Genomic DNA, 72,089 nt, shown 5'->3' with positions numbered 1-72,089 from the left:
TGTAGTAACTGTAACAGCACTCGGTAGAGCACATACCTCCACCATGCTGAACAGTTTAAGTTTTGTATCCCACTAATTGTTTTAAATTCCATCATTGCTATTCCAACCCAAAGACACTGAATCTCATTTGCAAATGAAAACAATTCAACATATTCAGAAACGATTTAAATCACTCCAAGTCATTAGTCCAATGACTTCATTACAGGGATTTCCTGACTGCAACCTCGTCTTATTGACGCTGGACTGCCTTTACTTGTTACCTGCGAAATGTCACAGGTCGATAAAAGAGCTCCGCATTGCTGCTGCTGCTATTGTTGTTGGGGGTCAATTTTTGAAATGCGCACACATTGGTCAGACAACTGCCTGAAGCACACCCTCATTGGTCGTTTGACTCCCTCCACCATGGCTCCCAGACAAAATGATATGGCCGCCATCTTGGTTTTCTGTTGGGCCAAGCACATGAGGCCTGTAGGCCTCTGCTGATCATATACTGTCCGGATATGTAGCATCAGATTTCCTTTGGCTTTGTTTTGGTTGAGTATTAATCATAATAAGGGACGCAGAAAAATCTAATCGAATGTCGAATAAAAATTATTAGTGAGGTTTCATCAAGCCTGTACATGCCTCCCTAAAAAAACAGCATTACATTATTTTTGAGCGGCTGCATATTTAGGTTAAACATCTGTGACAGTAACGAATTAGCTCGTTCTGATATAAGTGTCGGAGGGTGACATGAATGAGAGATGTCAAGTTAATCTTTGAATAACATATGCAATGCGCGTTTCCCAATCAGTCTGTTACCGGATTTTGTCAGAGGTTGTAACCACAGTGGAGTCATTCTTGTTAAAATATAGTTTGTAGTAAGTGAAAAAACAATGGGATAAACAGCAACTCAGGATTAAAGGGGCTGTCACACCTTGACGTTTTAGCCAGCGTATGGCAAGGTCTCAAAATGTATGTAAAACGCTGGCATACGCTGAACTATTGATGTTTTTTTTTAAGTTTTGGGCGTATAATAACGTGTTGGACGTATGCATAACGTGCTACTAACGTACACAGAACGTTTTAATCACATATAGATAACTTATACCAACGAATGCTGAGCGTGTTGTCGGCATTCAGAACCTATGCCCAACGATAGTCTAACTTATGCATAGCGCGGCAGCGTATCGCCGACGATCACGTGGCGTACACTATTCATAGGCTGCAGCTCGACGATTCAAATCAAAACCGCACTAGACATCGAAGTGTCAAGCCGCTGTCACACCTTGACGTTATAGTCAGCGTATGCCGACATATGAAAAATTTGCCAAACCAAGCTGACACAGGTCGAATACGTTATGGGTAAGTTTTGTATACGTTAAGAGCACGCTGGCATACGTCGTAGTTTTCTGGCATACGTCGTCATACGCCGAGTACGTCGAGAAATTTTCAGCATGTTCAAAATTTCTCGATGTATGACACACGTTCCACATACGCTGGCATAACTTGTAGGCACGCTACGTGATCGTTGACACACGTTACTTGTACGTTACTCATAAGTCGAAAAACGTCGAGGTAATGTTTAGCGTCAGTGTTCCAGACTCCCTGGTTTTTTTTTCTTCGGTATGACGGTGATGTTGACACTTCGATTTATAGTGCGGTTATGATTTAAATCGTTGAGTGGCAGCCTATAAATTATGTTATATTATAACCACACCAGAAATCGAAGTGTCAACATCACCGTCATACCGAAGAAAGAAAAACAAAAAAAACAGGGAGTCTGGTACACTGACGCTAACCATTACCTTGACGCGTTTCAACTTATGAGTAGCATACAAGTAACGTGTGTCGACATGTGTCAATGATCACGTAACGTGCCTACAACTTATGGCCAGCATTATGCTGAACGTGTGAGTCATACGCTGGCATACGTCAAAAAATTTCAAGCATGGAAAATTTGTCTAACATCTCGGCATACAAAGACGTATGCCAGCGTACTACGAAAAAAAAGCCAGCGTACTACGACGTATGCCAGCGTGCACTTAACGTATACAAACTTACCCATAACGTATTCGACGTGTGCCAGTGTTTTAGCCAAATTTTGCATACGTCAGACATATGCTGGCTAAATCGTCAAGGTGTGACAGGGCCTTAAGGTGTGAAATAGAGGGTGTCTTTGAGTGCTATGTAATATTTTAGGGGATGTCTGTGGAAGCATTGCAAGATGGGGAGGGGGGCAGGGGTGTCAGATTTGGGTGAAAAATGCATTACATCATTTTTGAATGGCCCCTGACAGGTTTCTGTGAAGTCAAGGACAGCAGGATAGGGAAGCAGAAAGCTTTACATGTTCCGTTGTTTCGATGTGGGAATGCCTGCTTGCTTTTATGAGTGGTAGAAATGTGAGAGTAAAGATGGGACAGCTTTGGAATGGGGAGAGAGGTTGAAGACTTTTGGTGGGAGAGGAGACATGGAGAGTTTAAAAGCTTGATCAATCGAGGGGATCGATGCCTTTGGGTTGGGGGGAGGTGAGGACTTGGGGTTGGAGGAGAGGGGGAGGAGAGCAAAGATGGGAGAGAGTTGGAAGGGGGAGGTGGGCAAATATGGAAGAGAGTTGGGAGGGGAAGGGTGAGCTTTTTTTTGATGAGGAGTTGTCAGAATTGCATGCCAAAGTTCACTCACAGTAAAATTGTGTGTGTGTGTGTGTGTGTGTGTGTGTGTGTGTGTGTGTCAATGTGAGGCATGGGGGAGGGGGGGGAAGCAGTTACCCTACATGTGATGTGCTGGTAAATACTAAGTGACAAAACTAAAAAGTAGAAGTAAGAGGATAATTATTGCAGTTTCTAACTTGTAGACACTTTTACGATGTCGTACGTGTATCGTCATGCATCGCACCTAATGTTTCTTTAGCCGTAAACATTTGTATACCAGACATGCCTGCATGCTCGGCACACACCAGCCCAGCGGAGCAAGTGTACGCAAATAACAGGCATTACAATGTGAAAGTTGTTTGGTACTGTCAAACTAGGGTCCAGCAACATATCGATACACGGATTATATTGATATAATTTTTCATATTGACATACCGGTATTGGAATTCCGAATATACCGGAATACCAAAAAAAAAAATCGATATGAAAAAACAAACACACTGGAATATCACCAACAAATCGAAGAAAGGTTTTTACAATCCTTATACCATACATGATTTTAAAAGCTTGGATGCACTCAGTGTCTTGGCATTACTATTTACCCCTGTTTCCGGCTGTACATATGTCTATTACGGCTGTACCAGTACATACGTCTGATACGTAACTTAGAAAGTTGCTGATTGATTACTAAAGTGGTGGCGATCATGGCTGATGCTAAATTGAAATGCTTGGTAAAAAAACAAAAACTATACTTACCCTGTTTCTCACGCTTGTCTGTGGTGGTTCTGTTGATGTCATTCTTCGCCATTCAATTGGAATCATCTCTAATCTTCATGGGGATCGCATCGGCTTTCAACTGCTTCAACTTACTCATCCCAAACTGGGAATATAGGACAGTGTCATGCAAGTCATCTTAAATTGGGTGCTGCAATTGACGCTCGAAGCAGTTAGACCATGCCATTTTCCTCTGGGCAGTTTTACCTTGGTCTGAACTGAAGGGCTGCTGGGTTGGTTACTTTGAGTGGTTGTACCAGGCTGATCCACGAGCTAATGAGTTGGGATTTCAGGGGTGTTACTTTCCCTTTTGCTGATGCTCCAATCAACTGTGATCCACCTTCGTTTGTGGAAGGAGGCTGTGGTGAACCGGTTGAAATGGGGTAAAGCTCCAGTGATCTGTGGCATACATGCTGAACTTCTCAAGGCTGGTGGAAATTCTGCACTCATGTCGTTGCATGCAGTTCTGTGCTCTGCCTGGAACACAGGCATCATCCCAACTGACTGCAAGAGGGGCCTTGTTGTCCCTTTCTGGAAGGGGAAGGGTGATCACCAGGACTGCAATAACTACCAAGGGGAGATGCTGCTCACAGTGCTGGGCAGTCTTTGCTCGGATAATTCTTGACAGGGTTCGCCAGCATCTGCTTGAGCACCAGTGCCCAGAGAAGTCAGGCTTTAGACCAGAGGTCAACGATTGACCGTATCCTTGCCCTTTGGGTCCTCACCGAATGCAGACAAGAGTTTCAGCAGGTGCTGCTTGCAGCCTATTTTGATCTCTGCAAATAATTTGATTCATGGAATCGGGATGCCCTGTAGAGAATTATTGCTCTTCGTGGGGTTCTACCACAACTGATCATTCTGAGTCCTGAACTATACTCTGGAACTGAGAGTGCTGTGAGATGTGGTGATTCCATCTCTGACTTATTTTGAGTTGTTGATGGAGTTTTTCAGGGTGTGTACTGGCCACTACACTTTTCAGTGCATGTATGGAGTGGATTCTGGGGAGGATGTCGGAGAGATCAAGCTGTGGTGCATCGTTTGGGAATGTCAAGATCTCTGACCTTGATTTTGCAGATATAGCAGTCATCTTTGCAGAGACTCTGGATATCCTTTCACGGGCCCTCGTGGTGCTGAATGAGGAGCTGCAGCCACTGGGATTATGGGTTTCTTGGGTCAAAACTAAGATCCAGGATTTCAATGACGTCTTTGATGCTGCTATCTTGTCTGCACCTGTTTTTGGTGAGGATGTTGAGGTCACGGAGAGATTATCTTACCTTGGCAGTGACATTCCTGTCTGTGCTGCCAGTGACCCAGAGTTCAATAGACATCTGGATCAGGCATGGGGAGTCATGGGTTCATTGGATCATGGGGTGTGGCGCTGTCGAGACCTGTGCAGGAAGATGAACGTCTCAGTCTTCAGTTCCTTGGTGCTTCCAGTCTTGCTCTACATATGTGAGACTTGGACTCACACCATGGACATGAGATGGAGACTTAATTCCTTTGGCACCAGGTCTCTTTGAAGAATCCTTGCCTATCGCTGGTTGGACTTTGTGTCCAACGAGCGGTTGCTGAGAGAGACTCAAATGAAATTTGTTACCTGCATAGTCCATCAGTGTCAGCTGCGGCTGTTTGGACATGTGGCTCATTTTCCTGACGCTGATCCTGCTCACCAGATTCTCTCAGTGAGGGAGCCTCGTGAGTGGAGGATGCCAATGGGCTGACCACATGCCTCGTTGTTGCAGCAGGTTGAGCAGCATCTCAAGGAGATGGGAATGGGTCATTCATGTGCTTGAGAGATGGCCAGACAGATTCCCTGGAGTACTGGCGGAAAGTGGACACAGCGATGTCCTGCTCCGGCGCATGCTGCCATCTCTTACCTTACCTGACACAACTCAGAGATAAACACATTACCATCTAACTCTCCTCCGTCCCTTGGCCTACAACACAGCCTTTTATGGAACTTTCACATCCAAGCACAAGTCCTGCTGGCACTGCTGTGCTTCCAAGATTTGAATACATTAGGTAAAGTCTTGCTTATAAGTCAAAAGACATGCAGCTTTTAATAAGTCACTTCAAAAAGTCAGTTGTGATTCTGCACCACACAGATGGGTCATCCCTGAAAAGATAATAATCCGTAGGTTTCTGTAAACATCGCAAGAACCATGGATATGAGAAAAGAAGCAGCGGCATGCTGCTGCATACCCACTTTCCATAAACCATGAAATGCTGAAAACATGGTGGGAAATGGCACACAACATCCAGAGATAAAAAATAAGTCTAAGGTCATTGAATTGTGGTTGTGACAGCATAGTTGTGATGCAAGTCCAGTGCCCTTTGGTGTGCAAAGGAAATGCCATGCCAAATGCACTGAAATATATCAACAACAAATGGATGGACACAACTGAACATGATGTCTGATTGGACACCATATCACATACCGCTCATCCTTTTATCTTCGCCTTTAAATAAAAATAAATCCAAATCATCCTGACAAAAAAACAAAAGTCAGAAAGTTGTTAGCATGAGTCATCTGCTTTAAAAGTAAGTTGAATGTCTTTTTCTAAGCTAATGTTATGGCTTCTAATGGTATCACCAAGAGGAAGCAGGAACATGAAAAAAGGAGTTGTTTCAAAAACAAAGTCTTGACAAATGCCAATAAAATGCTACTTTGTCCAGAAGAATAATGTTATTTTTGCAAGTGGCAATAAGTGCTTCAAGCTGTGCATGTGAAAGGCTTGTCAAGACAAAGCAAGACATCTGATTTAAGGGAATAATGTTTTTGACTCTGACAAAATAATCAGTGAAATTATCCTTGGTTTTAATCATAGTTGTGTTTTTTGGATAATGTATTCACCATAACTTTTCACAATGAGAGTAATGCAATTGTTTTTTGTTTTTTTGGTTTACAATATTGAGGCTCATGGAAGAACAGGATGATGGAGTGTATGTACTAACAGTGGAGAAATGGGGCAAGGGTTGAACATAATAAGCAAGGGAATGAGCAAACAGGAAAAGAGTAGGGAGAGGGAGACGGAGACGGAGATGGAGACAGAGACAGAGAGAGATGAAAGCACAGGAACGCTGCAAATAAGAGAGTTGGTTCCAGTGCCCTCAGAAAGCATTCACACCCCTTGACTTTTTCACATATTGTGTTATAGCCTGAATTTAAAATGGATTAAATTGAGGTTTTTTTGTCATTGATCTACACAAAATATTCCAGATTGTCAAAGTTGATTTTTTTAAGACATTTTAAAGAAATTAATTAAAAATTGAAAAGTTGAAATGTTTTGCATCGATAAGTATTCAATCCCTTTGCGGAAACACTCCAAATTGAGCTCAAATGCGTCCAATTTACTTTGATCATCCTTGAGATGTCTCCACAACTTGATTGGAGTCCACCTGTGGCCAATTCAAGTGATTGGACATGATTTAGAAAGAAAGACACCTTTTTATATGTTGTGTGTGTGTGTGTGTATATATATATATATATATATATATATATATATATATATATATATATATATATATATATATATATATATATATACACAAACATATATGAAGTCCCATAGCTGACAGTGCATGTCAGAGCAGAAACTCTACAATGAAGTCCAATGAACTGTTCGTAGAACTCCAAGATAGAATTGTGAGGAGGTACAGATCTGGGTAGTGGTATAAAACAATTTCTGGAGTGTTGAAAGTTTCCAAGAGCACAGTGACCTCCCTCATTGGGACTGGGAGACTTGTAAGGATGGATGATGTTGGGAAGAATGAAAGGAGCCAAATACAGGCAAATCTTTGAGGAGAACCTGTTTCAGAGTGCAAAAGACATTTGACCGTGGATAAGTTTTACATTCTCACAGGACAATGGCCCCAAGCATACAGCCAAAGCAACACTGGAATGGCTTCAGAACAAGAATGTGGAAGTCCTTGAGTGGCCCAGTCAAAGTCCTCACTTGAACCCAATTGAACATTCACGACGAGACGTGAAGATTGCGGTCCATCGACGATCTCCATCAAACTTGGCAGAAGTAGAGCAATTTTCATGTGAAGAATGAGCAAAGATTTCATCATCTCACTGTGCAAAGCTGGCAGAGACCGACTCAAAAAAACTCATAACAGTCATTGCTGGAAAAGGTGCTTCCACCAAGTACTGACCTTCCACCAATACTTTTGCAACCAGTGAATATTGATTTGTACATGGTTTTTTTGCAGGTATTCCTCACATGTAACCTCCTTCAACCTCCAACAGTGCTTAGTTTGATCTCTTCATTTATGAATAAAAAGTTCATTTGGAAAAATGGCTTCTCCATAATTCATAATTCATTTAAATGTGGCATCATTGGCAGGAGGTAAATACTTTTACAGGCCACTGTACCTTTTACTTCAACTTCAAGATAAAGATTTGCTCTCTTCTTTTACCATCAAATGTTATGTCTTCTCAAATTTCCTCCATAAGCATAAGTGGGTACCTTCTTTTCAGTGAACTGGACATGTGTGACTATCTCCAGATGATATTTCTTCAGCAGTCATAAAACTTTGCAGCCTTGCAGACTAAAGCCTAAATACCCACCGATTAAAGCATCAGAAAATATCAGGTGCATTGAAAAGCAAAGCCTGCAACCTGCTCCACAACTTAGCCTGAAGAATAACCTTCATGATGAATCTGCTGTTGGTATTTGATCTATTTCATCTCGCGCTTGGCCCCACTTAAAAACACCATACATCATTAATGATAAGTCAAGCATTCAATGACAAAGGATGTAATCACTCGCAAGGATGAATTTTGGTCAGGACAAGGCAAGAATGAGAGAGCTGAAAAAGACTGCTTTCTGAAGATAATTTTCTAATGCCAATTTCCAATTCTAAAGAACATCATCACACCAAAAGATCAATGTTTTCAGAATACATTTTGGGCATTAGTCACCAGATAAAGAAACTGACAGATCTGCTTTCATGAAATAAGGACAAAAACAATGACGCTTACATAGTCCATGATAATTGCTATGATAGAATGGAAATTGGGGTTCACTAGTATTCCCCCATAATTTATGTTCTTGACCATTGATTTCAAGTACAAACACATTGATACTTGATATAATTTGTTGAGAAAAACTGTTTGAGAATATGTCCAAATGCAACCCAGTTTCCCCTCTTATTACAAGTTGGTGCAAATTGAAATGATGCCATTTGAGGTTAGCATCAACAAATGAGAAAGATTTTTCGATTTAGTGAGCAGCCTTTGCTATTCAAGCAAGTCTTAAAAAATTCTGCAGCCATCCAAATATCTGGTTTAGTCAGTTGGAAGTCCAAATTCATCCTTATTAAATTAGTCAGGTTGTCAACTTTACTTATGTCATCATAATAGTGCAACCAACACTTCATAGTAATTCATAACAGGCAAGCTGAATGTACGTTCAGCACAAAGCGTGTGTTTTGTGGAGTTAAGATTGTAACATCTTTAAGAACCGATTCTTCTTTATCTCGAGTTCTTTCCTTGGAGTCAGCAGATTCAGCCACAGGAAACTTTGCTTTGCTTTACTGTATTTCGGGTTTCTACAGTTATGCGAACATCTTGTTATTCAACTTACAACACATATACAAACTCCATTACGGCCAACAGGTGATGCGCAGCTGTATCCAATTTACTCATCTGAGTGCTGAGAAGCTCCAAGAAAACATCTGGCAATGAATCTGATTACAATTTCCAATTGGAAGCCCTGGTTTGTGAAGTCGGCCTTAGTGCTTGCCTCATGAGAAACAGAACACAGAACTGCATTTCATGAATAAAGTTACCTTGTAGGTTCTGTTATTCTATTTTCCATAACACAAGTACATTTGCCTCAGAGACTGCAGAAAATAATCAGCCTGTAGGTCGTTCAATGTTACCATGAGTCATTAACTGCCTGAAGATGATCACATCTTAATGTTCGCAAAAGATAAAACATGTCTGAGCATTTTCAAGCAAACAAAGCCTGCTCTCTTCCTACTCAGATATTTATCCTGCCAAAAGTTTTAACATTCAAAACAATTCTATGATTTACCATGGGTTCTGATGAGATTCCAATCAAATCTCAACATCAATGCCCCAGGAATTAATACAATGTCCTATCTATTGTGCCCTGTAATTACGAACCAGAATCACAAATTATCCTCGAGTGCTTAATGATACTGTCAAGTAAATGCCTCCCCATGTTGCCAGGGATAAATGCGCACTGCTTCCTCAATTTCAGGGGGGTAAATGTTTTTAGAATTTTGCTTTCATCTTTTCAATTTCCTTTTTCCCTCACTCTTGATTATTGCTCAGCAGTTCTGTTGTGCATTGTCAACTCAATGGCGTTCTTCATAAGGTGAAACTTCTTTGAGCTTGGTGGTGGCTTAAACGTTAAGGTGGCTGGCTTAATATATTAACGACCCGAGTTCAAGCCCCCTGTCTTGTCATACGATAACACCAGGAAGGTTGACTCAGCTCTTCTTCCTTCCTATATCGGCAAAATGAATACCAGCTCTTGGAAAAATGAGCCATTCCAATATTCTGCGTCAACTTGGTGAACCATGCAGGATTGTGCCCGCAAGTGAATGAAACTTCCTTGGCAGCCCGATGTGCCTGATGGTGTGGAAGGAATGGTTGTTATTATTACCTCTACCAACGAAGGTGGGGGTGGTTATGTTTTTACCCCTTTCTGTCTGTTTGTTTGTCTATGTGCAGGATATCTCAAAAAGTTGTTGACGGATTTGCATGAAACTTGGTGGACAAATTGGTTGTTCGACAAAGAATAACTGATTAGATTTTGGTGATGATCCGATCTACATCCGACTACGACAACTTTTTAAGTGATTCTTCACCGTTGAGAGATCGGGTGAAACCGATATATAGCATGATATCTCAAAAAGTTGTTGACGGATTCGGATGAAACTTAGTGGACACGTTTGATGTGTTAGAGGGAAGAATTGATTCGATTTTGAAGAAGATGCAGATCCGGATCCGACTACTACAATTTCAGTGATTCTTCACCATTGAGAGATTGGGCTAAACATGATATATAGCAAGATGTCTCAAAAAGTTGTGGACGGATTCGGAGAAAACTTGGTGGAGAGGTCGGGTGTGTGACAAGGACGAGTTTATTCGATGTTGGTGAAGATTCGAATCCGGATCTGGATACGAGAATTATTTAATTTTTAAAGTGATTCTTCACCATTGAGAGATAGGGCCAAAAACAATATAGTCCTGAATATCATATTTCAAAAATGTATTAGGCTTGATATGTTCTCGTGGATCAGGCATTAGGTGGCAGAGGTATGCACTCCACAGTGTGCCCTTCAAGTTGTCCTTGGCAGCACTTTTCATGGAATCAGCCATCTGCATCCAAACCTTTACCAAAAATCTGGCTCGCACTATTCCAATAGCTAATCTGGCTAATCTAGCTTGTTCAATTGTCACCTTTCCAATTCAGCCACCAAATTTCACCCGAATATGTCCATAACTTTTTGAGATATCATGTAGAAATTGTCTTTGGCCGCATCTCTTCATGGTGAAGAATCACATGAAAAATTATTTTTTTGCGTATCCGGATCCAGATATTCACCAAAATCGAACCAATTCCTCCTTATCACAAAACCAACCTGTCCATCAACTTTCGTCTGAATCTGTCAATAACCTTTTTTAGATACCACGCAATATATCGTTTTTCGCACCATCTCTCAATGGTAAAAATTCACTTTAAAAATTCTAGTATCTGGGTCCTTATCAAGTCTTTACCAAAATCTCATCAATTCATCATAGCAGTACACCCAACCTGTCCACCAAATTTCGTCCGAATGCATCCAAAACTTCAGATATCCTGCTCACAGACAGACAGACATTACCTCCGGTGGCTGAGGTGATGAACTGATTTTGACGTTTCTATGACCTGAAAAGGATTAAAATCTCCTTGCAGTTAGCTGCTAAAATTTAGAACATACATTTTTTTTTATAAAATCAACAAAATAAAATTTATTTCCAGCAAGTAATTAGATTAGAAACGATTCCGAAATCATGGTAGAACGTTCAGAAAACAAAACATTACATCTTAATAATTGTTACAATGAGATAGTAAGACTAACAGAGCATTCATTTTTTTCCAACCTTTTTTTTACAAGCATTCAACATGTTCTTCTGACACACACACCTTTATTTGAGTGGTATATAGGCAACTGACAGCTCTGTGTCAGCAAAAAAAATTAAAAAATAACCCGGGTGATGTGCATGAAGCAAAAACATATCGACTGTTTAACATTCAAAACACGTCACAGCACTGGAAAACTTGGGGACAGGAACACTGCACTGTAAATGGTGGGAACTTGTAATACCCTCCCCCACCTGAAGGTGGCTCTACACGATACACACTTACATAAAGAATTTGCATCCCTCCCCTTCCCCTCCTCCCCCCACCCCCAAGACCACCAGCAAAGATTAAAAAAAAAAAAAACCTTTTACATTAATTTGGGTCATGCTGTGATCCTTTGTAGCAAGTCGGGATGTAATCAGCCCAGAACTGTAGTAGGAGTAGCGTGACACACACACACACACACACACACACACACACACACACACACACACACACACACACACACACACACACACACACACACCATTCTGTGAATTCTAGTGATGATCAAGTGAAAGTATTGAATGCTTTTATGTGTTATGATGTTGATTTGTAGTTTATCTTGATTTTTCTGCCTGTTCATTGGAGGAATAAAATTCTCAGCACATCCAATCCGTCCAAATAGTTAACGTAGTGGAAATTAACTTTAAGGCAATATGTAAATCAAATATTCCTTCCTTCTCATCCACTGCAATCACATCATTCTACTGATGTAAATGGAAAAGAAATGCTATTTAATGTTATGGGTACAATGTATTGACAGATGCTAGGTTTATATTTTCAAATACATTACACATTACTGAGTGTATAATATAAAGAAAGAATGACTGACATTATACATTACAGATGATATCACCTGCCAGATAACCCTGTATCTATGTGTAGGACTTTTTCTGGGAGCAAGTTGATGCTTATAAAGCATTCAAGAGCACTTCAATGCCAACAGATTTCTTTTATCTCACATATGAAACAATTCTCTGTCTGATGGATACTTCAGGCTTTGCGAAATAAATAAAAAAAAAGATTGGTCAAGAGGTAAACGGCAAATCCAAAAACAGATTACAAAAAGGTATGTAAAATCCACTGTGATAACACTTCAGAGGGTACCACATTCAGGTTGAAAAAGGAATAACAAGGTTTCAACAAGGAACTTTGGTGCAGGTGGAAGCCATTCAGCCCATCCTGGCTGCGCTGCACCAACACCAGATACGATCATCCACAACACCAGATACTATCATCCATCCACATGCAATCGACCTACAAGTCTCACCAATATCCCTATAACATTCTATTATTATGTATCTATATACCTATCTAATTCAAATTTAAACCTATCTACTCTTTCTGCTGCCAATGCCTCTGCAGGGAGACCATTCCATGCATTAACTCCTCTTTGACTTCAACAGCCCTGCCTTACTCATCTCAACTCTCCTCTTCTTTACTTTCAGGATTTGGTCCTTGATGTATATCACTATCTATTTTGCTGAAAAACGTTTTTGCAATCATTTTGTCTCGACCTTTCATTATCTTAAACATCTTATCAACTCCCCTTCGGTTGCTTCGGCTTGCGATGCATTTTTCAAGGTCCTCCATCATCTGTAATTCTTTGTGTTATTTTTGAGATTTTCTGTTAACAGACCAAACACAACAATGAAAGCAAAATTCCTGAGTTCTCCAGCTACATTATAATTGGATATTTAGGACAGTTGAGGTCTATGACCTCAACTTTCAAGCATACTGTTACATGATCGAAAAATGTTACCGTCTGCAATAAATCTGAGCACGTTAATAGGAAAGGGGTTCTAGATGATTATGATGACGACGACAACGACGACGACGACGACGGTGTCCAAAACAGAAAATCAAGTTAAATATTAAGCTGTGAAGATCTCGTGAATATCAGCACTCTTATTCATCACATACAGGTTGGCAGCCTGTCAGTTTGCTTCTTCCTTGCTTTGACGTTTTTTATTCCTGCCTTCTTGGTCATTCATCAATCACCAGTTGGATTGTATTAAACAATGGTAAAACAACCCTGTGAACATCTCAATCTGAGTCAAATCTCCTAAATTTTTTATATATTTCTCCTGTTCCTCTCAGTCTCATTCTCTCGCTTGTTTGAAATTATTGTCATTGTTAAGACTGTGTTATGCAAAGGAGGCATGATGCAAACTTTGCCTCTGGATACTATACGCTTTGTAGTGTAAAGCAGTATACAGGTTACCCTGGGTTAGCTGTGAATTTAAGGCAGAATCTTGGTTTATTGATGTAGCCCAAAGGAAGAAATTGCAAATAAGCTTGAGAGACCATGTATTTTGGCATTAAGACCAGAATGAGTGTTTATTGTTAACATAACACATCTTGGCCTGAGTGTCATGTGTATTGTTTGGACAAGTTTAACCACATGCCTTGGTATTTTGGCAAAAAGGTACATAGGTTTAGCTTTGTTATTACTTTTGAAAGTGTTTTTGGAACCCTTGTTTTTGTTCATAAAAAAGGTGTTTTTCAACAGAGAAACATCAGGTGACAAGACCTGTGCATACACATAACCTGCATGTTGGCCTTATGGCAAATGTAAATGAGTGGGTTGTTTTTTCAAGCTAACAACAACATGGATTTGGTTGGGATTGTCAGCCCATCCATGGGTAAAGGAATCAATCCATGGATGCATTTTTGGCTAACTGGCCATGATCTCTCTTGAGAAATACCATTTAATATAAAAAGCTGAAAAAAATCTAAACATTATAACAAAGCTTAGGACACATACTTTGGAAACAAGACAAAATTAACACTTTCAAACAAAGCAACACTGAAAGACCATGTGGATTGTTTTCCAAGCTAATGTGCATGTGTTCAGTTCTACCATATTGTTTTCATTTTTTTTTTAACCTTTTTCAAATGAAAAGGTGTTTCACAACAGAGAATCACGTGTCTGATGCTAAAATTCCTGAGCTTGCACGTTTTTTTCTTTTAACTTGCTTTGATTGGAGATATATACTGATCATTAGGGTAGATTTGCATATGCATTTACATGTGGATATTCCTGGTGTTGGCTTAATGGTTAGGGTGGTGGGCTTTGGATCCTGCTCAGCTGTTAAATTAATACGAGGTGGGGTTAACTCGGCCTGTTGTCCTTCCAATGTCGGGAAAATGAGTGACAGCATGCTGGTATACTGTGACGGAGTGGCGACCCATCCAGGATTGTATCCAATAGCGAAGGAGACTGCTTAGGCAGCCTCAACGCTCTGCAAAGAGTATGGTCCCAATCTCCTCTTACATGTGGATACCGCATGTATATATCACTGTTGGCCTCTCCTTGTATCGAGGGCTAAGGGCTGAAAGGATGAATGAGGCCATGGTCATAGGCCGATAACCCCAGCTGGTAAAACACGTTTGCTTGGTTGTTTTGATGTAACTAGGATAGAGGTATTATTTTGATTGTGCTGTCTGAGTGAAAATCTGTTTTAATCAGTGTTTTAATTACTGTATGTGTTATACAAGTGTATCATAATGCTTGAATGATATATTGAAGATCTATCTCTCTCTTTCCCTTCCCTCCATTCTGTACCCCATAATCTCATCTATATCTCCCTTTCTAGTACAATAAAATATTTGCTCTTTGCACTCTCTGTGATGATTTTTTTTAAGACTGATGTTGTTCAGAACGTTCAAAATGAAAGAAAAACTACTTGTATGAATCTTAAACCAATTAAAAACGAGACCAACACCAAAGAGCAAATATAAAGCCAAAACTGCAAAGAAATATAAGACTGCTCAGCAGAACAGTCTCAGTCCATCAAAACAACATTTGCATCCAGTCTGGAGAGAATTAATGAATTTCTCACTCCAAAAGGGTGTTAAATAATTATCGTTCAAAATCAACAGATCAAATAAAAAATTTTTTTACAAATTTCTTGACCAGTGAGACAATGAACACCAGCATAAAAAGTTGAAAATACGTTTCAGTGCTGTGTAATATAAACAGACATAATGTTCCAATTTCCAACAAAAACAGGTGTAAATCTTTTGGCAAAACCAGTCCAGTGACCTTTGAAATAAAAATGAGATTCATAGCTTGTCAAAACACAGCTACGTTATTGCACAATAATAAAAATCATCTGTGATGTGATATCTGAAACTTGGACAAAATGGCATGTTGTTTTTCTTCAAAGGAGTTTTACTCTAAATATATATTTTACTGTTCAGACAATGAAAATTTAGAATAAGCAAGATAAATAATTCTATAGCTTTCTTAAATTTTTGGTTAAATAAGATATTGTCACGTCTGAGGCTCAATAATGTGTTAACTTGGAGCCGAAGTTTTCATGTATGCCTCCGTGGATTTACAAAAGTCTCTGACTGTGTTCATTTGCTAATCTTTTCCATTCCCCATGATCGCACAAATGAGCCAAAAATCGACGGCATATGCATGGGAAGTAACTGGATCAAATACATTTCTTACCTTTTTACCTCTGCCTCCGAAGGTGAAGGAGGTAATGTTTTCACCCCCTTTCTGTCTGTCTGTCTGTTTGTTTGTTCGTTTGGTTGTGTGCAGGATATCTCAAAAAGTTGTGAATGAATTTGGATGAAATTTTGTGGACATGTTGGGTGTGTCGCACGGGTGAATTGATTAGATTTTGGTGAAGATCCAGATCCAGATCCGACCACAAAAAATTTTAAAGTGATTCTTCACCATTGAGAGATTTTTTTTTTTGTATACCTTGTCGAGGCTCGTATGAGAGCTAAGACACAACGCACAGAAAGGGGGACATGAGACAGGAGGGGAGGGAGTGGGAAGGACAAAACAGTGGGGAACAGAGACATTAGGAGATCTGTGGAAGGGAGAGGGATGGGATGGGGTACATGGGGAATAGAAGATACACATTACAGGGAATTTCAGGAAGGAAAGCAGGGAATTTAAAGGAGGTGGGCTTGGGTGGATTATCGGGGGTAGAAAAGATCGAGGATTTGGATGGGGGGTGATAAGAGGTGGTGGTGAACAGCTGTTTTGAAGGCCTGGAGGGAAGAATGGGAATGAATAGAGTGAGGGAGTTTATTCCAAAGGCGGGAAAAAAGAGGAATGAAAGAGTGAAGGTGAGCAGTGATTCGTGATTTTGGTAGTTTTACCAGACAGGGGTTGTTGGCGGACCTTGAGCGCCCTGCGGAAATGTGGTGGGGACAAATCGCTGAGAGAGAGTGGGGGGGGGTGGGGGGCAAGGCTGGAGAGTAGACGGTAGAAGACAGAAAGACCACTGACCAACCTGCTGTGATTGAATGAGAGGCCCAAAGACTCAGCCCAATTGCGGGAGATGCCAATGATCCGAAATGCCTTGGTTTCTACAGCGAGAAGCCGAGAAAGGTGGGAGGCAGGAGCACCATCCCAGAGGGGAGAGCAGTACTCCATCAGGCTGCGGAGAAAAGCTTTGTAAGTGGTCAGGAGCTCAGGTGGGCCGAGGAAGGACTTTGCACGACGGAGGATTCCCAGTCAGCGACTGCCTTTGGAGGCGAGGTTTGAAACGTGGCTTTCAAAGGAAATGTCATGGCAGATAGTGAGCAACAGAAGCTTGAAAGAAAGGACTTCTTCCAGAGGATTGTTGAGAAAGTGGATGGGGGTTTTTCTAAATGGTCCTTTCGAAGAGACATTGTGAGAGTGTGAGATTTGTCCAGATTGAAAGGCATGTTCCACGTGTTGGTCCAGTTTGTGATTTTATCGAGATCAGCAGTGAGCGAAGAAGCTGCTGCTTGCCGGTCTGAGAGATGACCGATGGTTCGGCAGAGGGTGGAGTCATCAGCAAAGAGATATAGAGGATTTTGCAGAGAGTCGGAGAGATCATTGATGAAAACCAGAAAAAGAACAGGGCCCAGAACGCTACCTTGAGGAACTCCAGCCTGAAGAGGAAGGGGGGATGAAAGAACTCCATATAGGACCACACGGTGACTGCGACAGAAGAGGAAGTCTGCGAGCCACGAGTAGAGATGGCCTTGGATACCATAGGAAGAGAGTTTGGTGAACAGGGCAGGGTGCCAGACTGTGTCAAAAGCACGTGATATGTCCACGGATAAGGCTCCGATTTCCTGTCTTGCATTGAGGGCTTCCATCCATTGTTGGGAGAGCAGAAGCAGCATGTCCAGGGTAGAGTGACCTTGTCTGAAACCAAATTGATGATCAGAAATCAAGCTATTGGAGAAGAGGAAGGATTTGATGGCTGAAGCAATGATGGATTCCATAACCTTGCTGATGATTGGGAGAAGGCTGATTGGTCTGTAGTTGCAGGGATCTGTTTTTGCACCTTTTTTGTGCAAGGCAGTGATGTTTGCTGATTTCCAAGCAGATGGCAGATGGGCAGGTAGCCTTGAGTAAATGAGAGGGTGAAGAGAACAGAGAGAGGGGGAGCAAGAGCAGAAGAGCAGGCTTTGAGGACACGTGGGCTGATGCCGCCTGGACCGGTTGGAGAATCCGAGTTGAGGTTTGACAGCAAGCTCTCCACCTTGTCAGGAGAAAAGGACACAGAGTCCAGGGACAGTTGAGTGTGACTGGGTAAGGTGGGTGGAGAAAGTGATGGGTTTTGGACACAAGATTTAGCTGCAAGCACCGAGTTTAGGCATTCAGCTTTTTCTCTTGCGTTATCAGCAGTGCTGCCATTTGAGGTAAGGGAGGGGATGGAGGGGGAACATACACCAGAAACAGATTTGATTAGATGCCACCTGGATTTTGAGGAGGGAGAGAGGTTAGAGAGCTCAGACTTGAGATGAGAAAGATGTTGTTTTCTGGCTCTCCTGATGGGAGATACACATTTGTTCCAAGCTTTATGGAAGGAACTGAGATTGCCCTCAGTTGGGTTTGCTTTCCATGAGCAAAGGCAAGTTGTTTTAGGACAACTGCCTCACCACAAGCTTCAGTGAACCAAGGGCGGGAGGAAGGGTAGGACAACTGAAGATGAGAGGGGATAAATCTGTTCATGAGGGAGAGCAAGTTTCTTTGAAAGAATTCCCAGGATGAGTTGATGTTGGAGAGAGTAGCGATAGGAGACCAGTCTATAAGTTTGAGGACTGCTTGGAGACCCTGCCAGTTGGCTTGAGTGAAATGCCAGACTCGACGGCGGTGAGGTGGTTCTCTGATAATAGCCAGAGATATGTCCACTTTGACAAGGACGTGGTCAGAACAATCGATTGGAGCGAGGGAAGAGCAGCAGATATTGTCAGGGAAATTTGTCAAAATCAGATCCAGAAGAGATGGAATACCATTGGTTGAGATCTGGGTCAGGAAGTTGACCAATTGAGTCAGTCCCAATGAGTCGCAGAAAGCTTTTGCTGAGGTGCCATGACAGGTGAGAGAGGTACCCACACCAAGCCAACTGGCATGATGACAATTGAAGTCGCCACATATGAGGAAGAAAGAGTTTGGATGAGAAGATAGAAGTTGGTCCATGTTTTCAGATAGTGAGGTGTAGATGGAGTCATCACTGTTCGGTGGACGGTACAGTACACATGGAAACATGAGGTGGGAGAGGAGGGGAAGCCGTAGCCAGAGGTATTCCTGGGGGTGTGGGTGAGTGAGGGCAGTGCATGGAGAGTGAGGAATAGAGTCTTTGATGAAGAGAGCAACTCCTCCACCAGGGCGAGGCTCAGGTCTGTCAAACCGGAGGAGGGAGTAACCAGGGAGAGATACTTGGGAGTTCAACACATCTTGGGGGAGGAAAGTTTCTGTTAGGCAGATTATGTCTGACTTGTCAGTGGCAACCTGTATGGAAAGATCTGAAAGGTTTGAGCGAAGGCCCCGGATATTTGAGGTCCATACTTTTAATGAAGAGGTGGGTGAGGAGGCTTTTGGGGGGAGGGGAGAGTTGGACAAGGGACGAGGGCGGGAGGTAAGGATTGTTGTTGAAAGAGTGTGGGGGATTGCAGAATATCTCAGGGAGGGTCCGTATGAGGAGGAGAAAAGGCTCTGTGGTGCTGAGGGAGAGGGGGGACAATAGAGGGGGAAGAAGGCAGTTGAGGATTTGAGGAGGTAGAGTGAAGAGATGGAGGTGATAGGGCAGTGGAAGGAGGCACCTTTGTGGATGGGAGGGGAAACAAATCAAATTTTTGAAACAAACAAAAATACAAGAAATAAATAAAACCTAACCCACACTAGGCACCGTAGATCACACGTGCACAAACATTAACATTTCAGGTGAGGACTTTCCTTTGACGATGCAAGGTGTAGATTCAGGACTCCCTCAGGCCGTTTTTGATGCAGGAGCGAGACAACGAGAACCAGCTATGAAGTCAGCCGACAACGAAGTGAACCAGCCACGAGGAACATCAGTGACAATAAGCCCCTCAGAACGTGTACCCTGAACCAGCCCTTGTGACCCTCTATCATGGTTCTTTTCTTCACCCTTGAGTCTTCCTGTATGCCAGGAGATCTGGTGTGTCCATTCTCAATTCTACTTCACACTTCCTTCTTCCTGCCAGGAGCTCTGTGTGCATTTTATCCTCTCAAGGCCCTTCTTCCCATTCTTGACCCTCCCTGCTTCTTCACACTCTAGCTCTCCTACATATTGGCAGCTCTCATGTGTCCTTCTCTCAGCCCCTCCGTACTTCTTCTGGTTCTTCTGGGAGTCTTCTTACAGGCCACCCTGCCGATGGTGCGGCCCCAATAAATATAATTGCCTGCTTCTGGGCCTTACAGTGCATTATGCTGCCATGGCTGGCACACACTGGACAGACATAATGTGGACGGCCTTTTTCCACATGTGTGCCTTTTGTTTTAGCAAGTCCTCACCTGGCCCCACCCATAAATAAAAGATGTTTACACCTACAATATTACCCTGATTATCCTGTATATAAATTACACATAAGTTACACAATGCTTTAACATCACGTGGAACAAAACGACTTACTCTGACAGGTCCTGTAACATGGCAATCTAACCTCCTCAAAACACATGGACCACATTACACTTATCACAGTCTTGCTCTGGAACCCCTCCCCACCTAATACAATGTTACACTGCTTCCAAATGTGATGCGGGAAGAATTAAGCAAGTCACAGGATGCATGCACGCACACTCACACACACCGCCCTGCCTGTGAAACCCCAGGATGACAGTTTATAGTTTTGTTGAGATTCAAACAGGCTAGTGTGCATTCCTGTTGGTTATTTTACCAGATCAAGCAGGAAATTGGATATATGTGTGTTGTTATTTCACAACAGCACCAAAAGTGATTGGAACACAACTTTGCCTTTTATATTTGCATTCTTAAGAATCATTTGTTTTATTTGTCATTGCCAGGAGCTTTACAAAATAATGCGATTTTGCAGCAACTTTAAAAGAGCAAGGAAAATTATTTAACTCACATGTCATCACGAACGAAGCATTAAAAGTCAAATTCAAAACTTTTCATCATTATTTGTTGACTAGTATAAAAGTCCATCAAAAATGATGGGTTGGAATTATATTATTTGAAATATTCAAGGAGACTGGAAGATATGATGTTTTGTAGCAAGAAAAAGCATTATTTTGAAAGACTGCATGTACAAATGTGACCCTATTTTCTTTATCTTCTGGGATGTTTCATTTTGATGATACAGCCTCATGAGCATGCCAAAGTCTGAAGCCTCGGCCTTGCGTCAGGTGTGATGTATTCTTTATTTATTAGACATCCTACGTACATCAATGGAAACTCGCTTTACTCTGCACGTGTTGCATATCATGTGCAGCAAATTTCACCTCCTTGCGCCTTGTATGGATTGTTCTTTTTGAAACGTTTCTATACACCACTCTTGAGGCCCAGTTGCAAGTCACCATCTACATTTCCAATAGAAAAGACGCAATGACTCTTTTATGAAAAATGTTTTGCAAGTTGTTGTTTTTAATCTTGAAAAAAATAGACCATTGTGAACACACACTGGTGTTAAAAGATTGGCCTTGAAAACCAGACTCAAATCATCCTTATGAATGGGGACAGACAAATACACAAACGCATAATTGCACACTGTTTTATATAGGTAGATAACAAAACTTTTGCACCTTCTACAAATGAAACAATCAATAACCACAATTCCTTCTTCCCTCTTGGCTTGACAAAAACTGCATTTTCATTGTATAATGCACAAATAATTGCATGATGATTATAACCAAAGGAGCATTCTTGATGCAATTAAACATAAAAGGCAATTTTGACGAAGCAGATACTTGCTGTTTGTGAGTATAAATAGCAAGTGATTATGTGGGCAAACAGACACATGTCAGGAGTTCAGCAGTGCATGCTTTAAACACCCTTTGTAAACAAACATGTTTCTCTGAATCATTTGACATTCAATTGCATCTTGGCTTGACAGCAAATTTCAGATGCACTCAGAGGTGTTTTATTAATTACAATGCATTCATCAATATTAAAAAATTAAATACATGTAAAATTTACAATTATAACGCTGTATAAAGAAAGCGTAATAAATAAAACAAAATAAACAATGCATTGCAGGGTAAAAATCCAGATTATTATATAATGCCGATTAAAAATTAAATGACCATGCATTATCCCATTTATTAAACATTATTTTACAAAAGACAAAATCAATGGATGCTGAATGATCATGTAATCCATGAACTCATCATCTATATTAAGCACATTCTGTGGTGTAATGATTCGAGTGTCTGCTCTGAGTCTGGAAGGTCGGTGGTTTGAACCCTTGCCAAGTCATACCAACGAGTTAAAAAAAAAAATGAATGTGCTGCTTCCTTGCTTGCTGCCTAACATTCAAATGGATAAAGCACAGACAAACAACTATGACCTGCAAATACTAGCACCAGGCTTGACTCCATATTGTGTCATACCATACATCATCTGACTGACAGCAAGCTTGCAGGTACATCGATCTCTGTTTATCTGGAATTTATTCGATGCTAGTCTGATAAATGGAACATGTCTTTCAATCCTGGAAAATCTGTCTCACTATGTCACTCTGGAAGAATGGTCAAAAAACCTACCTATTTCCATGGTCAGCAAATGAAAGAAGTTGTGGCTTGACCTTCTAGACCACAGAATCACCCAAGACCTCTCCTGGGGCAGACCAAATAGCAAAACTGGCCTCCAAAACCAGCCACAGATTGGGCGTCCTATGTCGATCTAACTCATGACTCATAAAAAAACAGAACTACTCACAGGCTGCAAGGCCTTTGGTGGGAGCTCAATGCAGTAATCTCATACAAGATGTCATCACAACCATCTCTCCACAATTACTTTTATTGTGTACAAAATCGAGGCTCATAGAGGAGCCTGAACACAGAATGGATCAGAACATAAAATAACATAACAAGAAGAACAGTGTGTCTTCTGCTTCTTCATCATCTAGCATATGGCAGCTTGGCTGCCAGGTAGCTATCATTTTGTTGGGGCACGACTATGCCACTGATGCTGTGCCTCTATACTAGTACACTGATACTCATTTAGCTGACCTTGGAAGGATGACAGGCTGAGTCAAACCCCACCTCGTGTTAAATCAGCAGCCATCAGGGCTCATACTCAGGAAACTAAGACTCAGGACACTAAGGACATTAAGGACACACAAGCCAGCCACCCCAACTACTAAGCCAACACCAGGCTTGCAGAACAGAGGGTAAAGGGAGAAACACACCAACAGCAGGGGAGACAGACCCACAGAGGGACTCTTGGAGGTAGAATAGACATGAGGAAGCATGCAATCAAAGGGAATGGAAGGAGGATAAGTTGGTGAACAAGATGGATACAAACCCAAACACAGCAAGAAGAGGAAGAAAAAGAAGTAGATGAAACATAAATGTAACAAAAAAAAAAGAGGAGGATGTAGGAGAGAGGGAAAGCACAATAAATTGGAAAGAAAGGGGTATGCTTGTGGAGGGCTAATGAGGGCAGTAAAGATCATGAGTATGGATGGGGGTAACCTGAGGTGGTACTGATCAATTTTCTTGAAGCCCTGGAGAGAAGAATATGATTGAAGTAAGGAAATTGGTTCAGCAGGTGAGAGAAGAAATGAACAAATGAGTGGAGGTGAACAGTGAGCCTGGATTTGGGAGTTTAACCAGAAGTGATTTATTGGTAGACTGGGTGGCCTGCAGAAACCTGGGAGAAAGCAAAGAATGAGGAGAGGGTGCAAGAACAAAAAAAAAAAAATAATAGAAGCGGTAGAAGACTGCGGCCAAGGACCTGTCTGTGATTGTATGGATTCTAAAGCTCTACATTATCGGCATCTCCCACAATGAGGCTGAAGCACAGGGTCTGTTGTTCACACATCACTGACAGGTCGATGACTTCTATATATTTTTTACGGAATCTCCTCCAATGTAGCTACATCTGCTCTCAGCCTTCTGACATACCCCACCCCCTCATCCCTTCTGCCCCTCCAAAACACAAGCATTCTCACAGTAATGCCATCCTAAATAAATGCCAAAAATCCATGCTAACAACCGCATCCACCCCTTTGTTTTTTTTTTCTCAGTTTGTGGAACTGTCTTCCAGAGACAATTCAGTCTCTCTTCCCTCCAGGTTCTTCGATCAAGTGGTACATCACCATCTCATGTCATCACCTTCCCTACCCCACAATACTTTCTACCCTCATTAATCCAACATAATCTAAACCTCTTTCTTGCAGGTTTTTATTATATTATTATTATTATTATTATTATTATTATTATTATTATTATTATTATGATCTTCCCCTCCTATCTCTCCTCTTTTCTTGTTGTGTCCAAGTGTGGCCTCAGTGTCAGTCACTATCTTGCCTTTTGCTCTATGTCTCTGAGATGTATACAAAAAACTCCCCCAAAACATTTTCCATTACAAAAATAAATAAATACATCATGGGAGCTATTTCTGCAGTAAATATTACATAACATATGGAAATATTTGACATTTTAAGTGAATGAAAATTGCTTTCATGCTTTTTCATTACCTGTTTTATTGATCAAAGTAGAAAAAGCCATTCTATAATTTATAACCAAACATGACATCAGGATATCGTTGTCGTTAGTCAAAGAATGAAACAAAACAGCCATTCACCTTTAAATTTGCCAGATTCTCAGAAGTCTGTTGCACAAGTATTTTTTTAAAACACATGAAGCATGTCCCAGCTTACAAGACGTCAAATTTCATTTTTTGACACCAATGACATTAATCAGCCACAAATAATAATTAGAAGTCAGTTTTGCATGAACAGGAGGCCAGATGTATCTCAGATGCTTTTCAGTTCATATTATTCGTTAAAAAACATTTTATATTTAGTTAATGGAACCTGTGTACGCATGCTATCACATGCTAATATCATTAATTTCGTAATGCAAGCCAACTGACGATCAAACAGCAACTGACGATCAAACAGAGCAATGCATGTGCCTACAAATCTGCAACTGAATACATCACAATGGAGAATATGTTCAGCTTCAGTAACACTCACCAGACTAAACACATATCGTATGTGTAAAATGCAAACTCAGCAAAGACTTTAAAAAAAGTGACTCCAAAAAGAAACCCGTTCTGTGTTTTCAAAACATATTTCATTTATCCTCCCCTAAATACAAGCCATCTTGTGTTACTTTATTTCAGATTTTATTAATTTAGTCACTTATATTTTCCTCAATAGAAGTCACAATTTAGGTCAGAAATGCACCCCTCCCACCCCCCCCCCCCCACCATCCAAAGGCCATTCTGAATCAGCCTCCCAAAACTCTAGAATAAAGTTATGAACTAACAACAATAAAGAAAGGAGCTTCAATAATTTCAACTTGCCTCTCAGAGTAAGCACTGGACCTTCCCAACCTCTTTATTTAATTGAAGAGGATGCTGATGATACCTGAAGATTTGGAATGAATAATCAGGTTGCTGTGGATGACACTTCATGAAAATGTGTGGAAAAGAAGGTATGCATTTCCGTTCTTTTCAATTGATTAAATCCATTGCTTATGTTGCCTCAAATTGGCTCTGCCTCCACAGAGAATCGTGTTCCACGGTGTTTCAACTGATCAACCAGATTCCTTTCTGGCACATCAATTGGAAACAAAATTTGGGGTTTTGTTAGGAAACATACCAGAATTGAAGTGTTTGTTTTATTACTATGCACTCCTGAACTGCAGGACAGAATGAGTTGAAAACTGGTGGTGATTGTCATCAGGGTGTGCATGGAAGGGCTTTCAAAGGAAAAAACAACTTTTTGGGGCCAGGTGTTGGTTTTCTGACTCCTGAGAGTAGACACAAACTTGTTGCAGGATTTGTGGAAAGATCTGAAGCTGCATGTTGTAATTGCCTTCCAGGAGGAGAAGGCAGGTTGTTTCAAGGCAACTGCCTCACCACAAAATTCAGTGTCCCATGGGCAAGAGGGTGAGAAAGCAATCTGAAGATGAGATGTGATCAATATGTACATAGGGGTGAGGAGGCTTATGAAGAAGAAATCCCAAGATGAGTTCTCTTCTGTTCTTGTGTATGGCAGGTTTGGCTGCCAGGTAGCTATCATTTATTGGAGCATAGCTGTGCCACTGATACTGTGCTGCTCCACCAGTACACTGGTACTCATTCCACTGACCTTGGAATAATGACAGGCTGAGTCGACCCCACCTGGTGTTAATTCAGCAGCCAAAGGGGCTTAAACTCAGGATCCTAGGATCCCAAGCCAGCCACGCTAACTACTAAGCCAACACCAGGCTTACGCCAAGTTTATATCAGGGCGGTAGATATAGGAGATCAGTCCCAAAGTGCAATGGCTGCTTGAGAATAGCGATAGAGGTGTTAGCTCTTCAAGCACATGATCAGATGAACCAACTGAAGCAGAGAAAGAGCAGGAAACATTAGTGGGGAGGTTGGTCATAACCAAATCCAGGAGGGAGGATTTACCATTGGGAGAAATCAGGGTTGGAAAGTTCACAGATTGAGTCAGTCCCATGGAGTCACAAATGTCCTTTATTGTAGTGCCTTGGTTTGTGAGAGAAACCAACACCCAGCCAGGTTTCATGGTGACAATTGAAATTGCCACATATGAGGAGGAGAGAGTTTGGATGAGTGGTTAAAAGTTTGCACCTGATGTCTGAGAGAGAGATGTAGATGGAGTTGTCATTGTTTGGAAGATGGCACAACACAGACTAACAAGAGGTGGCAGCGGATGGCAAGTTGCAACCAGAAGTACTCCTGGAGTTTTGGAGGTATATGAGCATTACAAAGACAGTGAGAAATGGAGTTATTGCTGTGCAGTGTGACTCCGCCACCAGGGCTGGGTTTAGGTCTATCAAGCCATAGGGGACAACAGCCAGGGAGAGACATGAAAGAGTCAGGGATGTCCTGTGGGTGGAAGGATTCTGTTAAACAGATGATATCCAGTTTATATGCAGTGGCCTGGATTGGGAGATTTGTCAATTTGGAGTGTAAGCTTTGGATGTTTGAGGTCCACACATTTATGGACAGCAGAGGAGGAGCTGCGTGTTGGGTGCAGCAATGTGGAAATAAGCAAGGAGAGGGAGCAGGTTGACTAGAAGCTGGGAGGGTGCCAAGTAGAGGGGAAGCTGGGAGGGTGTGGGGATGAGGAAGCTGGTATGGTACAGATGTAGGGGGAGGGGACTGGAAGGGTGTGGGGCAGGAGGGGAATCTGGGATGGGAAGCTGAGAGGGTGCAGGGTGGGAGAGAATCTGGGAGGTCACTTCAGCTTTATCATCAGAGATCACTTGGCAGAAGAATGGAAGCAAATAGAGAAGAAGGACAACATGAGGTAAGCATGCTGCATAAAGCTTAACTAAGAGAAGGAAGGGAAAAACTGAGGATGTAACAGAAATGGGACAAAAAACGGATGAGGGAGAGAGGGGAAAGAACAATAACTTGGAAAGGAAGGCCAATAACCTGCACTTGGAGTTAGTTGAGGGTAGAAAAATACGAGTTTGGATGGAGCGTGACTTAAGGTGATGGAGATAACATGTTTGAAGTTTTGTTAAAAAGAAAAATATTAAACAAACTGAGGAAGTTGGTTCTGCAAGAGAGAAAAAAGCTACAGTGAGTGGAAGTGAGCATTGAGCCTGGATTTTGGGATTTTCAACAGAGTGTGTTACAAGCAGATTTGTGTGCCCTGCAGAGACCTGGGGTGTGCAGAGTACAGAAAGGGCAGAGGACATAAGCCTCAAAAGGAGGCAGTAGAAGACAGAGGTCACCGACCCCTCTGCAATGCGAGAGTAACAAGCCCAGAGAATCAACCTCATCATGCCAAATACCAATGATTTTGACAGGCTTGGTTTTCACAGCATTAAGTGCAAAGTGTGAGGCAGGGTTGCCAGCCTAAAGTTGAGATTTGGTGACTGCTTTTGGAGGCAAAATTATATTTGTTGTTTGCCCAATAAATATTTCAGCTGATGAGCCCCAAAATATTGAGTAAGTTTACTTATTCAAGATGTTTGTTGAGGACGTGGATGAGAGAGTTCGTCAGATGGTCCTTTAGTACAGATAAAATTGGAGTGAGATTTGTCTGTTGAAAGAGGTTTTCCAAGTGACAAATTTAAGAAAAAGACAACGACATACTTTTCCCTCTTTCTTTTTAATCTCTCCTTTTCCACTCCTTCTCCATTGCTCTTTTCCTCACTTTTACTCCCACCCCTCTCTTTGCCTTACACCCCTTCTCCATTTGTATTCATCCCAGACATTGTATTTCTTTGGATTACACAGACGCTTTTGATAACATTCAATTTGGAATTATATGGATTAAATTAGTAGTAAAAGAAATTGTAGATCTTCTGGATAAATTTTTGTATTAATGAGCATTTGTTTTAACGAAAAAGCTTGTTTGTAAAAGAGAAGAGGGTCCTAAAGTAAAGAACACAATGACAAGTTTGAAGTAGTGGAACTCTAGAAATTCATCAATGTCAACCACAAATCTCATGAAACGCTCCATCTGACCCTTAACATATATGGGTCCGAATAATGGATTTTTATTGCAACTGTAAGAAAATGTATCAAGGTATTTAACATGTTAATTTAGATGTGATTTCTGAAAAATACATTGGTTCATTCATAATAGTCATGAATGAAGAGGCTTTTGAACAAATAAAATCAAGCAACTGTTAAGATGACGACTCAGAAGGAGAGCAATATATTTTGGGTCACCTGAACAGTAGGAATGGTTTTATAAAGATCATTTGCTGGAAGAGCAGACATCAGGCCAAAAGGAAAGCTAACACACATCTTGGCCAAAGTACATAGCAGTCGAGTGTGGAATCACGAATGTGGAAGTGACAATAATCCATTGAAAAATGTCATTCACGACAACTAAGGATAGAATAAAGAGAGCATCAGCAACCCTTGGAAGACAAGGATGTAAATACATGGACAGACATCTACAGAGTGGCCAAAAAATCCCTATGCATGTAGTTAGAATTCATTGGTATGCTTCCCTCCATTCTCCACACAAATTTGAATTTTTCTTCATGCTCTAATGGACATCGTCCATGTTGAGGGTTGGAGGTCATAAAAGCAACCCCTGACAGTTGTTTTGAAGTCTGTTTGTTTTGTTGTTTTGAAGGCTTGTGCAAGCGGCTTGGAGAGTGCGGCAATCCAGTTGATTAATTATTTTTGTTGCGGTAAATGAAGTTCCACTTTCTGCACATTCCTTCATCTTCTCTTCACTCAGTATAAAAAGTAAAATTTAATGTTTTGCCAATTTCACATTTTCTTGTGCAAAAATGGAGAAGGAGGGATCATAGCCTTGCTTGCTTAAAGAAAATACGCTAAGTTATTCGAATCATTCATTACTTAAAATTTTCAGATTTCACTCTCAATTTCAACATTTCTTTCGTCCATAAAATATGTTTACTGTTACTGTTTTCACCCCTGTCTGTTTGTTTGTTTGTTTGTGAACAGTATTATGTAAAAACTATTACGGAAAACGGATTTCGACGAAACTTGGTGGGGGGGATTAGGTATGGTCCAAGGATCATGCCATTAGACTTTGGACTTGGTCCAAAGTCCAATATGGCCGCTATGGCAGCCATTTTGAAAAAATATTTTGAATTTTTGTTTTTGCATTTCTACATGTTTTAAGTGATTTCCAACCCCTCAAAAATAAAGTTGTTAGAGAAAAAAAAAAACTTAGAAAATTTTGCAACTTTTTTTCAAAAAAAAATCGATTTTATTTGAAAAATATTAGAATTTTTTTTTACATCTCTACATGTTTTAAGTGATTTCCAACCCCCCCCAAAAAAAAATTTGTTGGAGAAAAAAACCCAGAAATTTTGCAACTTTTTTTTCAAAAAAATTTCGATTTTATTTTTTGGGCATTTCTACATGCGTGTCAATCTAGTTTAGTTTATTCAATCGTGGTTCAGTAGAGTGATCCATTTTGACCTACAATGAATAGAATATCAGGTTCACTTTGGTGACCCAGCAGTATTGGCGGCGGAGGTTTTGCACTCTACCGAGTGCTCCCCCTCTAGTTCTCAAATCTGAAATGATATTTCAATTATATACTTTCATTTGTCTGTGAGAGTAGACCGTGTTTCTAAAGCAAGGCATGTTGGAATATGCCAAATCAAAATGGCAGCTGAGACCCCTGCGAGGCGAAGTTGGTCTGACCAAGAATAAGTCTTTCATGGAGGTAGGCCATTAATTATTTTCAAAAAAGAGGTGTTCAAATAACCCAAACACCCAGTTTTCATTCATGCACTTCCTTGGTGTTCTCTGAGTATATGCATGCAACATAACTATACATAACTTCTTTAAAGCATGCATTTACATCAAAAATATCTCTCGGGAATTTATTCGGCTTCTCAACTAATTAATTACTAGGCAGGCATTTCAGGACCAAGCCAATTTTCGTCGCCTCTAATTTTTATTTACTTAATATAATATGTGAAATACATATCCATCAATTTGTTTTGGTAAATATCTATAAGCCTTGAAATGTAGGTCAAAAACCCAAACTTTTTTTTAATGAAAGGAGACCAAAGAAGTCAATGAATCCTCATAGTTATGCAGAGCGAAAAGGATGGCGATGATTTCTGGGTGGCTTGAGGAAAAGGCGTTGTCTGGCTAATGGGCGGTGCTTGTGACGCTGGGCAAGAGAGGAGAAATTGTGGCCTGCAGAATGGACGGTGCGTATGTCCCACGGACACCATCTCAGCTTTATATATAAGATAATATATATATATGTATATATACGTGCGTGCGTGCGTGCGTGCGTGCGTGCGTGTTGTTTTTGTCGGGTGAGTTGGTGTAGGGTGAGAAATGAACAAACACTGACTACAGATACACCCTTTGATTAGAGTATTCGACCCTCCAATCGACCTACATGTCTAGCCAATAACCCTGTCCCCTTCTATATCCAATGCTTCTAAAGACTAGTTTACCACCATCTCAGATCATCTCCCTATCCAAAACCATGATCTTTTCATCGTTAATTCCCCTCCGCCCCACCCCAAGCCCTCCTCCTTCGAAATTTCCAGTTTTTTCTTCTTGAGAGTTTCCCTCAGTATCCATCTTCTCCTACCCCTTATTTTTCCCCACACCCATTATTTGTCCAAGTTGTGCTCTATTTTGTCCTTCAACTCTGCTGTTGAAGACCCTCCTCCCCTCTCTCTCTCTCTCTCTCTCTCTCTCTCTCTCTCTCTCTCTCTCTCTCTCTCTCTCTCTCTCTCTCTCTCTCTCTCTCTCTCTCTCTCTCTCTCTCTCTCTCTCTCTCTCTCTCTCTCCTGATCTGTTCAGTGTTCTCACTGTCCCTCGAGCCTTGAGTCTACATTATACAAAAAATAATTTAAAAAAAAAGCTTCAAATAATGTGTTCATGAGTAACAAAATGAGGAAATGTTTCTTTAAGCTAGCAGGTCCGCTTGAGACCAGAGTACCGGTTCCTGTTAACTGCAGTTGTATTGCTTGGGTTTCTCGCAGGTGAGATATCTGCGAAAACCAAAAATGTCTCACGGTGGGAGGAACATTAGCTGAGCGTTTGGGGAATGGTCAAAGTGTAAACCAGCTCCGGAAAGAGCTGCCAAGGACTGCAAAGCTAAAATTGTCTCTGCAGCAAATGACCCGTTGTAGACAGCTCTGCTGTGTCGTGGCTCATAGACTGTTTATAAAAAACGAGGGTGAAAGTGAGCACAGCCATTTGGTAGTTGAGTGGTCGGAGAAAAAAAGAAGGGAGGGGGTTAGTTCAGTGATACATTTTGACAGAAAGCCTCCTGCCAAGGTTTTCAGATCCACACCAGGAGAAAATCTAATCCTGTTGAGCTATAAGGTTATTATTGGCGGTGGGAGGGCTGGAAACACGCATGAAAGGCTCAGCTGTTTGCCCTGCAGTCTGGGGAATTGATTTTAACGACATCTTTTGGAAATGACTTGGAAAAAAAATATGTATTAACGTCCGCAATTTGAGTACAGAATGAAAGAAAGGAAAACGCCAATGATTTTTTTTTTGACGTCGAATGCAATTTCAAGCGGGTGAATCGTTATTAATTTCGATTTGTTTAATATTTATAAGTCCAGTTTGAAAATCGAGGGCAGAAGAAAAATCCATGGAAATGTTTTTTTAACTGCTGATTACCATCTTCGTTTCGAGGTTTAAAATTTACAACCAAATTGTTTTCAAAACCACAATGCATCATAATGAATGGTTTCGATCATTTTGGGTCATGGTATTTAATGACTGTAATTCAAAGTCACAATACATTCATTAATTCGTGTTTTATGACATCTCAGTATAAAAAAGAAAATGAAGAGAAAAAAAATAAAATCACCGATGTCCTAATTAAGTCGGTGCATGATGAAAACCGTTTGCCATGTTAAATACTGTAGCATACAATTTCATTTCACATGGAAATCCAGGATCGGGAGTTTTGGGCAGAGCTTGAGAATGTCTGATTAAAATCACTCGATTCAAACACTCCCCCATCATTGCCAACATTCCCAGCTGCCTCGACTGGTTCTGCCTGATATTTCACCACTCATTCACTACCACCCCCTCCTCATTCCCTCCCTCCCACCCCTTAAGAACCCCCTCCTCGTTTTCTACTCACTAAACCACATACAACACTCAAAAGAAGCCCTACTCGATTGAAAAAAAAAGCACAAAAATCTGGGGCATCAGTGTTTTCGCAGTTATATCATTTTTGGCTCAAATTGTGTTTCCTTCGTCAGAGCAGTGTTTAAACTTTTGTACAACAGTGGTGCCTCTTATTGGGGCCTACTTGCTTTTACATTGGAGTAACGAACAACTGGGTCGGGCCTGGGGAGTCATGGATTCACTGGATCATGGGGTGTGGTGCTGCCGGTACCTGTGCAGGAGGACGAAAGTCTGAGTCTTCAGGCCCTTAGTGCTTCCAGTCTTGCTCTAGGGATGTGAGACTTGGACTCTGACCAAGGATCTGAGAGGGAGACTAAATTCCTTTCACACCAGGTCTCTTCAGAGAATCCTTGGCTCTCACTGGTCGGACTTTGTGTTCAATGAGCAGTTGCTGAGAGAGTCTCAAATGAGATTTGTTACCTGCATAGTCCGTGAGCATCAGCTGTGGTTGTATGGACATGTGGCTCGTTTTCCTGACGCTGATCCTGCTCACCAGTTTCTCTCAGTGAGGGAGCCTTGTGAGTGTAGGAGGTTAATGGGCCGACCACATGCCTCGTGGTTCCAGCAGATTGTTCAACATCTCAAGGAGATGGGGATGGGCCACCCATCTGCCTGGGGGATGGCCAGATGGAGGCCCTTGGAGTACCAGCAGAAAGTGGACACAGCAATGTGCTGCTCTGACACATGCTCCCATACCTGACCTGAATAAGCAAGCTAATGTGGCAGAGTGAAAGGGCATACAGTGGGTTTATGTTTAGAACATAATACAATTGAAAATATATTTCTTTGTTCTCACAGGCAAAGAAGATAACAATGGTGACTTTTATTGTCATCCATTTGTTATTCAACAATACTTTTAATTCTGGACTGCAATTGCATGATTCGTGTGGTGATCGGGGCAGAAAGCTTGTGAAGTGGCTTGGTTTGATTTTCTTGAAACAAAGTTATCGTATTTTTTAGTATTAAATAAAAAATTAATGCACATGGCATGCTGTGGCAGATAATTTCTGGCAGCTGCACAAGGAGTTCTGAGAATATTATTGGATCAATGCTTTAATACATTGTACTGCTTAATGTTATGACCTGAGCACTTCACTCAAAATATTGGGATTCCAAGTTTAAATCATGGATCATGGTCGTGATTCTCATCCAATATTCAACAAAAGAAGAAGCAACCTTCCAGTGGCATATGGAGGAAAAATGAAGCTCAGGACGAGATCTCAAACTTCTCCCCTTCTAAATGGCCATTGGCATAATAAGCGTGCAGTTGTTGTTGTTGTTGTTGTTGTTGTTGTGACTGTGGTTCACCTCTTCCTAGCCTTCATTGAGGCAACTTATCAATAAAAGTTTTGAAGTCAATTGATTTGGCTAGTTTAAGCTCAACCGAGAGGATGGCTAGATTACTGAGCCTAAGAGTGGCTGTTTCAGTGACTGAGCCTAAGAGTGGCATTGTGGATCTGAGGTTGGTCTTAATCAGTTTCAGTTTGGAGAAGCTCCTCTCACATGCTGCAATGCTCACACACATGGTGAGACATGGCTTCAGGATGATGAGAAGGTTAGGAAAAGATTCCTCGAATCCCCACTTCACAACAAATGGAAGGATTTCATGTGCATTTCAGTCCACCATTTCCTTCCAAGTGGTTTCCACATACAGTATATTTTGGTGTCAAAGATGATGAATCTCGCTCTGGAGCTCTCTGGCAATGACATCGTCATACATCTGTGTAAGATGGTGCATTTTCATGGCAATGTTGCTGTCCTTGGATGGGTCCATCAGGTAACTGAGTGATGTGAGAAACCCAAATTTAATGTCCAAGTCACTTATCTGATGGGTGGGTGCGTTGGGTGGTTTCCTTATGTAGTCGATATAAAATTTCATATTGCTCCCATTTGATTTCATTTTGGAATGGCAGAGCTGTGTCCATGGTGTCTTCACCTGGCATTCTCGTATTCCTCCTTATCCACTGCTCTGTGGAGATTCCTATTTGCTCACAAAAATTGGTGGCCTTGATTTTTGCCTCCTCTACGATGTTATCCTGCTCTTTTGTAAAAAAAAAAAAACTGGAAAGAGTAATCAGAGATTGCAGACCCTCACCCAAACTTGTTTTGTGTGGTGTTTGTGCAGTTTTGTGTGGTTTATTTTGTGTGGCGTTTGTTTGCTGGTGTGTTATGTAATTAATAAGAGATAACTAGAACTGCTACTTTATAATTGCTGGCAGTGATGACTGGGCACCAAGACGTCCCACTTTGATGCAACCCTGCTTTGATTGGACACCTGACCCTGACCCATGACGTTTTTAAAAATTATTTTTCAATTGAATTTTAATGGGATTAAAATAAATTCAATTCAAATCAAATGGAAGTCTAAATAGGTGCAGTCCTTCATTGGACTCATCAAAAGCAACCAAAACAAGCGAAAAGCAAAGATGAAGTCATCAGGAAGAACCTGGATAGGATTTCACAAGAACCTCACATTTCAGCTGCTACTCCTCTACCCTCAAACCGATCCATGCACAGCCAAGTGAGCCTTATTCAATTTTTTTTTTCCAAAAAAACAGAACAAAAAGAACACAGATCAAAAAAAATTAATAATTCCGACTGCCAGACCATGTGTCCGATCCAGTTGAAATTTAAAACTTGTATCCACCATCGCTACGAAATCATAATTATGAAGTTTCAGTTAGGTTGATTAAGCGGTTACAGAGAAAATGTTATTTAATATTCCCATTCAATCCAATATGGTTGCTAAACCAGGTGGCCTATTAATTTTTCCTTGTACACTCAAGGCTTGGGGAACATTTGTGTGAAGTTTCCCCTCGATCTGGCCAGCTGTTCTGGAGAAGAAGTTTTTTTAAAAGGTTTTAGGGAAAATCCGATATGGCTGCCAAACCATGTGACCTGTGACATATGTTTCAACCTTTTGTTCCTCATGGATAGGCAGCCATGTGTAAAGTTTCACCTTGATCTGTTCAGCCACTTCAGAAAAGATTTTTGAAGGTTTAAAAAAGACAAAACAATACGGATGCCGAATCACGTGACCAATGATGTCATCAATTTTTTTTTCTGTGGACCATTTTATCTCTAGATGACCCTCAAAAACACTTTCATACTGATCAGATGTAGCCTTCTACATGTGCAATTATGATGTCAAAATGAAGGCACCAATGAGATCATTAAAAAGAAAATCAAACTAATTCCCCATGAGGAGAAGTTGCTATGTGCCAAGTTTCAATTTTTCCTTGGTGCGGTTTCAGTGATACAGAGGTCCAAAGTTTTTCCATTTTTCCAACATGGCTGCCACACGACGTGGACTATGATGTCATAATTATCATTACAACATTCCACATTAGTAGTCACACCTATGGTGAAAAATTTTGTCTCAACCCGACAAGCAGTTATGGAGAAAAACACCAAAGTTCTGTATTTACAAACAAACAGACAGACAGACAAATGAAAAATCACTCATCGAGTGACAACTTCACAAAACAGTACAAAGTATAATGCTACTGATTAGAGTGTATACCTTTGCCAGATGGAACAGTTCATGTTTTGTATCCCACTGATGGGCTGGATCCAAACCAAAATCCAATCCACTTGTTCTTGTCACCTATTCAACTCATCCACCTTGTTTTGTCATAACTCATCCACAACTTTTTGAGATACAGTGATATATTTAGTTTTTGGCCCTATCAATCAATTTTAGAAACCAGGTCTTTGTTGACCTTTTGACATTAAAATGAATTGGTAGTTGAATTCAGCAACCTCACATGAAAATGCTCTTGAAATTTCAAGTCAATCTGATGAAAATTGAGGATTTTAGAAAATTCTGCCCAAATTGGCCTTTTGGCCTATGTTTACCTCTAACACGGTTGCTAGTTGAATTCGGAGACCTGATATGCAAATGCTCTTCAAATTTCAAGTTAATTTAATTAAAATTGAGGATTTCTATAAATTTGGCTAAAATTGGCCGATCATCCGATGGAGACCTTTTCACCTATGTTTACCTCAAAATTAATAGGGGGTTGAATTCAGTGACCTGATTTGCAAATGCTCTTCAAATTTCAAGTTAATTGGATTAAAATTAAGGATTTTAGAAATTTGGCCTCTGTTGACCTTTTGGTGTATGTTGACCTTTTGGCCTATGTTTACCTCAACGTTAATAGGGGATTGAGATCAGCGTCCTGATGTGCAAATGCTCTTCCAATTGGAAGCCAATCGGATGAAAATTAATTATTTTAGAAACTTGGCCTATGTTGACCTTTTGGTGTATGTTTACTTTTTGGCCTATGTTGAACTCAAGATTAATAGGCGGTTGAGTTCAACGACCTCAAGTGCAAATGGTCTTCAAATTTCAAGTCAAACGGATGAAAATTGAGGATTTTAGAAAATTTGGCCCAATTTGTCCCAAATTGGCTTTTTGCCCAAGGATGATCTGAATATCAATAAGTGGTTGAATTCTGCGACTGGGTATGCAAATGCTGTTCAAATTTAAAGTCAAATGGATGAAAATTGACAATTTTAGAAACAATTTAAAAATTTGGCCTATTTTGGGTTGATCTTATGGCCTATGTTGACCTTTTGACCTATTATAACCTCAAAAGTAAGAGGTAGTTGAAGTCACTGCCCTGACATGCAAATCTTGTTCAAATTTTAAGTCAATCTGATGAAATTTGATGATTTAAAAAAATTTGGCTCAAATTGGCCTATTATCCTATGTAGACCTTTTTGGTCGACCAAATTTTACGAAACTTCAATGCCTGACCGTTGCAAGGTCGATGACGTTAACTTCTGAAAATTTCAGAATGATCGGTTGAGCGGTTTGGGCTGGAGACAGACAAATAAACAAACACACAAACAATCACACAAACACAAACGGAAGCGATCGACATACTTGTCAAAAAAGAAAAAAAAAATACCAAGTAACAAACGGACACAAACGCAATATCCTCTCCTTCGGTGAGGGTAACAAGGGCCCCCAACTTGGCAGCAAAGGCATCTAGCCCGAGCCCAGCTGTTTGGATAATGTGTTGCATGTCATTAATGTCAGTTAGCAAGCATCGGTTTCCAAAAGAATAAGTACATGGTGAAAATGTAGGTCATCATGCTATTCAACAAAATCGCTGCTTATGACTGTGTGTCCTGTGTCTCAGTATTACTATCATGAAGCTGCTCTCGGACTTTGGATATTTCATACAGGTAGCACCATACAGCTTCAATTGCATCATGCTTGGAGCTCCATCGAGTGTTGCAAAGTCGCTTCACCATCCTCCTTGGGATGAACTGCTTGAAGATTTTCCACCAGTTAGTTGAAACTGAAAAAACTGTTGAAGTTGCTTGACTATCCCGAAAAAAGTCGCAGCTTCCACTGAAGTTGCAGGGCAGTGGACTCTGGCCAAATTAAGATAATGTTTGGCATAGTGAATGAAGACAGCCTTTGGATTGATATCTGTGATTGGCCGTTGAATGCCAGGGTGCACCCTGGCCATTGTAGTGGCATTGTAGTACTTTTGACCATGGAGGTTCATGAGGTCAAGGGCATCATTATTGCAGCTTGCTAACAATTTATTTTGTTAAAGTGTGAGCATTCTTGTCTTCCAGTTGCAAGATGTCGACAAATGACTCCTTTACTTTCACTTCCCCACGTAAGATATGGATTTACATGACATGGCCAAAAGTATGTGGACAACCCTTCTAAGTAGTGAATTTGGCTATTTCAGCCACACCCATTGCTGACAGGCATGTAAAATCAAGCACACAGCCATGCAATCTCTATAGACAAACATTGGCAGTCAAATGGGCTATATTGAAGAGCTCAGTGACTTCAATGTGGCACTGTCATAGGATGCCACTTTTCCAACAAGTCAGTTCGTCAAGTTTCTGCCCTGCTGGAACTCCCACAGTCAATTGTAAGTGTTGTTATTGTGAAGTGGAAACGTCTAGGAGCAACAACCGCTCAGCCATGAAGCGGGAGGCCAAGCAAGCTCACAGAACTGGAATGTCGAGTGCTGAAACATGTAGCACGGAAAAATTGTCTGTTGTCGGTTGCAACACTCACTACCGAGTTCCAAACTGACTGGAGGCAACGTCAACGCAAGCACTGTTTGTCGAGAGATTCATGAAATTGGTTCCCATGGCTGAGCAGCCGCACAAAATCCTAAGATCACCTTACGCAATGCCAAGCATCAGCTGGATTGGTGTAAAGCTCACCGCCATTGAAAATGAGTTCTCTGGAGTGATGAATCACACTTCACCATCTGGCAGTCTGACAGACGAATCTGGGTTTGGTGGATGCCAGGAGAATTCTACCTGCCCAAATTTATAGATCCAACTGTAAAATTTGGTGGAGGAGGAATAATGGTCTGTGGCTGTTTTTCATCATTTCGGCTTTGCCTTTTATTTCCAGTGAAGGGAAATCTTAATGCTACAGTATACAATGACATTCCAGACGATTTTGTGTTTCCAACATTGCAGCAACAGTTTGGGGAAGGCCCTTTCCTGTTTGAGCATGACAATGCCCCCATGCACAAAGGGAGGTTCATCTAGAAATGATTTGTCGAGATGGGTGTGTAAGAACTTGACTGGCCTGCACAAAGCCCTGACATCAACCCCATCGAACACCTTTGGGATGAATTGGAACACCGACTGTGAGCCAGATCGACCAACAACAGTTGCCGACCTCACAAATGCTCTTGTGGTTGAATGGAAGAAAATCCCTGCAGCAATGTTCCAACATCTAGTGGAAAGCTTTCCCAGAAGAGTGGAGGCTGTTTTAGTAGCAAAGGGGGGGACCAACTCCATATTAATGCACATGATTTTGGAATGAGATGTTGGATGAGTAGTTGTCCACATACTTTTGGTCATGTCGTGTATCTTAGGATACGAGACATCTGAACAAAGTGCAATTGCTCTGGAGTACTAGCCAAGATGAGGGCATATTATTTTGCAGTTTTGACTTCCTTGATGATGTTTAACTTTACCTGGTTACCCAGAAGTTGAAAGAATTCATTTTGAATGGTGGCTGAGATGTTTGTGACAGTTAGGTGTGGAATGGTTTGAATGTTTGTCAAATGCTCTCTCATTACCAAATTCTATTTCCCTAACACTTGCATCAGTGGACCCCGGCCAAATTAAGATAATGGTTGGAGAATTCAAAAGATAAAAAAGAACGTTTCATCCATGACCGACAAACTTCCTCACGCCTCTGTCCAAGATCCCAGCATGCGTTCTTTCTTATATTGACCCTTTTCATCCATTTGCGGATCATGTGCTATTACAGAAGGAGAATAAAAAAAAGAGAAGCATAAAACCTTGAACAGCCTATCATCATCGGTCCTCTGTTCACTCCAGGTTTGTAAATAAAACTATCTGGTATTACATTGACGTATTGTACATGAGTAGTCATATGAACATTTCCTCATTCACATATTTCAGGGTCAGAACCCTGTCACTATCTGTCCATGCATCAAGTCCCCAATTGTTGTGTGGGTTCGGGTGTACATAGCTTGCCCAATGTTGGCACCCTACACCAACCTGATTTTGTAGCTTATATTAAAAGTTTTGATTATACTGGTATGTCAATTGGTTCTTACAGTTAGAACATCCTCCCAGCCTTTTGAATGCAACCCCTTGAGGCCCAATGTCTGATATTTTTGAGGCATGGTTTTCAAGACAAAAGTCTCATACAAACCAAATGATTTATTCTTTTGCTGGCATATGATCCAAAAATGGAAGTGGATGGCTTATACAAGACAGGATGAACGCTGGAGCCTGAGAGAGAAGCCCGAGGAAGCCCATGGATCACAGTTAAAATATTGCCCCTGAGCCATGAAGCTGTCAGCTCCTTCATGGTTATGACAAAACATCGGGAGTACTTGGTGCAATACCTTAGTTCACTGTGTTCTTTTGTTAATACCCAGAGTGCATTCAAAATGTTTGATGGAGATAAACTTCAAGACATGCCAATAAAAACGTAACAAGGCATGTATGAATAAATAAGTTTTTAGAATTTAGATATCAAACAAAAAAGTTGGTATATCTTCAACTATTAGAATTTTCTTTCATATAACTTTTTGAAGAGGATGTATAACAGTACACACACGCACGCGCACACACACACACACACACACACACACACACACACACACACACACACACACACACACACACACACACACACACACACACACACACACACACACACACACACACACACACACGATTTTTTTTTTCCATAATTCTGTTTCTCACAACAATAAATTACAATAAGTTATTGAACAGAAAGGCTAAAATAATTTTAAGCGAGTGACCGATTTACTTACTCCCTGGATCACGTTAGGTGGGTTCCCTTCTTGACAACGCTTTCAACCATTTCAGCCCAATATCTCTTCAAGCAGTGGGTCCACAAATGAGGATGTGCACCAACATCAGTATATCCACCTCGGGTGTGTCCATATTAAATCAGTCGTCGCACACACATAAACACACACACACAAAAACACACACACACAAAAACACACACACAAACACACACACACACACACACACACACACACACACACACACACTTGGCCAACAAAATTGAGATGAGATTGCTCCAACTAAGGGAAATACCACAACTCCAGAGAATAGAAAACAACAAATGCACAAAAACCTAGTAAGGTGAACCAACACAGCACTCAGAAGAATGTTACCAAAATCAGCCCCCCCTCCCCCGAAAGAAATAAACATCCAGTGAGTTTTGCAGCAGCACTACTAATTCAGGAAAAAATAACAACAAAACAAAAGAACAGAACAGGCTCCACAAAAAAAGGAACGAAACACCACTGTGGAAGCAAAGATTCAAGAGACAGAGATAACTACTCAGAAAGTAGACAGGACAAATATAGCAATTCCAAAGAGGAAAAGAAAGCCAAAAACTAAAGAGCAGAATTCAAACGATAAAAAAGCAAATGCAAAATCGAAGATGAAGACCTCGAGTTAATTGATGCTGAAAACAGTCAAAATAGAGATGATAGCAAGGAAAAAAAAACCATAATGAGGCTAATATAACAGCAGAAGAAAACAAGGCCAGATGATTGAAAAAAAGCTGAAAAGATTCTTCTGAAAACTATGGAACCAGAGGAAGAATGTATCATCCCCTCCTGAAAAAAATTACCTGGAATGATTCTTGAGAGGAATTTATGAAGATCGAAAAGAACACAAGGAGGTGGAATGGATCCAAAACTTGGAAAAAGAAGAAGCAACATCTCTACTAATAAATGGAAGTGTGTAAATGGTCGAGTATTCACTTAACTTATCCCAGAGGAACAAGAAATGAATGAATGGATCACAGAACAGGAAATGAATGAATGGCTCACACCTTCCTCATCCCAAAATCCCAATTCTGAACTGCATATACATTCATGGATGATAAAGTGCTTCATTTGTACAAGATTAACTCCCAAGTCATCAAACTGATTGAGAAAGCAATGGCGCTCTGGAATACCACACTGATACTTCAGCACTCAGAAGGAAAGAGTGAAACACCAAGGGTGAAGATACAATATGGGATCTTTCAGGGTGGCAGCCTTTCCCCCTCCTGTTTGGCCTGGCTCTGGATCCACTAAGTAACCTCATTAATGAGCTAGGACATGGATACAACCTAACATCCAATAAAATAACATCCAAAGAAACAAGAAAGGTGACACATCTACTATACATGGATGATTTAAAACTCTGCACCAAACGACGAAAAACTGGCAGGGCAATTTAAATTAGTGAAAATAGCACCGCAAAGCGGGCATAACCCCTCAGCCCCTTGACGCAAACCAATTTCAAGATGGTGGCCAAATTGAAAATCGCAGCATGCCCATTTTCGAAAGGAACCCTCCTCTACTCAACCCCTACACACCCAGCAAAAAATGGATTTAATCGGACAAGGCGTTCTCCTCGAAATTGATGGAAACCAATTTCAAGATGGCTGCCGTGGCACCCACAGTGAAAATCGCAGCAAGTCCATTTTGGAAAGGAACCTTCCTCGACTCAACCCCATTATACGTTGCCAGAATAAAATCAATGTGTGAAGCCATTCTCAAGTTATTGTCCGGAAACCAAATTCAAGATGGCTGCTCTAGCCGCTATATTGGATATCGGATTGTGCTGTATATCGAAAGGAACCTTCCTCTAACCAACCCCATTACACCTGCATGAAAATAAAATTAATCTGTCAAGCCGTTCTCAAGTTATTGTCCGGAAACCAAATTCAAGTTGGCCGCCATATTGGATATCGCATCGGACTGAATATCATAAGGAACCTTCCCCTAGCCAGCCCCAACACACAATGCAAAAATGGATTTAATCGGACAAGGCGTTCTCCCCAAAATTGACGGAAACCAAAAGTTGACAGACGCCGGAAACCAAATTCAAGATGGCTGCCCTAGCCGCTATATTGAATATCGCATCGCACTGAATATCGAAAGAAACCTTCCGCTACCCAGCCCCAACACACACTGCAAAAATGGATTTAATCAGACAAGGCGTTCTCGAAATTGACCGAAACCAAAAGTTGACAGACGCCGGAAACCAAATTCAAGATGGCTGCCCTCGCCGCCATATTGGATATCGCATCGCACTGAATATCGAAAGGAACCTTCCCCTACCCAGCCCCAACACACACTACCAAAATGGATTTACTCGGAAAAGGTGTTTTCCTCGAAATTGACGGAAACCAAAAGTTGACAGACGCCGGAAACCAAATTCAAGATGGCTGACCTAGCCGCCATATTGGACATCGCATCGCACTGAATATCGAAAGAAACCTTCCTCTACCCAGCCCCAACACACACTGCAAAAATGGATTTAATCGGACAAGGCATTCTCCTCGAAATTGACGGAAACCAAAAGTTGAGAGACGCTGGAAACCAAATTCAAGATGGCTGACCGAGCCGCCATATTGGATATCGCATCGCACTGAATATCGAAAGAAACCTTCCTCTACCCAGCCCCAACACACACTGCAAAAATGGATTTAATCGGACAAGGCGTTCTCCTCGAAATTGACGGAAACCAAAAGTTGACAGACGCCGGAAACCAAATTCAAGATGGCTGCGCGACCGGACTCATTGGATATCGCATCGCACTGAATATCGAAACGAACCTTCCTCTGCAGAGCCCCAACACACACTGCAAAAATGGATTTAATCGGATAAGGCGTTCTCCTCGAAATTGACGGAAACCAAAAGTTGACAGACGCCCGGACGGACGCCCGGACAACGCCTGTGACGACAATACCCCTTAGCCCAATTGGGCTGAGTGGTACAAAGGTACTCTGACAACATTCAAATGGAATTTGGCCTAGGTAAGTGGGCCAAGCGAACATTCATACAAGGTAGCCCAACAAAAATGAACAACAGCATAATCGACCTAAATGCAACGATACAAGAACTAAAGGCCCTGTCACACCTTGACGTTTTAGCCAACGTATGCCGATTTTTGAATTTTTTTTCTAAAACGCTGGCACACGTTGAATACGTTATGGGTAAGTTTTGATAACATTGAGAGCACGCTGGCATACGTCGTAGTACGTTGCCATACGTCGTTGTACGTTGGCTTTAAACGTTGTACTTTTCGGTTGTCCTCAAATTTTTTCATGCTTGAAATTTCACGACGTATGTCGGCGTATGACTCAAACGTTCCGCTACGCTGGCCACAAGTTGTAGGCACGGTCTGCGATCGTTGACAGACGTCAACACATGCTACTTGTAAGTTAATCATAAGTTGAGACACGCCGAGGTAATGTTTAGCGTACCCGAAACTTATTTCTAACCTGTGATTAACGTGTTGTTGGCATGTTACGCGATCGTTGCCACACGTCGACAGACGTTACTTTTAAGTTACTCATAGGCTGAAAGACGTCGGTATAATGGATCGTCCTTGCGTCAGCGTCCACGGCCACGGCCAGGACACTTATTTGCAACATTCTTCAAACTTTTCTTCGGCATGACGAGGATGTTCACACTTCGATATCTAGCTTGGCTATGATTCCAATTGTCCATCGGCAGCGTCTATTTAAAATAGTCGAGTTTGAGCGTTTTAACACGTTCAGAAGAAACGCTTCAAATTTCCAAACCCCAGCGTCAAAAAAAAAAAAAAAAAAACCAAAGTCGAGTGACAGCAATTTAAATCGTTCATTGTAAACAATGAAACTAGCTGAGTGGTACCGTTTAAAAGTCGTTGAGTGTAAAAAAAATCCAATTGTTGAGCGCAAGCGTCTACTTTCAATAGTGGAGATGCAGCCATTTAAATCGTTGAGTGGCAGCCTATGAACCTACCCGTGGACACGCGGACGCAAGGAGGATCCATCATAACCCACACCCTCCCCCTCACACCCACCTACTACTGCCAACATGAACAAACTACTACTAATACTAATACTGATACTGATACTGATACTGTTACTGCTGACATGGACATCTACTCAAAAAGGACTCGAAAACACTGTTGGGTTCCCCTTTTATGAACACCATTTTTATATACAAATTCCCAAAACCGCTGTGAAAAAGGCTTTATATGGCAGTTGTAAGCTAGAAACACGTTCATTTTTTTTTTTTTGTCGACCGGAAGACGTCATTGGAATACGTCTACATATGTCGATGTGTGTTGGGACTACGTAAAGAATTGGTTCAAAGCACGTCAAACATAAGTTAGAAATAAGTTTCGCGTAAAAAAGACATTACCGCGACGTGTTTCGACTTATGTGTAGCTTATAAGTATCCTTTGTGGACGTGTGTAAGCGTCCACATATCGTGTGTAAAACTTATCCCCATCGCATGCGGAACGTGTGTCATACGCCGAGTACGTCGTAAAATTTTGAACATGTTCAAAATTTCTTGACGTACTCTACTTACTACGACTTATGATAGCCTATTTAGCGTTCTACTCACGTATACCAAACTTACCCATACCGTATTCGACGTGCCCCAACGTTTTAGACACACTTTTTGTTACGTCGGCATACGCTGGCAAGATCGCCAAGGTGTGACCGCGATTTTGACCCTTCCATTTCTACGGCAGTTATGATTCGAATCGTTATGCATCAGCCTTTTAATAGGCTACGTCACGACATCGTCGGCGATGCGTGCAACGCGCTATGCCTAAGTTAGACTATCGTTGGGCATCGGTTGTGTAGGCCGACAACAGGTTCAGCATTCGTTGGTATAAGTTATCTATAACACAACGAAACGTTCTGTGTAGTTACCAATGCGTTATACATAAGACCAAGTAGCTATGAATACGTCCGAATCTTTAAAAAAAAACATCAAAAGTTCAACGTAAGCCAGCGTTTTACATAAATTTTAACACGTTGCCATCGCTGGCTAAAACGTCAAGGTGTGACCGGGCCTTAAACAACAAAGCTTTATACAAATACTTTGGAGTTGAAGATTGCCACAAAAATATTTCACATACATGTGCGCAAAACAATTGCCAAAGAATACTGACGTAAAATGAGGTTGATCCTGAAAACCTATCTCTTCCCAAGAAACAAAATCAGTCATAAACCAACTCGCAGTACAGATATTCCAAAACAGCTGTGGAATAGTAAACTAGATATCAAAGCAATAAAAGTCCTTACAATCCACAATATGTTCTTTAAAAACCAGTGCATCCCAAGAATTTACCTGCAGAGATGAGAAGTAGGCGGTGGCCTGATGGAGCTCAACCAAGTGCACATCGTGACATCTGTAGGATTATCTGAGTATGGGAAAAGTTTGACAGACGACCGAATCCAATTTGTATGCAAGCATGAAGACAGTAAGCCATGAAGTTATCCCGAACCAACTTTGCAAAAAAACTTCCAAAAATAGGTGTGAATAAAACATGTCACGCATGAAACAGAAACAGCAACAATTACTACAGCAGTGATTGCAAAAATGACGAAACAAAAATATCTGGCGAAGTATCAATATTCACCGACAACAGGGATAATGATTAAAGAGCAGGAAATTTCAAATAAAAGTTGGATAGACTGGGCATAGACAAAGGAAGCTCAATATAATGGCTAAGAAGAAGTCAGCTCAACTGGGACTGTGAACAAATCATAATAAATGCCCAACATCAAGGACATAACATCAGCAGCTTTAGAAATATAGCAGGATTGAGTCAATTGGACAAGTTTAGGTTTTGCAAGGTAGAAACAGACAGCATGGGCCATCTCATTTCGGGATGTAAAAAGCTCTTGTCAGAGCAGCTGTACACACAAAGGCACAACAAAGTATGTCGAGTAATCCAATGGCACATATGCAGAAATTTAAATATCCCAGTTCTAGAAAACTCACGGAAACATGAAGGAAAAGCAATCGTTGAAAATGAGGACATAATGTTCACGTACGAATTGATGATCCCACCCAGTGTGAATATCTAAATCAAAGCATTGTGATTGGACATTAAATACAAAAAAGAAAATAAGGTATTGCTAATTGAGGTGTCAATACCCAGCGATTTTAGCTGAAACAATGCAGAAATCATGAAAATTACCAAACACCATGATCTCAAAAATGAAATAAAAAAAAACCTTGGAAGCTGAAGTGTGCCGAAATTGTCCCAGAGATAATTGGAGAAATGGGAGAAAGAAAGAAGAACCTTAGAAAGATCTCACAAATAATCCCCAGGAACATTACCACAAACAAACTGTAGTTGGAGGCTGTCTGAGGCTCGGTGATGATCCTGAAAAGATCCCTCAGAACAAAACTCTGAGAACAACACAACTCACAACTTAGCCCACGAATAATGATCCTTCACTGCAACGAAGGTAGATATCTGAGTCCTGGGATCATGAGTCATGGGAGGACTCTGTTCCGCCTTTTGAAACCCAAATATGGAGATAACAATCAATGACACAAAATAGTACCAGTACAAAAAATAAATTCATGGATGATCAATAAAATGAAAAGCAGTACCTGCTGCTTTTCCTTGCACATCCTCTTTCTGCCATTTCACCCTATGATTTGCCCTATGTCATCGTCCATCTTCTTGGAAGTCAGCCAACATCACCACATTGCATGAAGAAGGTTAAAAAAAACAATCCTCTAAACTACAGACCTATCAGCACACTTCCAATCATCAGCAAAGTCTTGAAATCCATCATCGCAGTTGATATAAAATCCTTCCTTTTATCCGATATCCTCATCTCAGATCATACCAAATGGTAAAACTGTGGTTCTGGCATCGATTTTCTATTGGGTTCAACTCTATTCTATGAGCATACTTGAATTATCAGTAAAGTGACATAGTCCTTAATTATATGTGAAGGAGAATTGCAAATGCAAGTTGTTCAGTTGGAGAACCAAGCAATTGAAAAATGGGAAATTTTCCATCTCCTTGTTGAAGAGGCAAAACATACACATAGTGATGATTCATATTCATAAAATTGTGGATGTTTGTAGAGGTTGTTCTGAATTAGGGGACACAAACGATCTCTATAAAAATAGAGCAATATATTTTTTAATAAATAATGTCATTATATTAATGTCGAATTAATGAAATAAACTTTCGAGAAAAGATATTTTCAAATCTTTTTTTCTTCATTATGACAGCAATAGAGATGATATTGATAAAACAAAAGGTAATCATAAAATAGGCTCAGCATAAAGGTTTAGAGACTTTTTTTTATCAGATTCCAAGTGGAATTTAAAATAATCTTCTGCAACTAATTTGACAGACGGTATCAGCTTACGTGTCCTAAAAACCTACTCTGCTGCTCTTGCACATCCTCTTTAGGCACTTTTCACCCTATAATTTGCTTTAAGTCATCTTCCATCTGCTTGAAAGTAAGACAACATTACATTAAGAAGGTGCAAAAACCGATCATCTTCACAACAGACCTATCAGCTCACTTCCAACCATCAGCAAGGTCATGGACTCCATCATTTCAGACGACATAAAATCCTTCCTTTTCTCAAATGACCTCATCTCATATCATCAATTCGGATTTATATCCAGATCACTTGACCTTGGACAATGAACATGCTACTTCAACTCTCCCAACAATGGATGGTGGCCCTAAAATCAGACATGAGATCAGGACCATCTCTTTCGACATATCTCGAGCTTTTGATACAGTCTGGCACCCACCTTGCTTTCCAAACTATCTGCCTGTGGCATCCAAGGCTATCTCCACTCCTGAGTTCCCGACTTCCTCTACTCGTGTAGCCAACATGTGGCTCTCAACGGAATCCTTTCATCTCCTCTCCCTGCCAAGCCTAGAATGCCTCCGAGGCAGTGTTCTAGCCTCCAGGAACAAGCTTATGCAACTGTTTAGCCAGAAGAGCATCAAAAAAGGTAATTATATTGTTCCTGGCTAGCACCAGAACTGTTTTATGCACCACAGACAGGTTAATGTGTGGCAGGCATTTTCTGTTGGCCAGGAAGCATGAAGCAATCATTGGTGTGGCACTTGTTTCCTGGTACCAACCACAGTAATGGGGACTGATCTCGATTTAATGTCTTCTCAGGCTTCACCAGTTCACTCTGTGGAGGAGCTTCTACTCCAAGCTGATAAGGGCCAGCCATTTAAAGTTTTGCTTCATGTGTATTAATGGTTTACCTCATGCATATTTATGCTCCACCAATATGTCACGTCATCTCTGCAGCAAGCCCAAAGGAGGTGGATTTGATGGATATAAAAAAAATTGGAGACTGATATGTCTTTGGAATTGAGATTACAAGAACATGACAGCTATGTTATAAAAGCTTGTGCAGGAGGAAGCCAATGATGTTTTGCATGAGCATCAGAGGTGTGGTATCAAGGGCACGGGAGCCTTGGATGTCTTGATTTGTGTTAGAGATGCCCTGTATTTTGCAAATTGCAGAAAGGTGGATCTTGCACTTCCGAGCTTAGATTTGGTCATGGTCTTTGATAGCATCTCACACAAGTGTTTATGGGAGGCGTTGTTGGCACTGTAATATGATCCGGCTGTAACTGGAGTTCTTGGAAGCTTTGTGAACATGCTGTGCCCAGGGTTGTATTGAATGATAGGATGGGAGCAGTTGTCCTTGGTGTATGTGGATGATATTGTTATTTTCACTATGGATGACTGGTCGTTATGGAGTGCTGTTCAATGCTGTAAGGTGTTCTGCAAAGTGTCTGGCCTTCATATTAATTTTGACAAAAGTAGTATTTTGTTTATGGGAAAGTGATTTTATGTGCCCAAGGTAATCTGACATTTGGAAGTTATGACAACCAGGTAGGGGTTTTAGGTGTATTCTTAAGTGAGGCCATTAATGCTGTAAATAATTGGTGTAAAAAGTTGTCCTATGTTAAAAGATGTTTTTGTTAATGGAAGGAGTGGAAGCTTTGTGGTCGAGAGATATCCCTTGTAGTGAATGGGCAGATTTTTTTCCTTTATTGAGGACCCTTGCAGAGGTGCTAACTCCTCCACCTTTAGTCATTCACAGATTGAAGGGCTTGATTTAAAACTTATTTTGTGCAAAGTGGATCTTTAAACCCAAGTGGGAACAGCTGTGTAAAATTGAAGTAAAGGAAGGTCTGGATGTTCCCTTGTTGCTTCAAGTAGCTTCGGTCACATTTCAACTGAAGTTAATGGGGGATGGGTCACGGGAGTTGGGTTTGTTGGTGCGGTTTAACATAGGCTCAATTTTGCTGGTTGGGACTTGTCTGAATTCAGACAGTCATGGCCCTACAATTGGTTTCCTCCTCATCCTCATGGTCTGTTGAAGCTTCTTGTTATGCGAATGAACTTCAATAATTTTAGTGGTGCTTGTTGTGTATCACTTATGCCTCGAGCTCTGTGTAATCATGGAGTTTCCATAATTATAAACATGACAAGTGAGAGATGTTCGGTAATTTGGTCATCCAATAAGTACTGCCCTCCATGCCAGGAAGTCACAGCGACTTTGCATGGCTGCACATTAATTGAATGCTTCCTTCACAATTCACATATTTAAGGCATGGCCATGGCAACGCGGTGATTTGTCCAAGTAGGGGATGCAAGGTCCCAGAATCTATTACTCACTATATTTGCTCATGCACACTTGCTCAGAAGGCATGCATGATGGTTTGTCCAACTGAAACCTAGTATTCCTCTGGCGTGTGATAGCACACGTGGGGTGTGTGGGTCAGTTCCTTTTTTTCAGAAGGTGGTTTTTTTTGAAGATCCTGAGTGCGACAAAAATGGCCCTGTAGAAGTGCAAATGTCTTGTTGTATTTAGGAAGGATGAGTGGGACAACACTCTCTTCATTGTAATCTTATGTAGTGAAATTGCTATGTGCCTTAGATTCCTGGAAAGAACTTGATACAGGGAGAAGGCATTGTGGAGGGCATTGTTTCTGAAGAGGATATATTAATGCCTTTGTGGTCGATATAATCTTTGGTGAGATGGATAATAACGACTATATTTTTCATTCTTTTTCTTCATTGTTTACATTGTTATTTCTGATGTAGGAAATGATGAATGCTGATCTACTTTTAATATTCTCTTTTTAATATTACTGCTGCATGTTTTTTTTCTTTAGTGCTGGTATAAATTTGCAAATTGTGGATACAGGTGAGTAGTTATCTTTGTAGTTTACCTGATGTAAATGATGGCTTAATTTTCTTGGCCAATTTCCTTTTGCGATTGCATTATTTCTTGGATGAGTGATTGTGTGAGTTGAGTTATTTCCAGTGAATTTTCCTTGTTATTTGTTTCTTTTTTCTGGGACATATTGCTGTTTTATTGATACAAGATTCGTTTGTCCGACGAAATTTTACTAAATCAAGATAGAGGGTGACAATTAATTCATGAACAAATTTTAATCATAAATATCTCATTTGTTTGTTTTTCAGGTGATGCGAAGGACTAAGGTTTGGAAAGTTGAACCCAATCATCAAAACCAAAAAATGGACAAATGCAGCATGGAACACAGAGCTGCCATTGTGGAGCTTTATTTTGCCAATCACTACTCCATTACAATTGTTTAAAGACAGTTTTGGGCAAAGTTTGGTTTACGAACATGTCCCTTACGGAATTCAACATTGTTCTTGGTTAAAGCACACAGGACAGCTGGCAGTGCAGCAGATGCAAGTAGGTCAGGACAAAGGAATTCGGCAAGAACTGAATAAACAATTGAAAGAGTGAGAGAAGCAGTCCGACATAGCACAAATAAGTCAGCAATAAGGAAATCTCAAGAGCTCGGCACCAACAAGGACACTCTGCGTACAGTTGTGAAGGATCTTAATCTATATATCCATACAAAATCCAAGTGTCACAACACAACTTAAAAAATATGATGGTAGCACACACCATTGATTGCGGTATTAGGTTTGCCTAAAAACGTAACGCTGAATGGTCTGTAGCCTGAAGGTGTAAAAGTGGCTACGAAGGCAGGGAAAACCCTGTCCACCTTCAGCAAGAGGAACTCTCAGGATTCCAAAGAATACCCAATGCTTATCATTCGAAAAGGAACCCAACAACTTCCTTTGCATATTATCCAGAACTCATCAGAATTACTTATGCAAGAAAGCTTGAACAACAGCTTTGAAATGACAAATTAATTAATGAAAAGAGTTCTTCTATGCAGAGACAGGATCATCAATGGTCCACTCCAGTCTCTCTGCTTCACGAGTAATTTATCCGCTAAAGTGTTTCAGGTGTGAATTGATAAGCATTTACAAGAGATGGACAAATAGAGCCCCAAATATTGAAGTTAATGGTGACTCCATGTCAATTGCTGAAACAGCATGTGGAGTTCTTCAACCTTCACGAGTCCAACCAAGAGTCCAGAGCTCTTCCACCAATTTATTTTAGTCGATGATGCTCCCGAGTAGATTGTTGATAGCCGTAAACTATTTGCAGGTCTCTTGCACTTCCTGGAAACACGAGAACATCATCTTCAGAAGCAGAAAGAATGAAGGGAATATTATTGTGTGGCACCACAAAGCCAGTTAACCTTCGTCTCATCAGCAGAGAAATGGTTCAATGCAGAGGGAATAGAGATAGTCAGACAGGGGACATCCTTGCCTTTTCCCACTCTCAAAAGGAAAAGGTGCAAGCAAGGAACCATTGACTTTATCGAAGCACTCTGCAGACATGTGCAGTGTCTGAAGCACACCTACATATCTCCTCGCTATTCTGAAGGATAACAAGGTCTTGAAGAGGTAGTCATGGTTCACATGATCAAATGCTTTATCTTGATCCAGAGAAAGGAAGCCAATTTGAGATCGAGTCATGTCCACATTATGTATCAAGGCCCTGACCAGAGATTTATCATCATGGATTGCTCTGCCAGGAACAGCATATGACTGGTCAGGGAATACTAATTTTGGCAACACAGGTGATAAATGAGTTGACAACATTTTTGCCATAATTTTTGTAGTCCACGCATAACAGAGACATGGCATGGTAGTTACCTCTGCCATGAGGGTGGATGGAGGTTCTGCTTTCATCCCTGTCAGTTTGTTTGTCTGTCTGTCTGTGAGCAGAATATCTCAAAATGTTTTGGATAGATTTGGATGATATTTGGTGGACAGTTTGGGTGTGTGTGACAAAGACAACTTCATTAGATCTTGTTGAAGGTCTGGATACTAGAATTTTTAAAGTGAATTTTCAACATTGAGAGATAGGACCAAAACTGATATATAGCACAATATCTCAAAAAGTGATTGACAGATTCGGACGAAACTTGGTGGATGAGTTGGGTAGTTGACAAGACCAGGTTGATTAGATTTTGTCTGAGGTCTAGATGCAGATCCGACCTATCAGAGGAATACAAAACAAACTGTTCAGCTTGGTGGAGGTATGCTCTCTACCAAGTACTGTTGTAGTTTCTAATATCTTTCAAGTTTTCCTCCTTAGGAATCAAAGCTAAAGTTTGCGCGGCACCACGGCCGCAGTATTTCTGCTGTTATTTGGGCGATGACCACAGTACACTAAAATTATCGAAGTCAATTTGCATGCTTCCTGGGTTACACCGAGGTAATCGAGTCTAATCAAATCCCATACTTCATTGGAGAACTCAAAATATATGTATAGTAGTAGTCGTAGTAGTAATAGTCATAGTACTTCTGTTAGAAATTCCACAATTCTGTTTTATGTCGCTCACTTTCCTCATCTCTGCGAGTCCATGTTCAGGGCTGCAGTAGACAAGGTGAAGCATTTTAAAAGAGAAAGCACTACCATGACAGAAGCTGTGGTAAACGATTACCAAGAAAACAAAATACATTGATTCAAATAAGAGCAAAATACCTTGTGGGGAAAAACGACACAGTGCATCGTTCCTGGTTCAGGTTTCCTTAAACTTCCGATCAGTGCCACAATATTATGCTCCCTAATACTCTGCAACAATGGACGAGTGTATTGAGGCCTTTAGGCAGTCAGAAATATGTTCCACCACATTTCTCTCAATTTTTGCCTTCCTGGTTTTATATATTGCCATTTTTTCACAGGTAAAAATAAAGTTAACAAGGAGATATTGCTTTATTTCTTTCCCGGGTGCCTGATGATAAAAAAGTGTTGGACAGAAGTGAAGCCAGAAGCATAATACTAGGTTTTTCATCAGTAAGAAAATTGGTTGAAGACAGTGGCATTGTAGGTATATCTGAAATATCATTTCCCTTTCACCACAAAAACAACATTCCTCTGGAAGGTTAGTAAAATGCAGCTTCATTTCTCCTGAGCTAGTTGTAGTAGCAGTAGTAGTAGTAGTAGTAGCAGCATCAGTAGCAGTAGCAATAGTAGTAGTAGTAGCCGTCGTTGATTTTATCCTATTCACTGAACAATCGCCATAATTATTTTTCTACTTCGCTATTTATCGATGGACTTAATGATCATGATTTGTAATCCACGTTTCCTGGTAAAATATTGAACAATTTCAACACCATCGAACACATTCCCTCTCTAATTATAAACAATACACACAATCATCTTCAAGTCACAGCTGTTAGCATAAAATTAATTATTCTACTTTGGCTGTTTTGTTTCATTTTATAATGTCATGTTTCAATGGATTATATTAGCATCGATTCATTATTTATATAGCAGAGGCATAATTAAATCATAACCCAACATAAAGCCAAAAATTCTGTCCCCTTATGAACAACCAAAGGCTCTGTAAATTACAGGAGAATGTTTTTTCTTGGAAAATAATTAATTGCTCAGAACATCCATTTAACAGGAGGGTATTTTCGTTAAAAAAAAAAAAATTGCTAGTTTACGATAACATGGAACCTCAGATTAAAAGAAAACAACGACCATGATTGTCAAAGCATAAACACTTCCCTACGTTATAAAAAAGCCTGGCTTTCAACAAACCACTCCATTCTCCCCTCTGAGCTTTATATCAATTCCTTTATTCGCTCTGCGCTGCTTAGCAACACCTGCTTTGCATGCAGGACAAAAATCGCACAACGATATTTCATTTGCAGGCACAAGAGGACGAACGTGGAATTGATATCAGCAAAAGTGTGCTCGCTGCCTGCTCATATGCATGGGAAATCTACATTCTCAAGGCATCACATCATTACAAACTCGATTGCATTGCGAATCGCTCAATCTACGAAAGGTGAAAACAGTACAAACTGGATGGATATTGCACTGGGAATTTAGTCCACAACGCATTACACATGACTGCACAATAATCCACCTCAATCGCATCAAAAATGATGACGATGTTTGCCAAGAAATTTCGCATTAAATGGGCCGGCTGATGGTCACATTTGTGGACTCGTAATACAATGGCAATAAGGCCTTTTTATATCAAGTTTGACTAGCTTGAAATATTATTGTCTTTATAACTGTTGGTATCACAGCTAAGTAGTAATACTCATTAAAATGTTGGTTTATTCACTTATCTTTCCATTTTCAAAGTCATTTATAGACGTGTATGCCTGGAGTTGGCTTAATGGTTAGGGTGGTGGGCTGAGGATTCTAGAATCCTGAGTTCAGATCCTGCTCGGGTGTTGAATTAATAGCAGGTGGGGTTGACTCAGCTTGTCATCCTGAGGTTGGCAAAATGAGTAGCAGCTTGCTGGGATGATTGAGCCATTCGAGTATCCTGCGTCTGAGTGGCGACCCATCCAGAATTGTGCCCAAAAGTCCAGGCAACTGCTTCGGCAGGTCCAATGCTCTATACAGAGTATGGTCCCAATGGATGGATGGATGCAGACTAGTTTAAGTGCTTCCACAGGAAGAAAAGAGTTGCAAGTAGAATGACAGAGATACGACAGATGTGGAAGAGGACATCGTTTCCAAAGAAATATTAAAAAAATGAAGGTGCTGCAAGTGGAATTGAAGATGTACCACAGACAAGAAGGAAGATCAGGCACAAACAATGGAAATGGTTGCCCTTGAACGGAATCGCAGAGGAATACTTCTCGAGAAGAGAACCAAGACTGTGTTGGCCAAGAGTTGAGGATGCTGCACAGGTAACTTGGAGATTGCGGTTCCAAATCCATCTGAAATATGTCGTCCTAAGGGTATGAATTATAATTCTTCACGGAATCAACATAATTTCAGGAGAATTTCCACAGCACTATTAGATGCAAGTTAAAAACCCAGCTGAAACATTAACGATGCTCAGGGTCGGGACAATTGGCCTGCCCCACTGATCTGATGTTCATGTGTTGCGAGCCTACCGATTTTGGTTGACTCTTATTCCCTTCCCTTGTTGTGGGAGATTTCTTCCAAATGACGATGGGTCCAACCCTTCCGACCTTCAATACTATAAAACAAGCCATGCGTGTGTCCGTCCGTGCATGCAAGTTCCATCCATTGGTTGGACAGTTTGCCTGACACCACACAAAATTTCTGTAGTACCACTGGCAGATGTCTATATTTCACAGGGGTCTGAGGTTTCATAGGCCTCTTTTGTAAGGCTCACACCTTCTGACTCTGTCATGGTTTATCCATATAACTTATTCTTTCATAGTAACAAAGATGATTTAAGAGTCGGTTGCAAAAAACACAGGAAGAAAATCGGACTAATATTGATGTTTTCAAAGGCAAAACGCATTTAATAGCCGTTTCTGATTGGGCGTAATGCGGGGAGGGGGGGCGAAGATTGGGAGTGTGGTGGGGGGAGAGAAGAGAGGGGGTGGCAGAGAGTGAGAGGAGAGAGGGGGTAGGGGGAGTGAAGGAGAGATGCGGAGAGTGGGGTGGGGGAGATGAGAGAAGTGGAAGGAAAGAGGGTGGAGAGAATGTGGGTGTGGGAGAGAGAGTAAGGGGGAGGACAGGAGAGTGGGGGCAGGGTTGCTCTGATCAATATGTATTGTTGTGGGCCAGGGATCGGTGGCGAGAACGACCACTATGTGGGGAAAGCTTGCGTCGTCTCCCACCAAACTAACCAAAATTGTAGGCCATAGACCGCGAGCTGGCGGGTCGTTTAACCGACCGTGGAACGCCAATATCTCGACCGTGTGGCATAGGGTTATTTTGTCTAGATCCAATGTACCTAAGTAAACACGTGGTCTCAGCTACCGGGGATCCACACCCTCGGAACGTCTGGCCGAACCGGATTCACTCTACCGGCAGCGGTAAAATTACACCTACCGACTACCACTCTGCCACCCACCTTTCTGGCTCAGATGCAGTCGAGCGGGGCCTGCCCAGGACATCCCGGCTACAATTGTCCGATTACCGGTGATAAAACCCCGCCTAAACTCAGATCCAAACCATGCTGGACCAATGCAAGAAAAAACGGAAACGGACTGGGAACATTTATGTGATGATTTATTTAAAGTAAATGAACACACAAAGCAAGACTTAACGCGAATATGCAAGCAAGGAATATTTACAATGATCCAAAAACACTTATTCAGTTCTTCTTAAAGACAGGCCCACACGCAGACACACACACACACACACACACACATACACACACACACACACACAAATGAAAATAAACTCAGAGTTCTTCATTGGACCCTCACAGCTGAGGAGAGAGATGAGCTGGGGGTCAGAGTTCGGATGGGTACCTGGCTGTTGGAGGAAGGGGGTGCTCCGGAGTGCGGCACCTGACAAAGTTCGTTGGTTTGGTCCCCAGTCGCACGTGTGGGACTCGTGGTTCATGGCGGAGCTCGGGTGGTGAATAGCGGGGTCCACGGAGGGGGATCAGGGTCGCTCTTTCCTTTCCTTGTCGAGGGCCAGCAGAGACACGTTCGCCAGCTTCACGACCTTCTGCTCAACCCTCCGCTTCAAAGAACTGCACGCTCAACAACAACCCCGTCGAAAACCTCCGAACAACCTTCATAACAACCCCTTCGTAACAACCCCAAAAACCACCACTGCCTCAAGGAGTGCTCGAGAATTTATGGACCTCCCTCAACGGGGCGGGGCTCGCTTGAACAGACGTCACTCCCTGCCCTGATTGGGCAGGCTCCCATGGACTCGCCCTTCCTGGGCAGGATTTCGGCTCATGCCGGGAAACCCCACCCACTCTTCCACGTGGGTTCGTACTTGTCGAGCAACAGTATCAATGCTGCAAAGGTCGTCGTGAAAAAGTTACAACGTTTGTGGGAGCCGAGAAACCGGAACCGCGAGATCTTGCCTTGGCACGTCAGGGTGCGAGAAGGCAGCTGGTTGGTGGTGGGTCGTGATGGGCCGAGGGATCATGCAGATGGGATGGTTGTTCGATGGCTTGTTAGATGTAATAACCTAACTAAAATAAATCGCAACACACGCCTTTGATTCTCCTACTAGACAAAAGGAAGGGGATCTGACTCCACACATACTTAACGACATAACTGACTTTTGGGACATCTATATGTTGAATACATATGGTTTCCAGATCCGTAACAGTTTAATGCATGTTTGCATGTTGTACAATACATGTCCCTCATTCTATGATGAATATCAAGGTAAAAAGAAATAAGTGGCCGTGTCATTTCTTCACATTTCAGCATGTGCAAGTTTACTCACAGCTGAAATGTAACTGACCACAGGTGTGTGTGTGTGTGTGTGTGTGTGTGTGTGTGTGTGTGTGTGTGTGTGTGTGTGTGTGTGTCTGTGTGTGTGTGTGTGTGTGTGCGTGTGTGTGTGTGTGTGTGTGTATCACTATGGGGGTGATGCAATCACCCTATGGGTCACCTAGTTCTTTAAAAATAAGAGGTTAAAGTGAAATCGAAGTACCACAGAAAACGAAGAAAGAAGCACACAGAAAATGGAGCTTTGACTGACATGACATGTAACACATTTGAGAAAGTGTCACAAATAGCTTCACTAATGATTCAGGAAAGCCAGTGTTTCTCCAACCACGAGGTGTTTTTACCAGGGCGTGCGAACTGATGCAGCTTTACTGCCAAATTAGTTTTACAGTTTTCATTACATAAAACTAGGCTGAAGAGTGATGCATGGCAAAGATCAAATTTCAGGTGGAGAGTCCGAGACACTTTCCCCGTGGATACAAACGTTCTTTGTTTATTTTGGAAGGTCATGACACATGACCCGAAATGAGCAAAGAGAGAAAACAAATGTCGACATTTCCGGTTCCACCGAATTCAAACCATCCTCTTGAGCTCGACTAGTTCAGGAAAAGTCAATGAGAAAAATAAAGGTTTTTTTTACACACAACTCTGAATGGCTAAGAGAGCCTTCCCATAATGGAGACAGGATGGATGGCTTTCACAGAAACCCTGCTATATATTTTATTGACAGCCTGTGACCAAGTAAAATGCCACCAAGCACGCTTGCTTACCAGAGTGCTCCTTATCGGAACCACAGTCACTTAGGAGGCAAGACAAAGACTTGTCAATGTTTCCAACTGAGGAACAGTTTTCCCTTTGTCTGTTGTGTTTCACTAATTGCTTTATGTAGGACGAAGCAAAACACTCCCAAGGAAAGTACACGCCAACCCCTCACTCCTCTCCGCTGCTTTCCACCCACCGCCTCTCAGCACATTAACACTCTCAACACCAATTGTTTGTGGAACTCAGCAAATGCACCAGATAACTAACGTTCAACAACATATCATTGACAAATAAAGAAGTTGATAATTCTTCAATTTGTTCCCAAAATAAAATTTGCTCCAAAGCATCGGGAAATAAAAATTTGTTCAACATCAATTGTGTGCATGGTGTGCTAGTTGGGCCAATGGATGTTCATCCTTCCGAGGTCAGCAAAAGGAATACGAGCTCACTGGGAAGAATGAGCCATTTGGGTATCCTGCGTTGGAGTGGTGACCCCATCCAGGAATGTGCCTCCGAGCCAAAGGAAAACTGCATCGACAGCCCTGTGCATGTAAAGATGCAAAAGGAGTGTTCTTCATCTTCTCTCTCTTCTTCTTCTAGTATGTGTAAATAGGTTTTCCAGGTTTCTGAATGGAATAAACATATTATCCTGCAGTATTGGGCTGAAGAAAATAAACAATGTGCCATTTTTTGATTTTTCGGTTTATTGTTAGGTTCCTTAGTAAGGCACAGCAGATCATCAGGTGAGATACAAGGGTATGAGTTGGTGATGTGAGTGGTGTATGCATCCCGACTCTTTGGTGCATCTGAGTTTTTTTTTTTTGGGTATAAAGAGTCCAGGCTCGTAGAGGAGCTGGAACACAGAACGAACCAGGACAAAAAAGAGCAGTGGAAATTGGGGAGCGGAGGTAGGGAGTAGGGGGACACCAACTCTCAATCAGAGAAGTGGAAGAAAAAACTGGGGCAGAAACAGAAATGGAACAAAAAATAAAAATAACAAAAATTGAGGAAGAGGTTGAGGTAGTGTGGGAGGGTTGGGCAGTAACCGAGAAATACGGAAAGAGGTGGGCTTGGGAAGGACTAATTGGGGTAGAAAAGATCATGGCTATGGATGGGTGGGGATGACCTGAGATGGAAGCGAACAGCTGTCTTGAAGCACTGGAGGGAAGAATGAGATTGAACAGATGAAAGAAGTTGGTTCCTCGAGGTAAAGAAAAGAGTACCAAATGAATGGAAATGAGCCCAGATTTTTGGAGTTTCACCATAAGTGGTGAATTAAAACAAACTTGAAAACACTCCAACAGCTCTATTGATTATGTTGCCAATTACCAGTGTACTGAGAAACCAATCCACTGACCTTTAAATATTATGAGGATCATTGCTCAGGGACTAAATTATACTTTGATATACTTACGATATGGGAATCACATGCAGCTGCAATGAAATTCTATGTTTTAAGAAGTCGGAAACAGTTTCCGCAGCCAAGGAGCTGAGTATACATGGAATATTATGCTCAGAAAGTGGTTTAGTGCAAACAGTAGTTGACAATTTTGGTGCAGATATTCATTCACAAAATGGGAAATTGATAACTCTCTTGCTGGCAATGATACTAACACAGCCATCTCGTCTCCATAATGATCATGAGTATAATACAATCTTGCAGCTGAGGCATAGTGCTATAAAAGTGACAATAGATGGGGATGAAGATGATGCATCGACTGCTATGCTGGCCAGAATAAACCGTCTCTGCCAGAAATGCCTACATCTATTCAACCCTGATAATTTCACTCCACACCAATGCATATCCAATGATAGGGCTAGAGGACTACACTTCCAGTTCTTCAATGACATGTCTTCGTCCCAAGATTACCCAGAATATAATGAGTACAACATAAAACTATACCAGGAGCAAGGGCACACGCTGAGGCCCAAAACAAAGGTTGTCCACCTTCCACTGATCGATACAGATCCTGCAGATCCATCAACCATCATGGCTGCTATGGTGAAGGCAAAGGCTGGGACATAAGGCACAACTCAGGAGTATCTGGTATTTACAGCAGATCTACAACTGTGCAGGGTAGCTGTGCATGTGCTGTGGGAGAACAAATCTAGATTCAGAAAGGTCTACCTTCAATTATGGGGTACGCATCTCCTGATGAGCTTCATCGGGTGTATAGGGTCTCTGATGGAGGGCAGTGGCATTGGTGAAGTACTCAATGAGACATTTAGTGATGTATTGAAAATGATAACTGTGAAAAAGTATCCTGACAATGTGAGAGTCGTGTGAATGTTGGTGGAAGAAATTCTCAGACCCATGTTTTGTCGAAAGATGCTGGAATGCATGGATAATTTTCAACATACATTGGATCATGCAGCATCTCAGAACAGAATAGTTTGACGCAAGACCCAAGCTTTGGGTCAATTGTTTGAAAAACCTTGTCCTCACCATCATGAAGTACGTCAGAGCAGAGAATGAAGCAGGCTGGCCACTTCATCTTGCCTCAGTCAAGGAAATGATGCCCCTCTTCTTCACGGCTGCTGACTTCAACTGTGCTCACTATGGTTTGTATCATCTATGAGCAAAGTGGTACTGACAGTGAGCACCAACAAGAAACAACTGATTGACTTGATCATGGCTGACCTTGTGTCTCACAGGGATGTCTTGAGCGCTAAACTGGTTGCATGTTACTGGTAAGAATCCCATACCAGTTGAGATCTATCAAGGTGTAGTTACCAGAAGAGATGAAATGGCCAAGCACATGAGAAAGTGGATAGAATGATCATTCAACAAGTGGCTTCTGTTAGAGATGCTCACGTTCTGCTAATAGCTGATGATACAGATATATTTGTGTTATGCCATTTTGTGTTCCTGGGTGACATCAGTGGTCATGTTATGATGATTTCTCTAGTCAGAGGAATGACCCTCATAGACGTCAATGCTCGTGTAAAGAATAACTGTTTGGTGATGGGACATTGACTGTATTAGTTGCTCACCGTGTTACGACATGTCATGGCATGCATCAAGAAAGGTATGACTTTGAGTGTTTTGAGGTTAGACAAACACATTCTCTCAAATGTTGGTGACATGAAGAGCTCTCTGCAGGATGTACTCAAACAAGCAACATGATTCCTGCTGTCCATCCTGAGTGTGAATGACCATCCTGAGTGTGAATTGATAACTTCAGCCCAACAGAAGACATCGTCAACAAAGGTGTCATGTAGTATCGGTGGCACACCAATGCTTCAAAGCCTCCCTCTAACAAATGAGGCATTCAGAAAAAAATTGTGGCCAGAGCACATCTGCAGGTAGCTATATGGAGATAGGCCTTGGAGCTCAACCCATCAGATATGAATCCTCTCATGCATGGATGGACAAGACATGATGACTCCAGATCTCTGACACCAACGACTGTTGCCGAGGATGTGACTCCAATCCCTGTTGAGACACTGAAAATGATTAAGTGTTCTTGTGACAGTGACATGCCATGTAAGTCGAAAAGATGTGGATGCTACAATGCCCACGTGGCATGCACTGCATTGTGTGCATGTCAAGGTGGAGATAGCTATTTCAACCAGAAAATGAGGGAACACATCCAGGCAGAGGATGAAGATGAAAATGAGGACGAGGATACCGATGACATTTTATTTGCGCATACTGGTATAACTCCAGCCTGTATGCATTTGTATACATCATGGTGACTATATCTACTATTTATGAAATACCCATGTGACTGTAATATGATCTATTCTTCATGTCAGTCTTTGCGTGTGTGATGCAGGTTGTTGAATGTATACATGAGTATGTGAAATGATGACTGAGTAATATTGTTAGCTAAATTATGTACAATCCCTACATTATATTTTCTTTAGGCCCAAATATTGAAAAAAAATTTCACTGGCTACCATTTTGAATTACAAAATGGCTGCTCCAACCAAGTGAGCCAAATTTTGAACTAGTATTCTTATTGGATTCATTAACCTAGAGCATATGAGTATATACATTAATATCCAGACTGGACATGCCTTATTAGCCAAAATATTGTTGAAATTATTTTCAGATTGACAGCCATTTTTGAAATCTTGGACATCTGTATATCGGTCATATTCATGAATACTCAACAGAGAAGAAAAAACTTTATCTAGTAATTTTGGGTCCTGCTTCCTTCTGCTGGACTATGTCGGAAAGGTTTTGTAATCATTCAGTAAGGAATGGATAGGGAACCATTTGAAGAATTTCAAATTAATTAAATGTAGTCAGTATTGATTTACTAAAGGTAGGTCATATTTTACAAATCTATTATAGTTCGATGAAGCAGTTTTTGACGAGGTGGATGTTGGAAGCACAGTGGATGTGGTTTATCTGGATTTTCAAAAAGCTTTTCATAAGGTACCACAGAGGAGGTTGTTAGCTAAGGTGAGGTCTTCTGGAGTGGCTGGTTATGCAACTAATTGGATTGGAAACAAGCTTTGTGATAGGAAACAAGAGTTGCTATGAATTGGAGGATATCGAACGAGGAGGATGTAAGTCTTGCGGTACCCCATGAATCAGTCTAGGTCCGTTTTAACTTACATAGATGATTTAGACAGTGGGATTAAGAGTAGGTTTCCAAATTTGCAGTTGACACAAAGGTTGGAGGTAAGATAGACAGGAGAGAGGGGGAAGTGGTGGGTGACATCAGATTCAGGAAATTATTCTGGATGCTTTCATAGACTGGACAAAAGATTGGCAGATACAATTCAATAGAAGGAAATTTAAGGTGTAGGGGATATGTAATAATAATGAAAATTCAGATTATATAATGCAAAGGGCAGTCTTGAAGTGTGTGACTCAGAATGATCTGGGGGTGATGATCGATGTGGGATGTAAGCAGACAGCACAGTGCCAGGCTCCGTAGGTCGAGCAAATAGGGTTAAGGCTGCACTTATAGGGGGATAAATTATAAATCAAGAGGTAGCATTAACTTTGTTCAGAAATTTAGTGAGGCCTCATCTGTAATGTTGTTTACAATTGTGGGAACCACATCTGCAGAGAGACATTTTTGCTCCAGAGAGGATAGAATGTGGAGCAATTTTATAGATCTAGGACCTGGTGAGACTAAGCTTCAGCAGCACCTAAAAGACACAGGACCTTTTACACTATAAAAATATTATTATGATGCGATCTGATCGAGTTGTTAAGGATAATGAAGAATAGAGACAAAAATGCAGAATTTTTTGTTTTAGGAAAATGAAGCACTGACAGGACAAGGATGCACAGTTTATGAGTATAAAAGAGGATAGATAGGAAAGTGTTAAGGCAGGGGTCTTTCACTCAGAATAGTGAATGCATTGAATGGTCTCACTACAAAGGTGTGGCTTTTCCAAGTGGTTTGTTTCAAAATTTAGTTGGATTGGTATCTGGAAGTAGTTTGTACGAGGGAGTACGAATGCATTGTATGTCGTTGGAACAGCCTCCTTCCGACTATGACAAAATTGTGGTCACATCCATGGTTCAATTGGAAGGAATACGAATTTAAACCATTGAGAGCCATCCCATTCACATGTCGTTTGGGAAAAAAAATCACTGCTGGTGAATCGCCTTGAGTGGCTTTGAGGGAGAGCCAAAATAAAGTTGCTCCTGCTATTTTATCGTCACAATCGTGATGTAAAAAACAAATTGAAGGAATAATTATAGGCCCATATTCGGTCTGGGAGCCGGGGAAGTTACCCCGCCTGCACCCTCCCACTCCCACTCTCGGCGCCTCTGCCTCTTGCAGTGAAGTTCTTTGTATGTCCTTGTATCTCCTTGTAACTCTCCCTGCATGCACCGTATTTTTCATGCATCATTCGGCCAAGGGAATTTTGCACACCCACCATGTTAAGCATGATAGGTGCATCAACTTAAATAATATTACACGGGTTTCAATACAAGGAACTTCAAATGCCAGTGATCATTAGGCCCATCAAAGACTACACAAGGGTTGCTAACTCATCGTCGTTTATCTGTGCTCCATCCTTTTAAATGCTGAGTGCAAAGCAAAGAAGCAGTACATACCATTTCTAAAAGTCTTTGGTTTGAGTCATCTGAGGTTTGAACAACCAACCTCCCAGACTCTGAGTGGATGTTCTTAAAATTATGTCACCAAATCTGGTAGCTCATTGGTTATTCAATAATTTTATCCAATTTGATAAAATTCAAACTTTGGAGGCCATTTTACCTGAGAGAGTGAGGGTGCACTCATGCGACCATTTAAACATGTGACCAGCTTCAAGAGCATTTTAGAGTAGAAGCTTGAAACTCACAAATTAATATCACATATGGGTGCTTAAGATGGCTGCCAAGTTTCATGGTGATCCACTTAGGAGTCCTTGAAAATGAGATTGTTTATGTTTGGAACAAAATCCAAGATGGCCACCAATACAGGACAAAATTCAGAAAACAAAATCAGTTCAGATCAAGTTCCAAGGGTGTGATATAAACATGCGCAGACTGGCATAGCAAGCAATACCAGTTTTTACAAAAGTTGCTTTCTGAAAATGGGAAGAACTAGAATAATAATCCAAAAAAGAACAAAAGGCTTCACGCCTGTTGGCTTGCTGGCCGAGAGAACTGATTACACTACTTCTAAAATATTTACAAATGCGATTCATATGAAGAACTGATTGTATGGTTGAGTGGCTACAGACTTGTTTCTTTCTCCACTAGCAGGTGTGGGCTTGATTCCCATGGCTGCTCACATTCACAAACCCACACTTGGCAAGCATGGTAAGTATGCCAAACACCCCTCAACATGATTTGAGGGAGGCCTTTGTCCTGCAATGAGAAGTAAGTGGGCCGATTTAACAGCACAGTTTTTATTCATGAAAAACTGCCCATAAACTTCGCCAAGGTTAATATTGCTATGGTATCCGTGAGTAAAGGACAACATATTGTTATATTGACCAATGTGGAAGCAGACAAACGTAAATCCGACTGTTGGAGGAAGTCAGGCACATCTACTTCATCTACCTTGCTTGTTCTTGAGAAGGTACATTACAATCTCTCACTTGGTTGCAATTTTCCATCGGTTGGGCAAATCACCTGGTAGGCTAAATATGCCCCTGTGGTCTATCAGTACATTATTCAGAAAATGCAATTCATATCTTATGGTTCATATTTAAAATTTAAATCTCTAAAGAATGTAATAACCCTGCAGTGAGTCTCGTCACATTATTCTCCCTTCTGTAAAAGCAGCCAGAAGTTTATATTTTTGGAAGACTGAAGTAATGTAAGACCACACACACTTCCTGAAACTGTTCAAAATATTTATGAGGAATATGGCTGAGAAGTGCTTGTTCCAGTCAACTGTAGTGTCATGGTCAATGACATCAATGAATACTCAACAGAGAAGAAAAAACTTCAATGAATACTTTTCGATATTGATATCAATGAAATAGCAAATTTTGGATCGAAATATCACAATTTGGATTTGCTCGTGAGCTTTACTTTCAAAGTCCGACACATTCAAGCTGCTGTCATTGCTTATGAAGAGCTGGCTTTCGTATTTAACATTGGGTAAGGATTGCAGCGCTCCAGGAGGAAAACAAGTACAAAAAACCCTTTTGGCTCTGTCAGCTTTAATGTTGCACTATTCAGAGGGTTTAATCAACCATCTGTATCTTTGTGTCTGTGACTTCTGACCAGACAAAAGCATCTCATTTACGAAAGCAAGTCCAACCATCCTTCAGAGCAAAGGGCAACGGGGGTCTGTCCTGACTCTGCCAAATTCCATGGCGTGACGTCCACCCCAAAACCTGAGTAGATTAAAAAAAAAAAAACAACTGCAGGGAGAACCAGGGAAATGTTATTGGATGTGCTTGAGCAGGTACCAGAGCAGCATCAGACATATAACCATAGTAACTGGATTGATTGCTTATATGTGCAGTATCATAAATATGACATTTTCAAAAACGAACACACACACACACACACACACACACACACACACACACACACACACACACACACACACACACACACACACACACACACACACACACACACACACAATACTATGCAAAAGTTTGGGTTGTTTTCACCATTGTACTATTTACCATGAAACATTTTTGGGAAGTTAGAAGTGTGAAAGTTAGAAGTGTGTGGATCGATAGTAATTCAAATTTTTGTGAAAGTCAATTTAATATCACAGTTACTTTCAGAGTATAAAATAAATTAGGAATTTCTAGAGGTTTTATTTTTGATTTACATATTATATTATGTACACGTCATATCCACCTCCCACAAATAAAATATGCAGGAAACAGTTTGTGGATTTTTATGCAGTAAAGAATGATAATATATTATTGAAGTGATCAACACCCATGACATTGATGCAAATTACAAGAAACCACAATAAAAGTTGCAAATAAGAGAATATGTGAAATTGGTTGTCAGTAGCTTGTTCCTTTGAAAGTCTATGAGCAGGGTTCGGAATGGCGCCAAAGAAGCAACTTTCATCAGAACAGCATGTGAATATCAAACTCAGCGAGAAGGGCACACGATGAAGAAAATATCTGAAAAGACGAATATCTCCTACAATGGTGTGAGATACACTTTGCAACACCTGAAAGAACCTGGCTCAGTACAAGACAAGAAAAAGCCATAAAGACCCAGAAGAACCACTCAAGGTAAGACAAGCACTTGAAGTTGCTTAGCTTACATGATAGAAGAAAATAAAGTCAGCAGTTCACAAATAAACATCTCTGTGGCAAACCACATTTCAATGTTGGCCTCCAAAGCAGGTTGCCGACTGGGTAACCTCCATCGGGCAAAGTCCTTCCTTGGCACATCTGAACTCATATCCACCTACAAGGCTTTCATCTGCAGCTTGATGGAAATGTGCTCTCCCCTCTGGGCTGGCACCCATGCCTCACACCCTAATCAGCTTGACACTGTAGACACCAAGGCCTTCAAGATCACTGGAATCTCCCATGATGAATCTGAGGCAATGGACCTCTCACTTGCCATCGCTGACATGCCAATAGTCCCTCTGTCTTCTTCCGCCTCCTTTCTGGTCTTGCACCCTCTGTCCTACCCATGCTTTGTCAACTGTTTCCCACCCCCAAGTATCTGCAGTGCAAATGTGGTTCACCAGCAACCCAAAATCCAGCCATGATCTTTCTCGAACAAACCACATTTCAAAGTTGGCCTCCAAAGTCAGTCTAACCACCTACTGGATATCCTTCACCATACAAAGTCCTTCCTTGGCACACCTGAACTCGAATGCACTGACAATATCTTCATCCACAGCTTGATGGAGTAGTACTGCTCTCCCCTCTAGGCTGGCTTCCCCTGCCTCACATCTTGCTCAGCTTGATGCTGGGGAAACCAAGGCCTTCAAGATTATACGAATCTCTGGTGCTGAAGCTGAGTCTATGGGCCGATCACTTCGCCATTGCAAACAGGTCAGTTGTCTCTCTGTCTTCTACCGCCTCCCTTCCGGTCTTGCACCCTCTGCTCTTTCCATGCTTTTCTCATCCCCTTCCCCCCCCACCCTAGGTTTCTGCAAGGCATGCATGGTCCCCCATCAACGCCCTTCTGGTTAAAACACCTAAATCCAGGATCTCTGTTCACTTCCACTCATTCGTTCTTCTTTTTCCCACCTATGGAACCAACTTCCACATTCTGTTCAATCTCATTCTTCCCTCCAAGTTTTCAAGACCATCATCTTTTCTACCCCTCTTTAACCCTGCTCCCCCTTTGCCCCCCCCACCAACTCGCATCCTTTCATATTTCCAGTTTTTATTTCCTGTTTACTTATGTATACATCTTGTCCACCCCATGCATCTTCCCCTACCCTTTATTACTCCCCACACCCATTATTTTGTACCTCCTCCCTGCTCTTTGTGTGTTTCCACACTCTTTCTACAATTATTTTTGTTCTGTTACATCATGATCCATTCTATATTCTAGCTTTTCCTGGACCCTTGACTTTGTGTATAAAAAATATTTTTTAAACCCTGTAATTGTGTTATTTGCTCCAAGCAAATATGAAACGACGCTTCACTGATGGAAATACTACAAGAGGGGGGGGGTGAGAGAAAGGGGGGGAGAGTGAGAAGGGTGGGACAGAGAGAGGTGGGAGACAAAGAGGGTGAGGGTAGAGGGAGTGAGAGAGGGGGTAGAGAAAGAGGGGAGGGGAGTGAGAGGAAGAGGGAGGGGAGAGAGAAAAGGAGGAGAGAGAGGAAGGGAGGGGAGAGAGAGGAAGCAGGGGATAGTGACACCTCAATATACATTGCTATACATTCTGGGAGGGAGGAGTGAGTGAAAGAGAGAGTTCGGGGAGAGAGAGAGGAGGGGAAATGGAGAGAGAGAAAGGGGGCTAGAGATGGAGGAGAGAGAGGATGAGGATGGGGGAGAGAGAGGAGGGCGAACGGGAGGGGGGTTAAATGGACAGCACACACATTGATTAACCACCCTGCCTGTGAAACACCAGGATGACAGTTTATAGCTGGGTCGGGATTCGAACCCAGGCTAGACAGCTTAGGATTCAAACCCAGGCGAGACATCTTAGAGCGAATCAGCTTAGGATTCAAACCCAGGCTGGACATCTTAGAGCGAATGCGTGTGCCTCTCAAACATCCTGCCATGGTGTGGGGTGCATTGCAATGGAGCCACTGAAAACATTTTTCAAATCTCTCTTGAACTCATAGCTCACTCGTCCCGTTGCTTTACTAATTATAATCCGAAAATATATTTTGCCTTCCTAACTCCAGGGAAGTCCCCACGGAGAACTGAGCCGTGATATTGCCATGGAAGCTTGTAGAGTGCTCGCCAAGTGGCTTAAGCACTCAAGCAAGCACTCCAACAAAACAGTTTAAAAATACTTCTTTTACTTTATCACCTTAACATTGTCTTGAATGTCAATTTGTAATTTTATTTTCCAAAACAACGACTGCTGTGATAATAAATGGCAATTACACCACTGTTGACTAGCATAATAAATGGCTTAAATACAAACATCAGTTGATAAGGAAGGTCTGGCTCGTTAAGCAATTAGCGATGTATACTTTGATTCGTAGATATGAAGATCAGCGATCAGCAAACAGCGATTAAGAGGTATGAAGCTCCATCGATACAGAAACCATTACGACATGTTCCAAGGAAAGGAATTTTTTCATAAGCCGAAACAAAATGGTGGATTAAAACCCTTGCAAGGTGACTAAGAAAAATGCCTGTTTTTGTTTTAATTTAATAAGTCCGTTAATTGGCTTTTTGTAGACCAATTTGGTGTTTGCATTCATTTTGGAGATTTGATCATGAAAATCAAATGATCTTCAAAAGGGTTGTTTTAATGAACCCAGACACCATATTTTCATTCATGCACTTCCTTGGAGTTCCCTTCGTATGCATGCAAAGTTTCAGGCCACTAAGTTTCATGGTTTTGGAGTTGTAGAGCAGACACACAGACAAACACACTGACATACAGACTGACACACTGACACGCGTGCACGCACACACGTACACACACACACACACACACACACACACACACACACACACACACACACACACACACACACACACACACACACACACACACACACACACACATACAAACACACACACACGCACACACTCTCTCTCTTATTATTATTGATTTATCGTGTCTATCCTTTGTCCGGGATTCTTCATTTATATTGTCTGTGATCCATTGAATGTTGATCCACACTAATGTCAGTGTGTGTGTGTGTGTGTGTGTGTGTGTGTGTGTGTGTGTGTGTGTGTGTGTGTGTGTGTGTGTGTCCTCCATGACTCCAAAACCATGAAACCCAGCAGCCTGAAATTTGTATGCTTACCAAGGGAACTCCAAGGAAGTGCATGACTGAAAATTTGGTGTTTGCATTCATTAAAACACCCCTTTTGAAGAAAATGAACGGCCTTGTTTAATTACTCCCTTTTCAGGCGCATCCTCAGTCACCGCTCGCTCTGGGGTCTGAAGGCGCATCCGAGGTAGCCTCACTGGGGTCTGGAGCGGCCATGTTTTTTGGCCTGCTCAACCATTCCTTGACTTGGACCAGGCCACAACGATTTCTTAATGATAGTTTCTTTTTTCCACTCTCTCTACTCATATTATCAAATGCCTGTTCATAATAGCTACAAGCAGCTATACACATCACTTTTGAAAGAACTATAGTTTTCAAATTAGGAGTTTGGAATGATTTCATGCATTACATGATGCAATTTTCCAGCCTGGTGTTGGTGCAGTGGTTCGGGCAGCGTCTTGGGATCCAAAAGGTCCTGGGTTCAAGCCCCGTTGGACCACTGAATTAATACACCAGGGGGTTGACTCAGCCTGTCATCCTTCCGAGGTCGGCGAAATGAGTACCAGTGTACTGGGCCGGTGTATACCCCGGTTAGAATAGGTGTACCATATCCCTGTGTCGTAAGAGGCGACCAGGGTTGTGTCAGGAAGGGCATCCGGCGTAAAACATGTGCCAAATCACTATGCGGATCATACGGATGATCCGCTGTGGCGACCCCTAACGGGAGCAGCCGAAAGAAGAAGAAGAAGATGATGCAATTTTCCATGATCGACACTCACTGACTAATTAAAGTATATCATCAAAATATTATTTCGGCTTTGAGGCAGAGTCAGCAAAATGAGTGCCAGCATCTTGTGTTGGAGTGGTGACTTCTCCAGGATTGTGTCCAATAGCCTAGGAGACTGCTTAGGCAGCACCAATGCTCTGCACAGAGTATGGTCCCAATGGATGGATGGATGGATGGATAACTCAGCTGATATACCTATTTACTTTAAGCACGCAAGGCTATGGTCCATCCTCACTTCATACTCAAGAAAATGTGAAATTTCCAAAGCATGAAACTTA

At 41.4% G+C, this 72,089-nt stretch overlaps 1 long non-coding RNA gene across 1 annotated transcript; it reads left to right on the top strand.

Moving 5' to 3' along the window:
• Nucleotides 1-27,066: 27,066 nt before the first annotated feature.
• LOC147017051 (uncharacterized) lies at nt 27,067-56,585 on the top strand. The gene is made up of 4 exons (XR_015049315.1): nt 27,067-27,262; nt 50,857-50,952; nt 51,095-51,126; nt 51,408-56,585. It is a non-coding gene; the product is annotated as an uncharacterized LOC147017051 (long non-coding RNA).
• Nucleotides 56,586-72,089: the final 15,504 nt, after the last annotated feature.

Source organism: Eptatretus burgeri, chromosome 11, assembly GCF_056783735.1.
Source record: "Eptatretus burgeri isolate ZD-2024b chromosome 11, Ebu_testis_v1, whole genome shotgun sequence".
Classification (NCBI taxonomy): Eukaryota; Metazoa; Chordata; class Myxini; order Myxiniformes; family Myxinidae; genus Eptatretus; species Eptatretus burgeri.
The sequence above is the reverse complement of the archived record's forward strand: the minus strand, read 5'-3'. Positions and strand labels throughout refer to the sequence as shown.